Source organism: Salmo salar, chromosome ssa18 (genome assembly GCF_905237065.1).
Source record: "Salmo salar chromosome ssa18, Ssal_v3.1, whole genome shotgun sequence".
Lineage (NCBI taxonomy): Eukaryota > Metazoa > Chordata > Actinopteri > Salmoniformes > Salmonidae > Salmo > Salmo salar.
Genome location: NC_059459.1, coordinates 675,905 through 747,993, shown reverse-complemented (window position 1 = coordinate 747,993; position 72,089 = coordinate 675,905). Strand labels below are relative to the sequence as shown.

General features: G+C 46.0%; 2 protein-coding genes across 3 annotated transcripts in view; both read left to right on the top strand.

Annotated features, from left to right (window-relative positions):
• Positions 1–8,757, top strand: part of LOC106593135 (2-acylglycerol O-acyltransferase 1) — a 45,449-nt gene extending 36,692 nt beyond the window's left edge. The window contains exons 5-6 of the mRNA XM_045700634.1: positions 1,912–2,112; positions 8,699–8,757. Of these exons, the coding sequence (XP_045556590.1) occupies positions 1,912–2,112; positions 8,699–8,705 (208 nt within the window). The 3' untranslated portion in view covers positions 8,706–8,757. The remainder of the gene's footprint in view (positions 1–1,911; positions 2,113–8,698) is intronic.
• Positions 8,758–17,443: 8,686 nt separating this feature from the next.
• LOC106593717 (TSC22 domain family protein 4) lies at positions 17,444–47,880 on the top strand. 2 transcript variants are annotated; one of them, XM_045700633.1, is made up of 3 exons: positions 17,444–17,985; positions 38,075–38,777; positions 47,743–47,880. In XM_045700633.1, the coding sequence occupies exons 2-3, from the start codon at positions 38,075–38,077 to the stop codon at positions 47,790–47,792; spliced, it is 753 nt and encodes a 250-aa protein (XP_045556589.1). In that variant the 5' UTR covers positions 17,444–17,985; the 3' UTR covers positions 47,793–47,880. The 2 variants fall into 2 exon arrangements, with proteins under 2 accessions (XP_045556589.1, XP_045556588.1); XM_045700632.1 differs by having other exon boundaries at positions 17,449–18,154; positions 47,743–47,879.
• Positions 47,881–72,089: the final 24,209 nt, after the last annotated feature.

Here is a 72,089-nt window from a genome sequence, read left to right as displayed (position 1 = left end):
CTATGCCCCCAGCCTTTAGTTACTATGGCCCCCAGCCTTTAGTTACTATGCCCCCAGCCTTTAGTTACTATGGCCCCCAGCCTTTAGTTACTATGCCCCCAGCCTTTAGTTACTATGCCCCCAGCCTTTAGTTACTATGCCCCAGCCTTTAGTTACTATGGGCCCCCAGCCTTTAGTTACTATGGGCCCAGCCTTTAGTTACTATGGGCCCCAGCCTTTAGTTACTATGGGCCCCCAGCCTTTAGTTACTATGGGCCCCCAGCCTTTAGTTACTATGGGCCCCCAGCCTTTAGTTACTATGGGCCCCCAGCCTTTAGTTACTATGGGCCCCCAGCCTTTAGTTACTCTGCCCCCAGCCTTTAGTTACTATGGGCCCCCAGCCTTTAGTTACTATGCCCCCAGCCTTTAGTTACTATGGGCCCCCAGCCTTTAGTTACTATGCCCCCAGCCTTTAGTTAATATGCCCCCAGCCTTTAGTTACTATGCCCCCAGCCTTTAGTTACTATGTCCCCAGCCTTTAGTTACTATGCCCCCAGCCTTTAGTTACTATGGGCCCCCAGCCTTTAGTTACTATGGGCCCAGCCTTTAGTTACTATGGGCCCCCAGCCTTTAGTTACTATGGGCCCCTAGCCTTTAGTTACTATGTCCCTAGCCTTTAGTTACTATGCCCCCAGCCTTTAGTTACTATGCCCCCAGCCTTTAGTTACTATGGCCCCAGCCTTTAGTTACTATGCCCCCAGCCTTTAGTTACTATGCCCCCAGCCTTTAGTTACTATGGGCCCCCAGCCTTTAGTTACTATGGGCCCCCAGCCTTTTAGTTACTATGCCCCCAGCCTTTAGTTACTATGCCCCCATCCTTTAGTTACTATGTCCCCAGCCTTTAGTTACTATGGGCCCCCAGCCTTTAGTTACTATGCCCCCAGCCTTTAGTTACTATGCCCCCAGCCTTTAGTTACTATGTGCCCCCAGCCTTTAGTTACTATGGGCCCCCAGCCTTTAGTTACTATGCCCCCAGCCTTTAGTTACTATGGGCCCCCAGCCTTTAGTTACTATGGGCCCCCAGACTTTAGTTACTATGGGCCCCCAGCCTTTAGTTACTATGCCCCCAGCCTTTAGTTACTATGGGCCCCCGGCCTTTAGTTACTATGGGCCCCCAGCCTTTAGTTACTATGCCCCCAGCCTTTAGTTACTATGGGCCCCCAGCCTTTAGTTACTATGGCCCCAGCCTTTAGTTACTATGGGCCCCAGCCTTTAGTTACTATGCCCCCAGCCTTTAGTTACTATGCCCCCAGCCTTTAGTTACTATGGCCCCAGCCTTTAGTTACTATGCCCCCAGCCTTTAGTTACTATGCCCCCAGCCTTTAGTTACTATGCCCCCAACCTTTAGTTACTGGGCCCCCAGCCTTTAGTTACTATGGGCCCAGCCTTTAGTTACTATGCCCCCAGCCTTTAGTTACTATGCCCCCAGCCTTTAGTTACTATGGGCCCAGCCTTTAGTTACTATGGCCCCAGCCTTTAGTTACTATGGGCCCCCAGCCTTTAGTTACTATGGCCCCAGCCTTTAGTTACTATGGCCCCAGCCTTTAGTTACTATGGGCCCAGCCTTTAGTTACTATGGGCCCAGCCTCCGGAATAGCCTGCCAGATAACCTGAGGGGCCCTACCTGGGGCCATTTTTAAAAGTGATCTTAAAACATACCTTTTTAGCTTTGATTTTCCTCGGGGTGCTTTTATTCATTCAGCTTTTATTGTTATTCTTTAGTTTTTTATCCTCTTACATTTGTTGTGTAGTATTGCATATTTTTTCTATGTTTTTTCATTTATGTTTTTTCCTGTGAAGCGCATTGCGATGAATCCATGCCTGAAATGTACAGTAGAAATAAAGCTAGCTTTTCTGTTACTGTATCTATAGGGCTCAGATAGTACCTGTGTTCTCCTTTGGGGAGAATGAGCTCTTCGACCAGATGACCAACCCTACCGGCTCGCCGCGTCCGCTGGCTACAGGACCACCTGCAAAGGCTCATGGGAGTGGCACTGCCGCTGTTCACCGGGAGAGGAGTGTTCCAGTACAGCTTTGGTCTACTGCCCTACAGACAGCCCATAAACACTGTTGGTACGAGACACACACACACTTTCTCCCCTATCTCTCCAGTGAGTATTTGTATTTATGATGGATCCCCATTAGTTCCTGCCAAGGCAGCAGCTACTCTTCCTGGGGTTTATTATGGATCCCCATTAGTTCCTGCCAAGGCAGCGGCTACTCTTCCTGGGGTTTATTATGGATCCCCATTAGTTCCTGCCAAGGCAGCGGCTACTCTTCCTGGGGTTTATTATGGATCCCCATTAGTTCCTGCCAAGGCAGCGGCTACTCTTCCTGGGGTTTATTATGGATCCCCATTAGTTCCTGTCAAGGCAGCAGCTACTCTTCCTGGGGTTTATTATGGATCCCCATTAGTTCCTGCCAAGGCAGCAGCTACTCTTCCTGGGGTTTATTATGGATCCCCATTAGTTCCTGCCAAGGCAGCAGCTACTCTTCCTGGGGTTTATTATGGATCCCCATTAGTTCCTGCCAAGGCAGCAGCTACTCTTCCTGGGGTTTATTATGGATCCCCATTAGTTCCTGTCAAGGCAGCAGCTACTCTTCCTGGGGTTTATTATGGATCCCCATTAGTTCCTGCCAAGGCAGCGCTACTCTTCCTGGGGTTTATTATGGATCCCCATTAGTTCCTGTCAAGGCAGCAGCTACTCTTCCTGGGGTTTATTATGGATCCCCATTAGTTCCTGCCAAGGCAGCAGCTACTCTTCCTGGGGTTTATTATGGAACCCCATTAGTTCCTGCCAAGGCAGCAGCTACTCTTCCTGGGGTTTATTATGGATCCCCATTAGTTCCTGCCAAGGCAGCAGCTACTCTTCCTGGGGTTTATTATGGATCCCCATTAGTTCCTGTCAAGGCAGCAGCTACTCTTCCTGGGGTTTATTATGGATCCCCATTAGTTCCTGTCAAGGCAGCAGCTACTCTTCCTGGGGTTTATTATGTGATCCCCATTAGTTCCTGCCAAGGCAGCAGCTACTCTTCCTGGGGTTTTATTATGGATCCCCATTAGTTCCTGCCAAGGCAGCAGCTACTCTTCCTGGGGTTTATTATGGATCCCCATTAGTTCCTGTCAAGGCAGCAGCTACTCTTCCTGGGGTTTATTATGGATCCCCATTAGTTCCTGTCAAGGCAGCAGCTACTCTTCCTGGGGTTTATTATGTGATCCCCATTAGTTCCTGCCAAGGCAGCGCTACTCTTCCTGGGGTTTATTATGGATCCCCATTAGTTCCTGCCAAGGCAGCAGCTACTCTTCCTGGGGTTTATTATGGATCCCCATTAGTTCCTGTCAAGGCAGCAGCTACTCTTCCTGGGGTTTATTATGGATCCCCATTAGTTCCTGCCAAGGCAGCAGCTACTCTTCCTGGGGTTTATTATGGATCCCCATTAGTTCCTGTCAAGGCAGCAGCTACTCTTCCTGGGGTTTATTATGGATCCCCATTAGTTCCTGTCAAGGCAGCAGCTACTCTTCCTGGGGTTTATTATGTGATCCCCATTAGTTCCTGCCAAGGCAGCAGCTACTCTTCCTGGGGTTTATTATGGATCCCCATTAGTTCCTGCCAAGGCAGCAGCTACTCTTCCTGGGGTTTATTATGGATCCCCATTAGTTCCTGTCAAGGCAGCAGCTACTCTTCCTGGGGTTTATTATGGATCCCCATTAGTTCCTGTCAAGGCAGCAGCTACTCTTCCTGGGGTTTATTATGGATCCCCATTAGTTCCTGTCAAGGCAGCAGCTACTCTTCCTGGGGTTTATTATGGGATACCCATTAGTTCCTGCCAAGGCAGCAGCTACTCTTCCTGGGGTTTATTGTGGATCCCCATTAGTTCCTGTCAAGGCAGCAGTTACTCTTCCTGGGGTTTATTATGGATCCCCATTAGTTCCTGCCAAGGCAGCAGCTACACTTCCTGGGGTTTATTATGGATCCCCATTAGTTCCTGCCAAAGCAGCAGCTACTCTTCCTGGGGTTTATTATGGATCCCCATTAGTTCCTGCCAAGGCAGCAGCTACTCTTCCTGGGGTTTATTATGGGATCCCAATTAGTTCCTGCCAAGGCTGCAGCTACTCTTCCTGGGGTTTATTATGGATCCCCATTAGTTCCTGCCAAGGCAGCAGCTACTCTTCCTGGGGTTTATTATGGATCCCCATTAGTTCCTGCCAAGGCAGCAGCTTCTCTTCCTGGGGTTTATTATGGATCCCCATTAGTTCCTGCCAAGGAAGCAGCTACTCTTCCTGGGGTTTATTATGGATCCCCATTAGTTCCTGCCAAGGCAGCAGCTACTCTTCCTGGGGTTTATTATGGATCCCCATTAGTTCCTGCCAAAGCAGCAGCTACTCTTCCTGGGGTTTATTATGGATCCCCATTAGTTCCTGCCAAGGCAGCAGCTACTCTTCCTGGGGTTTATTATGGATCCCCATTAGTTCCTGCCAAGGCAGCAGCTACTCTTCCTGGGGTTTATTATGGATCCCCATTAGTTCCTGCCAAGGCAGCAGCTACTCTTCCTGGGGTTTATTATGGGATCCCCATTAGTTCCTGCCAAAGCAGCAGCTACTCTTCCTGGGGTTTATTATGGATCCCCATTAGTTCCTGCCAAAGCAGCAGCTACTCATCCTGGGGTTTATTATGGGATCCCCATTAGTTCCTGCCAAAGCAGCAGCTACTCTTCCTGGGGTTTATTATGGATCCCCATTAGTTCCTGCCAAAGCAGCAGCTACTCTTCCTGGGGTTTATTATGGGATCTCCATTAGTTCCTGCCAAGGCAGCAGCTACTCTTCCTGGGGTTTATTATGGATCCCCATTAGTTCCTGCCAAGGCAGCAGCTACTCTTCCTGGGGTTTATTATGGATCCCCATTAGTTCCTGCCAAGGCAGCAGCTACTCTTCCTGGGGTTTATTATGGATCCCCATTAGTTCCTGCCAAGGCAGCGGCTACTCTTCCTGGGGTTTATTATCGATCACCATTAGTTCCTGTCAAAGCAGCGGCTACTCTTCCTGGGGTTTATTATGGATCCCCATTAGTTCCTGCCAAGGCAGCGGCTACCCTTCCTGGGGTTTATTATGGATCCCCATTAGTTCCTGCCAAGGCAGCGGCTACTCTTCCTGGGGTTTATTATGGATCCCCATTAGTTCCTGCCAAGGCAGCAGCTACTCTTCCTGGGGTTTATTATGGATCCCCATTAGTTCCTGCCAAGGCAGCAGCTACTCTTCCTGGGGTTTATTATGGATCCCCATTAGTTCCTGCCAAGGCAGCAGCTACTCTTCCTGGGGTTTATTATGGATCCCCATTAGTTCCTGCCAAGGCAGCAGCTACTCTTCCTGGGGTTTATTATGGATCCCCATTAGTTCCTGCCAAGGCAGCAGCTACTCTTCCTGGGGTTTATTATGGATCCCCATTAGTTCCTGCCAAGGCAGCAGCTACTCTTCCTGGGGTTTATTATGGATCCCCCATTAGTTCCTGCCTAGGCAGCAGCTACTCTTCCTGGGGTTTATTATGGATCCCCATTAGCAGCTACTCTTCCAGGGGTTTATTATGGATCCCCATTAGCAGCTACTCTTCCTGGGGTTTATTATGGATCCCCATTAGTTCCTGCCAAGGCAGCAGCTACTCTTCCTGGGGTTTATTATGGATCCCCATTAGTTCCTGCCAAGGCAGCAGCTACTCTTCCTGGGGTTTATTATGGATCCCCATTAGTTCCTGCCAAGGCAGCAGCTACTCTTCCTGGGGTTTATTATGGATCCCCATTAGTTCCTGCCAAGGCAGCAGCTACTCTTCCTGGGGTTTATTATGGATCCCCATTAGTTCCTGTCAAGGCAGCAGCTACTCTTCCTGGGGTTTATTATGGATCCCCATTAGTTCCTGCCAAGGCAGCAGCTACTCTTCCTGGGGTTTATTATGGGATCCCCATTAGTTCCTGCCAAGGCAGCAGCTACTCTTCCTGGGGTTTATTATGGATCCCCATTAGTTCCTGCCAAGGCAGCAGCTACTCTTCCTGGGGTTTATTATGGATCCCCATTAGCAGCTACTCTTCCTGGGGTATATTATGGATCCCCATTAGCAGCTACTCTTCCTGGGGTTTATTATGGATCCCCATTAGTTCCTGCCAAGGCAGCAGCTACTCTTCCTGGGGTTTATTATGGATCCCCATTAGTTCCTGCCAAGGCAGCAGCTACTCTTCCTGGGGTTTATTATGGATCCCCATTAGTTCCTGCCAAGGCAGCAGCTTCTCTTCCTGTGGTTTATTATGGATCCCCATTAGTTCCTGCCAAGGCAGCAGCTACTCTTCCTGGGGTTTATTATGGATCCCCATTAGTTCCTGCCAAGGCAGCAGCTACTCTTCCTGGGGTTTATTATGGATCCCCATTAGTTCCTGCCAAGGCAGCAGCTACTCTTCCTGGGGTTTATTATGGATCCCCATTAGTTCCTGCCAAGGCAGCAGCTACTCTTCCTGTGGGTTTATTATGGATCCCCATTAGTTCCTGCCAAGGCAGCAGCTACTCTTCCTGGGGTTTATTATGGATCCCCATTAGTTCCTGCCAAGGCAGCAGCTACTCTTCCTGGGGTTTTATTATGGATCCCCATTAGTTCCTGCCAAGGCAGCAGCTACCCTTCCTGGGGTTTATTATGGATCCCCATTAGTTCCTGCCAAGGCAGCAGCTACTCTTCCTGGGGTTTATTATGGATCCCCATTAGTTCCTGCCAAGGCAGCAGCTACTCTTCCTGGGGTTTATTATGGATCCCCATTAGTTCCTGCCAAGGCAGCAGCTTCTCTTCCTGGGGTTTATTATGGATCCCCATTAGTTCCTGCCAAGGCAGCAGCTTCTCTTCCTGGGGTTTTATTATGGATCCCCATTAGTTCTTGCCAAGGCAGCAGCTTCTCTTCCTGGGGTTTATTATGGATCCCCATTAGTTCCTGCCAAGGCAGCAGCTACTCTTCCTGGGGTTTATTATGGATCCCCATTAGTTCCTGCCAAGGCAGCAGCTACTCTTCCTGGGGTTTATTATGGATCCCCATTAGTTCCTGCCAAGGCAGCAGCTACTCTTCCTGTGGTTTTATTATGGATCCCCATTAGTTCCTGCCAAGGCAGCAGCTACTCTTCCTGGGGTTTATTATGGATCCCCATTAGTTCCTGCCAAGGCAGCAGCTACTCTTCCTGGGGTTTATTATGGATCCCCATTAGTTCCTGCCAAGGCAGCAGCTACCCTTCCTGGGGTTTATTACGGATCCCCATTAGTTCCTGCCAAGGCAGCAGCTACTCTTCCTGGGGTTTATTATGGATCCCCATTAGTTCCTGCCAAGGCAGCAGCTACTCTTCCTGGGGTTTATTATGGATCCCCATTAGTTCTTGCCAAGGCAGCAGCTTCTCTTCCTGGGGTTTATTATGGGATCCCCATTAGTTCCTGCCAAGGCAGCAGCTTCTCTTCCTGGGGTTTATTATGGATCCCCATTAGTTCCTGCCAAGGCAGCAGCTTCTCTTCCTGGGGTTTATTATGGATCCCCATTAGTTCCTGCAGGCAGCAGCTACTCTTCCTGGGGTTTATTATGGATCCCCATTAGTTCCTGCCAAGGCAGCAGCTACTCTTCCTGGGGTGTATTATGGATCCCCATTAGTTCCTGCCAAGGCAGCAGCTACTCTTCCTGGGGTTTATTATGGATCCCCATTAGTTCCTGCCAAGGCAGCAGCTACTCTTCCTGGGGTTTATTATGGATCCCCATTAGTTCCTGCCAAGGCAGCAGCTTCTCTTCCTGGGGTTTATTATGGATCCCCATTAGTTCCTGCCAAGGCAGCAGCTTCTCTTCCTGGGGTTTATTATGGATCCCCATTAGTTCTTGCCAAGGCAGCAGCTACTCTTCCTGGGGTTTATTATAGATCCTCATTAGTTCCTGCCAAGGCAGCAGCTACTCTTCCTTACATATTTAAGCACTTACATTACATATAAAACAAGAGATAAAACAGTTCATCATATAACATTATTTCACCACTACATGTCTACAATACAACATGTATAATACCACCATACAACAATATCACAATGTATGCATGTGTCTGTACCTGTGCATGTCTCTTCACAGTCCCTGCTGTTCCATAAAGTGTATTTTTACCAGTTTTTTTCAAATCTGATTCTACTGCTGCATCAGTTACCTGATGTGGAATAGAGTTCCATGTAGTCATGGCTCTATGTAGTACTGTGCTCCTCCCATAGTCTGTTCTGGACTTGGGGACTGGGAAGAGACCTCTGGTGGCGAAGTCTTGTGGGGTATGGATGGGTGTCTGAGCTGTGTGCCAGTAGTTTAAACAGACAGCTCGATACATTCAGCTTGTCAACACCTCTTACAAAAACAAGTAATGAGGAAGTCAATCTCTCTTCCACTTTGATCCATGAGAGATTGACATGCATGTCATTAATGTTAGCTCTCTGTGTACTTTTAAGGACCAGCCGTGCTGCCCTGTTCTGAGACAACTGCAATTTTCCCAAGTTCCTCTTTGTGGCACCTGACCATCCCAGTGGGTTATATAGAGATAAATATGGATGAAACCTCTTCCTCGCTCCTTCCATATCTCTACCCCCCTCTCATCTCTCTCTCTCTCTCTCTATCTCTCTCTCTCCAGTGGGTAGGCCTATTCCAGTGGTCCAGACCCTCTCTCATCTCTCTCTCTCTCTCTCCCCCCCCAGTGGGTAGGCCTATTCCAGTGATCCAGACCCCCCTCTCCCACTAAGGATGATATAGACTGTCTCCATTCTCTCTACCTGGAGGGCCTCACTACGGTGTTTGAAGACAACAAGGACAACTACGGCATTGCACCAGAAAAACACCTCCATTTCATCTAGACACACATCTGTGTGAAGAGTTGTTCACACATATAATCAGAAGAAAAATAAGACTTACAGATTAACCCAAAGATGCTGCAACACCTTCTAGGTCAGAGTTCTAGCTGAAGGGTTCTGTATTGTTTTATAAAACATCCCAATATGTTGCACAGCGTTCGATTTGCCTGCTGTGGGGCAAGGAGACCCCCAGCTCTGCTAAAACCACTGACAACTGCGTGCCATTTTCAAGGAATTGTTAAATAAATGTTGTAATATCAGCATGTCTTGAAGAGCTTAGTCAGAACAGCACATGTCTGATTACTCCATGCAAAACCCATTGCACACATGTAACACTATCATCAGAGTTATACAGCAAGTAACTGCATGCTTTCATGATCAGGTAACATCAATGATCATGTAGTTTCAGATACGGGAGGGTAGCCTATCGATATCTCAATATTGGCAACCGTTAATTGGATATTTGAGTGATATGAAATACACTGAACAAAAATATAATCGCAACATATAAAGTGTTGGTCCAATGTTTCATGAGCTGAAATAAAAGATTCCAGAAATGTTCCATACAAACAAAAATATTATTTCTCTCAAATGTTGTGGACAAATGTGTTTACCTCCCTGTAAGTGAGTATTTTTCATTTGCCAAGATAATCCATCCATCTCTCAGGTGTATCATATCAAGAAACGGATTAAACGGCATGATAATTACTCAGGTAAAATGGCGCCAGAAGAAACGGCAGCAGTCTTACGGGCGCCCAACCAATTGTGCTATTATGTGGTTATTTTCACGTTATTTGTAACTTATTTTGTACATAATGTTTCTGCCACCGTATCTTACGGCAGAAAAGAGCTTCTGGATATCAGGACAGAGATCACTCACCTCGGATCAGACAAAGATGTTTTCTTCAACAAGCAGGACGCACAGGATGTACTTCAGACACCCGACAAGGCCGACATCCCCGTCAGAGGAAGAGACGCAGGTACAGAGGACACAGAGCAGGGTGCCTCGTAAGGATCCGCAGACGGCGAGTGGGAAAGCTGCCGTTAGCATCAATATTACTCGCCAACGTGCAATCTTGGACAATAAATTAGACGAGGTACGATCACGAATATCCTACCAACGGGACATCAGAAACTGTAACATCTTATGTTTCACGGAATCATGCTGAATGATGACATGGATATTGAGCTAGCGGGATATACGCTGCACCGGCTAGATAGAACAGCACACTCCGATAAGACGAGGGGGGCGGTCTGTGCATATATGTAAACAACAGCTGGTGCACAAAATCTAAGGAAGTCTCTAGATTTTGCTCGCCTGAAGTAGAGTATCTTATGATAAGCCGTAGACCACACTATTTGCCAAGAGAGTTTTCATCCATACTTTTCGTGGCTGTTTATTTACCACCACAGACAGATGCTGGCACTAAGACCGCACTCAGCCAGCTGTATAAGGAAATAAACAAACTGGAAACCACTCACCCAGAGGCGGCGCTCCTAGTGGCCGGAGACTTTAATGCAGGGAAACTTAAATCAGTCTTACTAAATTTCTATCAAAATGTTAAATGGGCAACCAGAGGGGGATAAAATCTAGAAATAAAAAATTATTATTATTTCACCTCTATTTAACCAGGTAGGCCAGTTGAGAACAAGTTCTCATTTACAACTGAAACCTGGCCAAGATAAAGCAAAGCAGTTCGACACAAACAACAACACAGAGTTACACATGGAATAAACAACAACACAGAAATACAACACATGGAATAAACAAATGTATAGTCAATAACACAATAGAAAAAGTCTATATACAGTGTGTTCAAATGGCGTCAGGAGGTAAGGCAATAAATAGGCCATAGTAGTGAAGTAATTAGAATTTAGCAAATTAACACTGGAGTGATAGATGAGCAGATGATGATGTGCAAGTAGAAATACTGGTGTGCAAAAGAGCAGAAAGTAAATAAAAACAATATGGGGATGAGGTAGGTAGATTGGGTGGGCAATTTACAGATGGGCTGTGTACAGCTGCAGCGATTGGTTAGCTGCTCAGATAGCTGGTGCTTAAAGTTAGTGAGGGAGATATGAGTCTCCAACTTCAGAGATTTTTGCAATTCGTTCCAGTCATTGGCAGCAGAGAACTGGAAGGAAAGGCGGCCAAAGGAAGAATTGGCTTTGGGGGTGACCAGTGAAATATACCTGCTGGAGCGCGTGCTACGGGTGGGTGTTGCTATGGCGACCAGTGAGCTGAGATAAGGCGGGGCTTTACCTAGCAAAGACTTATAGATGACCTGGAGCAAGTGGGTTTGGCGACGAATATGTAGTGAGGGCCAGCTGACGAGAGCGTACAGGTCGCAGTGGTGGGTGGTGCATGGGGCTTTGGTGACAAAATGGATGGCACTGTGATAGACTTTACAAAATAGCCTCCAACACTCTACTCAGCAAATTGGATGCAGTCTATCACAGTGCCATCCGTTTTTTTTTGTTGCACTCAATGTATATAGACTTTTTCTATTGCATTATTGACTGTATGTTTGTTTATTCCATGTGTAACTCTGTGTTGTTGTTTGTGTCACACTGATTTACTTTATCTTGGGCAGGTCACAGTTGTAAATGAGAACTTGTTCTCAACTAGCCTACCTGGTTAAATAAAATTTGATTTGACAGTTGCACCTTGTGTTAGGACCAATAAAATACCTCTAAAATGTGCAGTTTTGTCTCACAACACAATGCCACAGCTGTCTCAAGTTTTGAGTGAGCGTGCAATTGGCATGCTGACACCAGGAATGTCCCCCAGAGCTGTTGCCATTTCTCTACCATAAGCAGTTTTAGAGAATTTGGCAGTATGTCCACCTGGCCTCACAGCGGCAGACCACATGTATGGTGTGGTGTGGGCGAGCGGTGTGCTGATGACATTGTAAACAGAGTGCCCCGTGGTGGTGGGGTTATGGTATGGGCCCCATGGTGGAGGTAGGGTTATGGTATGGGCCCCATGGTGGAGGTGGGGTTATGGTATGGGCCCCATGGTGGAGGTAGGGTTATGGTATGGGCCCCATGGTGGAGGTGGGGTTATGGTATGGGCCCCATGGTGGAGGTGGGGTTATGGAATGGGCCCCATGGTGGAGGTGGGGTTATGGTATGGGCCCCATGGTGGAGGTAGGGTTATGGTATGGGCCCCATGGTGGAGGTAGGGTTATGGTATGGGCCCCATGGTGGAGGTAGGGTTGTGGTATGGGCCCCATGGTGGAGGTAGGTTTATGGTATGGGCCCCATGGTGGAGGTGGGGTTATGGTATGGGCCCCATGGTGGAGGTAGGGTTATGGTATGGGCCCCATGGTGGAGGTGGGGTTATGGAATGGGCCCCATGGTGGAGGTGGGGTTATGGTATGGGCCCCATGGTGGAGGTAGGGTTATGGTATGGGCCCCATGGTGGAGGTAGGGTTATGGTATGGGCCCCATGGTGGAGGTAGGGTTGTGGTATGGGCCCCATGGTGGAGGTAGGTTTATGGTATGGGCCCCATGGTGGAGGTGGGGTTATGGTATGGGCCCCATGGTGGAGGTAGGGTTATGGTATGGGCCCCATGGTGGAGGTGGGGTTATGGTATGGGCCCCATGGTGGAGGTGGGGTTATGGTATGGGGCAGGCATAAGCTACGGACAATGAACACAATTACATTTTATCGATGGCAATTTGAATGCACAGCGATACCGTGACGAGATCCAGAGGCCCATTGTCGTGCCATTCATCCACCACCATCACCTCATGTTTCAGCATGATAATACACGGCCCCATGTCGCAAGGATCTGCACACAATTCCTGGAAGCTGAAAATGTCCCAGTTCTTCCATAGCCTGCATACTCACCAGACATGTTACCAATTGAGCATGTTTGGGATGCTCTGGATCAACGTGTACGACAGCGTGCTCCAGTTCCCGCCAAGGTATCTGTGACCAACAGATGCATCTCTGAATTCCCAGTCATGTGAAATCCATAGATTAGGGCCTATGAATTTATTTCAATTGACTGATTTCCTTATAAGAACTGTAACTTGAAATTGTTGCATGTTACCATTATAATGTGGTTTAGTATAAAAGCCTAACCAGTATTTTGTGATTTAGGTTCATTTCCTTTATGGGCACATTGCCGATGTTGTTAATGTTTACTTTGCTACCGGTAGAAACTCTGTACAGTTAGTACCTAATGTACTTTCTTTCTCCAACCAACGTAGGCCTAGTTATCAAGTTAGCTGATATTATCGCCTTTTCAACATTGTTTTAAAGAGTGTTTAATCACGATTGCCGCTGACAGACATGACAGGCTACATTGATTGATGGACCACGCCAAATTGGCTAGCTAGCTAATAACAATGCAATGCCATGCTGCGGGCCCACAGAGAAAAACTGGAGAGTGCCTTCACAGCAGCCAACCTTAGGCTAGCCTGGCAAACCATGAAGGGTATGGCCGGCATGTCGGCACCCCGCTAACATATGGAATTGTTTTAAGATGGTTATACCAAGGCTCATTTAGCTATTTGATTTTTTTTTATTTAATACCCCTTAAGGTATCAAAAAAAGGATACGAAAAGGATTTGATGAAACATTGAATTCGGTCATATTGCTATTATCCCATAGAAATGTATTGAATAACAGATTCAATACATGGAACAACAGACAGTACCCCAACAAATCTAAAGGAAGTTTGTTGTGAAGTGTCTGAGGGATGTAAGAAAGATCAGGAAACTATTTTATTTTTATAACAACTATTTAACCTCGAATTTTACGCAGTAAACTACTTCCATACAGTGGTGCAACTTTGGTTTTAGAAGTGAGGGGGACATATAATATATATGTATATATATATATACATACAGTACCAGTCAAAAGTTTGGACATACCTACTCATTCAAGGGTTATTCTTTATTTTTACTATTTTCTACATGGTAGAATAATAGCGAAGACATCAAAACTATGAAATAACACATATGGAATCATGTAGTAAGCAAAAAAGTGTTAAATGAAAATATATTTTATAAGTTGCCACCCATTGCCTTGATGACAGCTTTGCACACTCTTGGCATTCTCTCAACCAGCTTCATGAGGTAGTCACCTGGAATGCATTTCAATTAACAGGTGTGCCTTGTTAAAAGTTAATTTGTGGAATTTCTTTCCTTCTTAATGCATTTGAGGCAGTTGTGTTGTGACAAGGTAGGGGGGATATACAGAAGATAGCCCTTTTTGGTAAAAGACAAAGTCCATATTACGGCAAGAACAGGTCAAATAAGCAAAGAGAAACGACAGTCCATCATTAATTTAAGACATGTAGGTCAGTCAACATGTAAAATTTTGAAAGCCGTCATTGTAAATAAAAGTTTGTTCTTAACTGACTTGCCCAGTCCACCTTCACAGTCCACCCATCCATACCCCACAAGACATGCCACCAGAGGTCTGTTTGAACTACTGTCACACAGCTCAGACACCCATCCATACCCCACAAGACATGCCACCAGAGGTCTGTTTAAACTACTGGCACACAGCTCAGACACCCCATACATACCCCACAAGACATGCCACCAGAGGTCTGTCTAAACTACTGGCACACAGCTCAGACACCCCATACATACCCCACAAGACATGCCACCAGAGGTCTGTTTAAACTACTGGCACACAGCTCAGACACCCATACATACCCCACAAGACATGCCACCAGAGGTCTCTTCACAGTGCCCAAGTCCAGAACAGACTATGGGAGGAGCACAGTACTGCATAGAGACATGACTACATGGAACTCTATTCCACATCAGGTAACTGATGCAGCAGGAGAATTAGATTTAAAAAAATATATATATTAAAAAAACACCTTACAGGGAGGACTGTGAAGCAACACAAACACAGACACACGCACACACACACACACACACACACACACACACACACACACACACACACACACACACACACACACACACACACACACACACACACACACACACACACACACACACACACACACACACACACCACAGCACCATACACACACATAGATTTAGTACTGTAGATATGTGGTAGTGGTGGAGTAGGGGCCTGAGGGCACACAGTGTGTTGTGAAATCTGTGAATGTATTGTAATGTTTTTTAAATTGTATAAACTGCCTTAATTTTGCTGGACCCCAGGAAGAGTAGCTGCTGCCTTGGCAGGAACTAATGGGGATCCATAATAAACCCCAGGAAGAGTAGCTGCTGCCTCGGCAGGAACTAATGGGGATCCATAATAAACCCCAGGAAGAGTAGCTGCTGCCTTGGCAGGAACTAATGGGGATCCATAATAAACCCCATGAAGAGTAGCTGCTGCCTTGGCAGGAACTAATGGGGATCCATAATAAACCCCAGGAAGAGTAGCTGCTGCCTTGGCAGGAACTAATGGGGATCCATAATAAATACAAATACAAATGTGTCTAAAAAAATGTAATTGATGGTTAAAGTAATTGAACCATTGTCAAATGCACCGTTAAAGATGCACTATGCAGAAATCGCTCTGCCATTTCCTGGTTAATAAAATTGTAATAGTTCGCCTAATTTAAGTTTATGTGACAAAACAAGCCGTCATTGTGTAGATAATCATTGTACCATCTAAACCGCTGGTGAATATATTTTCCATATACAAAAATATTGTAGTTTCAGCTGTACAAAACTGTAAGTAAAAGACATAAAAACTAAACTTCAGAACAGGAAGCATAGAAATAGAGCACATAGAACAGATCTAACACTTCTTAGACTTGCTTTCAATGCGAATGAAAGAGCTATAATTCACATTTCTATGTGAATTTGGTCAGATTACCCAAAAAGTTACATATTGTATCTTTAATTGGTTTAAGAATTTAAAGTGTTTTTTGATGTGAACCGTTTGTGAACTCGTTTTTGCCATTGGGCACCAGACTCCAGAGTCCTTTATTTCAGAGTTGTGTCAATGAGGTGGTCGGATTTAAATTGGCTACCATTTATCACATAGTTGGTGTGGGCTGAAATGTGTAGGCTGAAATGTGTAGGCTGAAATGTGTAGGCTAAAATGTGTAGTCTGAAATGTGTAGGCTAAAATGTGTAGGCTGAAATGTGTAGGCTGAAATGTGTCATCAAAAAACACGGCAGACATTGTATGAATTAAACAAATGTATATCTTCATTCTCAGCTACAATTATTTGAATGATTCAATGGGTGTTTTGTGCACAAAAGTGATGACTAAAGTGTCTTATTAGGAATATTCAAATCTGACTTCTCTAAGTGGCCATGTTTGTAAATGGTCTTTCTGGGCATCAGTTAAACTGCAGCGCTGAAGCAAAAATGTAGGAGCCGTCGAAACCGTGCTTCTAGACAGGTGTTGTGCCGAAAATCTCCCCCCTGCCATAATTCTCTCACCAGGTAGGCTAGTTGAGAACAAGTCCTTTATTTAACCAGGTAGGCTAGTTGAGAACAAGTCCTTTATTTAACCAGGTAGGCTAGTTGAGAACAAGTCCTTTATTTAACCAGGTAGGCCAGTTGAGAACAAGTCCTTTATTTAACCAGGTAGGCTAGTTGAGAACAAGTCCTTTATTTAACCAGGTAGGCTAGTTGAGAACAAGTCCTTTATTTAACCAGGTAGACTAGTTGAGAACAAGTTCTCATTTACAACTGCGACCTGGCCAAGATAAAGCAAAGCAGTGTGACACAAACAACAACACAGAGTTACACATGGAATAAACTAACATTCATTGCTGCCACTTGCTTGCTAGTTGAGATTTCTGCTCTTCATTCCGTTGTCAGTTTAGCCAACATTTCACTCATCTTAGTAACAGAAAGCATTTTTGTCTGCAGTTTTCGGTTTGGCTATTTGTTTCATGTGTATGTCGCGGTTCTAGCTTGTATGGCGTTCTGGGCGAACCTCCCCTTCAGCGCTCGCCGGCCCGCACCCGTGCCCCCTTGCCCTGGCCAACCCCCCCGCACCCGGTGCCCCCTTGCCCTGGCGCCCGCCGCCCGCACCCGGTGCCCCCTTGCCCTGGCGGGCCTCCCCCCGCCGGCCCGCACCCGCCCCAGGCGGACCTCCCCCCCGCCGGTCCGCGCCCGCCCCTGGCGGCAAGATGCCCATGTCGCCTGCACCTAAATCCTTCACCGATTTTGTATTAGTCTATAAATAAATCTCTTTGCCAAAATTCGTCATCTCTCCCATGTCTTATTCGACTAGTATTTTTTGAAAGTGTAAGGATAATAATTCAGCCATAGTTGTTCTGAAATGTTCATTGCTTGCCAACATTTTACTCCTTCCTCTATGTTTAATATAACACACATACATTATTTATTCATTTCGGTTGCCTATCCTGACTAAGTTTGTTCTATAGAAAGTATTTGACTCTGATGTGTGTCACAGAAAGTATTTGTGGGGGGGAATTCTGTCAGGGGGAGATGTTCGGCACACCGGACCCCTTGCAGCTAACACCTGGAAGGCTGTAGTAATCTGACCTGGCCAGCAGGGGTCACCAGGGCACCATAAACACGAGGCTCCACAGGGGCGTAACTTCCGGGTTTAGAAAAGTTGTCAACAGTTTGCTAAATAGAAAAACATGTAGCTAGATACTGAGACCAGACCCGTCTTTTTTCCAGCAGAGAAAGAGAGACGGGGAAGGAGTGACTGAAGACAGACAGACGGCGCCGCTGCGGAAAGCAGAAGTAGTTAGTTACAGTAGTTAACTAGCTAGCTAGAATGTTTAGCTACTGTAGCTAGTTAGCTAACTTGTGTTGTGATAAGTACCAGGCAAGCTAAACACGGGCTGGTGTGTGTGATAACTCCAGCCTGCTCTCCCTCTCCGGGACCACACTGCTGATGCCGGTCCCGACCGGGGCTCCATGGAAGAGCTGCTAGCACAGGACGGAACAAGGAACGGGACTGTAACCGACTCTCCTCACCCCTGCCCGGCCAAGCCCTCTGCCCGGTACGGTCCCTGCTCATCTCTCTGGTCCAACGGGATATTTTTACCGTGGGGTGAGACTGGAAACGGGAGCGGCGATGGGGTCAGAAGTACTTTTCCAACTTTTTCTACAACTTTTATGAAAGGTCTTTATAATAAAGTTTAGATTTATTTATACCTCCATCAAACTGGTTAAGGTTATGCAGTGTGTTAGTCCAGCAGTGATGTAGCTATCTCATATAGAAGACACGGCTGAACCCCAGGAACTCTGCATACTGCTGCTACTTCCGCTACAGAACCCAGATCCGGGACAAGGTACGTCATCTTTTGCCTGAAACAAATTTCACCAAGAAGGAAAAAAATACTTTTAAATAAAGTTGTGCAAGAGAGAGGAGAGTGAGATTTTAATTGAGGGACACGATGAAATGGCACAATGGTGTGCAACTGCAGCCCCCAATGTGGACTTCCTCTATGTGCAGGAAGGAGTATTGCATTGGTTCCTGCATGAACCCCCACCCAATAGTATGACACTTTTGAATGTGGGTCAAAAGGGAAATAAAAGTATTCTGCGTTTTTTTTCACTGGTAGACAGTATCCTTCGCTCCCGCCATGCTGAACACCTGCCCTCACCATCGAACTGCAGGAAAACCGTGCCCGACAAGCGAGGGCAACACCGCCGTGCCCGACAAGCGAGGGCGACACCGCCGTGCCCGACAAGCGAGGGCGAAGGACACTGTCTTCCAGTTGCCCCTGTCTCCCGCTAGTACAGAAGGCGGGAAGCTGGGAAAACACAGTGTGCTAGCTAGTTAGCAACACCGCTGTGCCTGACAGGCTGGGGCGGAGGACACTGTCTACCGGTGTTGCCCACCGCTAGCTACTCCGGTAGGCAGGAGGCGGGGGCTAGTTAGCTAGCTTGCTAGTTAGCTAGCACATGGTGTCGGCTCACACCTGCTGTGTACCGGAGTCCTCCTTATGACTAGTTGGCTAAGCTAACACGGTGTCCTTCGCTCCTGCCTGCCGAACACCTGTCGTCGCTGTCTTTAACTGAATTGCGGGAAAACGGTGCACGACAGGCGGGTGCGAAGGACACTCTACCGGTGTGTGCTAACGTTAGCCAGCTACCGTTGTCACCCCCACTACTTCTTCTGTGGGGTTTATCGGTGGTTGCATTACCGCCATCGACTGTACTGGAGCGCCGTGCCTCCCGCCTATGTACTGTAGTCCTAGTTAAAACATGTACCAATACAAGTCTAAAGAGGGGTTCCTACAGATTCTGAATGCTCAACTTGTGGGCTGCAGTTGCTCCCTTCTCAAATGGCTCGGATGCGTGTTGATGTGTCACGCCTTGTGCTGCGTAGAGGGTCCATTGTGGGTTATGACTGATGACGTCACTGAGCGGAATTAATTTCAAGCACATAGCTGAGTGATTGTTGAACCGGTAAGTAGTGTAGCCGCGGAGAGGGAGAGCAGGATAAGAGCGTCTGCTAAATGACGTAAATGTAAGTGTCGAACCCTACCCCTTTAGGGTTCGCAGTAGGTTAGTACTACGCTGGTCGACTCATATCCGTCCTCTATGAAGACCCTTGCCCTCTGAAGGGCTGTAGTAGATACTGTACTGTCTATGTATCCCATCTATGGAGACTACTGCTAACCCTACTGTATATCATGGTCCTCTATGAAGACCGGTGTTGTAAAGTACTACTGTAGTATCTATATTTGGTGAAACCTATTGCTCCTCTAAATATCACCATGTGTACTTAATTAATTTATATTTCAAGATATTGATGAAGCCTAACTGCTAAAAATACACTTTTGATTTGTAAAGTTCAAAATAGTCTGGCAGCCCAACTGATTGGCAAATGTACTACAAATTAAGAAATCATGTGACTTAATAAAATATACTATGAAACAAAGATACATTTATATAAAGAAAGATAATAAAAAGCTTTGGACTACCTTAAATTAAATTCTGGGATAAAAGCCAACTCGACTCCATTGTTCATTGAATCAGATGGCTTATTCATCACACAGCCCACTGATATTGCAGACTACTTGAATTACTTTTTCAGTAAATAAATTGACAACAGACTTTCAGCACGCTTATAGGGAAGGACACTCAACAAGCACAGCACTTACACAAATGATTGATGATTGGCTGAGCGAAATTGATGATAAAGTGATTGTGGGGGCTGTCTGTTAGACTTCAGTGCAGCTTTTGACATTATCGATCATAGTCTGCTGCTGGAAAAACGGATGTGTTATGGCTTTACACCCCCTGCTATAATGGCTTAACACCCCCCTGCTATAATGGCTTTACACCCCCCTGCTATAATGGCTTAACACCCCCTGCTATAATGGCTTTATACCCCCTGCTATAATGGCTTAACACCCCCTGCTATAATGGCTTTACACCCCCTGCTATAATGGCTTTACACCCCCTGCTATAATGGCTTTACACCCCCTGCTATAATGGCTTTACACCCCCTGCTATAATGGCTTTACACCCCCTGCTATAATGGCTTTACACCCCCTGCTATAATGGCTTTACACCCCCTGCTATAATGGCTTTACACCCCCTGCTATAATGGCTTTACACCCCCCCTGCTATAATGGCTTTACACCCCCTGCTATAATGGCTTTACACCCCCTGCTATAATGGCTTTACACCCCCTGCTATAATGGCTTAACACCCCCTGCTATAATGGCTTAACACCCCCTGCTATAATGGCTTAACACCCCCTGCTATAATGGCTTAACACCCCCTGCTATAATGGCTTAACACCCCCTGCTATAATGGCTTTACACCCCCTGCTATAATGGCTTTACACCCCCTGCTATAATGGCTTTACACCCCCTGCTATAATGGCTTTACTCCCCCCTGCTATAATGGCTTTACACCCCCTGCTATAATGGCTTTACACCCCCTGCTATAATGGCTTTACACCCCCTGCTATAATGGCTTTACACCCCCTGCTATAATGGCTTTACACCCCCTGCTATAATGGCTTTACTCCCCCTGCTATAATGGCTTTACTCCCCCTGCTATAATGGCTTTACTCCCCCTGCTATAATGGCTTTACACCCCCTGCTATAATGGCTTTACACCCCTGCTATAATGGCTTTACACCCCCTGCTATAATGGCTTTACACCCCTGCTATAATGGCTTTACACCCCCTGCTATAATGGCTTTATACCCCCTGCTATAATGGCTTAACACCCCCTGCTATAATGGCTTAACACCCCCTGAACACAGAGGGTGTTCTTTAATGGAAGCCTCTCCAACATAATCCAGGTAGAATCAGGAATTCTCCAGGGCAGCTGTTTAGGCCCCTCGCTTTTCCGCCCATTTTTACTAACGACATGCCACTGATTTTGAGTAAAGCCAGAGTGTCTATGTATGCGGATAACAACACTATACACGTCAGCTACTACAGCGACTGAAATGACTGCAACACTTAAAGAGTTGCAGTTAGTTTCAGAGTGGGGGGCAAGGAATACGTTTGCCCTAAATATTTCTAAAACTAAAAGCATTTGTATTTGGGACAAAACATTCACTAAACCCTAAACCTCAACTAAATCTTGTAATAAATGTGAAAATTGAGCAAGTTGAGATGACTAAACAGCTTGGAGTAACCCTGGATTGTAAACTGTCACGGTCTAAACATATTGATGCAACAGTGGCTAAGATTTATTTGTGTTTTTTATTTAACCTTTATTTAACTAGGCAAGTCAGTTAAGAACAAATTCTTATTTACAATGACGGCCTAGGAACAGTGGGTTAACTGCCTTGTTCAGGGGCAGAACGGCAGATTTTTACCTTGTCAGTTCGGGGATTCAATCTAGCAACCTTTCGGTTACTGGCCCAACGCTCTAACCGCTAGGCTACCCTGTCGCCAAGATGGTGAAGTCTGTCCATAATAAAGCGCTGCGATGCCTTCTTAACATCACTCAACAAGGCAGGTCCTACAGGCCCTAGTTTCTACATTCTTAACAGCACTATCGTCAAGGCAGGTCCTACAGGCCCTAGTTTCTACCTTCTTAACAACACTATCAACAAGGCAGGTCCTACAGGCCCTAGTTTCTACCTTCTCTACAACACTATCAACGAGGCAGGTCCTACAGGCCCTAGTTTCTACCTTCTGAACAACACTATCAACAAGGCAGGTCCTACAGGCCCTAGTTTCTACCTTCTTAACAGCACTATCAACAAGGCAGGTCCTACAGGCCCTAGTTTCTACCTTCTTAACAGCACTATCAACAAGGCAGGTCATACAGGCCCTGGTTTCTACCTTCTTAACAACACTATCAACAAGGCAGGTCCTACAGGCCCTAGTTTCTACCTTCTTAACAACACTATCAACAAGGCAGGTCCTACAGGCCCTAGTTTCTACCTTCTTAACAGCACTATCAACAAGGCAGGTCCTACAGGCCCTAGTTTCTACCTTCTTAACAGCACTATCAACAAGGCAGGTCCTACAGGCCCTAGTTTCTACCTTCTGAACAGCACTATCAACAAGGCAGGTCCTACAGGCCCTAGTTTCTACCTTCTTAACAGCACTATCAACAAGGCAGGTCCTACAGGCCCTAGTTTCTACCTTAACAACACTATCAACAAGGCAGGTCCTACAGGCCCTAGTTTCTACCTTCTTAACAACACTATCAACAAGGCAGGTCCTACAGGCCCTAGTTTCTACCTTCTTAACAACACTATCAACAAGGCAGGTCCTACAGGCCCTAGTTTCTACCTTCTTAACAACACTATCACCAAGGCAGGTCCTACAGGCCCTAGTTTCTACCTTCTTAACAACACTATCAACAAGGCAGGTCCTACAGGCCCTAGTTTCTACCTTCTTAACAACACTATCAACAAGGCAGGTCCTACAGGCCCTAGTTTCTACCTTCTTAACAACACTATCAACAAGGCAGGTCCTACAGGCCCTAGTTTCTACCTTCTTAACAGCACTATCAACAAGGCAGGGCCTACAGGCCCTAGTTTCTACCTTCTTAACAACACTATCAACAAGGCAGGTCCTACAGGCCCTAGTTTCTACGTTCTTAACAACACTATCAACAAGGCAGGTCCTGCGGTTCAAAGTGGCACCGTCATGGAATGCCACCTTTCCAACAAGTCAGCGTGTCAAATTTCTGCCCTGCTAGATCTGCTCCCCGGTCAACTGTAAGGGCTGTTATTGTGAAGTGGGAATGTCTAGGAGCAACAACGGCTCAGCCATGACGTGGTAGGCCACAGAACGGGTCCGCAGAGTGCCATGGGTTCTAACTAGAACAGTTAACTCTACAGTCTGTATTCTAACTAGAACATAGAGTAGTTAACAACTGTTCTAGTTAGAATCCAGACTGTAGAGTTAACACATTGCCTATACTAACTCTTAACACAGAGTGTTCCTGCCTGACTAGATGGTCAGGTGTTAGTTAGTGTAGTGATGTTCCTGCCTGACTAGATGGTCAGGTGTTAGTTAGTGTAGTGATGTTCCTGCCTGACTAGATGGTCAGGTGTTAGTTAGTTAGTGATGTTCCTGCCTGACTAGATGGTCAGGTGTTAGTTAGTGTAGTGATGTTCCTGCCTGACTAGATGGTCAGGTGTTAGTTAGTGTAGTGATGTTCCTGCCTGACTAGATGGTCAGGTGTTAGTTAGTGTAGTGATGTTCCTGCCTGACTAGATGGTCAGGTGTTAGTTAGTTAGTGATGTTCCTGCCTGACTAGATGGTCAGGTGTTAGTTAGTGTAGTGATGTTCCTGCCTGACTAGATGGTCAGGTGTTAGTTAGTGTAGTGATGTTCCTGCCTGACTAGATGGTCAGGTGTTAGTTAGTGTAGTGATGTTCCTGCCTGACGAGATGGTCAGGTGTTAGTTAGTGTAGTGATGTTCCTGCCTGACTAGATGGTCAGGTGTTAGTTAGTGTAGTGATGTTCCTGCCTGACTAGATGGTCAGGTGTTAGTTAGTGTAGTGATGTTCCTGCCTGACTAGATGGTCAGGTGTTAGTTAGTGTAGTGATGTTCCTGCCTGACTAGATGGTCAGGTGTTAGTTAGTGTAGTGATGTTCCTGTCTGACTAGATGGCCAGGTGTTAGTTAGTGTAGTGATGTTCCTGCCTGACTAGATGGTCAGGTGTTAGTTAGTTAGTGTAGTGATGTTCCTGTCTGACTAGATGGTCAGGTGTTAGTTAGTTAGTGTAGTGATGTTCCTGCCTGACTAGATGGTCAGGTGTTAGTTAGTTAGTGATGTTCCTGCCTGACTAGATGGTCAGGTGTTAGTTAGTTAGTTAGTGTAGTGATGTTCCTGCCTGACTAGATGGTCAGGTGTTAGTTAGTGTAGTGATGTTCCTGCCTGACTAGATGGTCAGGTGTTAGTTAGTGTAGTGATGTTCCTGCCTGACTAGATGGTCAGGTGTTAGTTAGTGTAGTGATGTTCCTGCCTGACTAGATGGTCAGGTGTTAGTTAGTGTAGTGATGTTCCTGCCTGACTAGATGGTCAGGTGTTAGTTAGTGTAGTGATGTTCCTGCCTGACTAGATGGTCAGGTGTTAGTTAGTGTAGTGATGTTCCTGCCTGACTAGATGGTCAGGTGTTAGTTAGTGTAGTGATGTTCCTGCCTGACTAGATGGTCAGGTGTTAGTTAGTGTAGTGATGTTCCTGCCTGACTAGATGGTCAGGTGTTAGTTAGTGTAGTGATGTTCCTGTCTGACTAGATGGTCAGGTGTTAGTTAGTTAGTTAGTGTAGTGATGTTCCTGCCTGACTAGATGGTCAGGTGTTAGTTAGTGTAGTGATGTTCCTGCCTGACTAGATGGTCAGGTGTTAGTTAGTGTAGTGATGTTCCTGCCTGACTAGATGGTCAGGTGTTAGTTAGTGTAGTGATGTTCCTGCCTGACTAGATGGTCAGGTGTTAGTTAGTTAGTTAGTGTAGTGATGTTCCTGCCTGACTAGATGGTCAGGTGTTAGTTAGTGTAGTGATGTTCCTGTCTGACTAGATGGTCAGGTGTTAGTTAGTGTAGTGATGTTCCTGCCTGACTAGATGGTCAGGTGTTAGTTAGTTAGTGATGTTCCTGCCTGACTAGATGGTCAGGTGTTAGTTAGTGTAGTGATGTTCCTGCCTGACTAGATGGTCAGGTGTTAGTTAGTGTGTAGTGATGTTCCTGCCTGACTAGATGGTCAGGTGTTAGTTAGTGTAGTGATGTTCCTGCCTGACTAGATGGTCAGGTGTTAGTTAGTGTAGTGATGTTCCTGCCTGACTAGATGGTCAGGTGTTAGTTAGTGTAGTGATGTTCCTGCCTGACTAGATGGTCAGGTGTTAGTTAGTTAGTGATGTTCCTGCCTGACTAGATGGTCAGGTGTTAGTTAGTTGTAGTGATGTTCCTGCCTGACTAGATGGTCAGGTGTTAGTTAGTGTAGTGATGTTCCTGCCTGACTAGATGGTCAGGTGTTAGTTAGTGTAGTGATGTTCCTGCCTGACTAGATGGTCAGGTGTTAGTTAGTGTAGTGATGTTCCTGCCTGACTAGATGGCCAGGTGTTAGTTAGTTAGTGTAGTGATGTTCCTGCCTGACTAGATGGTCAGGTGTTAGTTAGTGTAGTGATGTTCCTGCCTGACTAGATGGTCAGGTGTTAGTTAGTGTAGTGATGTTCCTGCCTGACTAGATGGTCAGGTGTTAGTTAGTGTAGTGATGTTCCTGCCTGACTAGATGGTCAGGTGTTAGTTAGTGTAGTGATGTTCCTGCCTGACTAGATGGTCAGGTGTTAGTTAGTGTAGTGATGTTCCTGCCTGACTAGATGGTCAGGTGTTAGTTAGTGTAGTGATGTTCCTGCCTGACTAGATGGTCAGGTGTTAGTTAGTGTAGTGATGTTCCTGCCTGACTAGATGGTCAGGTGTTAGTTAGTGTAGTGATGTTCCTGCCTGACTAGATGGTCAGGTGTTAGTTAGTGTAGTGATGTTCCTGCCTGACTAGATGGTCAGGTGTTAGTTAGTTAGTGTAGTGATGTTCCTGCCTGACTAGATGGTCAGGTGTTAGTTAGTGTAGTGATGTTCCTGCCTGACTAGATGGTCAGGTGTTAGTTAGTGTAGTGATGTTCCTGCCTGACTAGATGGTCAGGTGTTAGTTAGTGTAGTGATGTTCCTGCCTGACTAGATGGTCAGGTGTTAGTTAGTGTAGTGATGTTCCTGCCTGACTAGATGGTCAGGTGTTAGTTAGTGTAGTGATGTTCCTGCCTGACGAGATGGTCAGGTGTTAGTTAGTGTAGTGATGTTCCTGCCTGACTAGATGGTCAGGTGTTAGTTAGTGTAGTGATGTTCCTGCCTGACTAGATGGTCAGGTGTTAGTTAGTGTAGTGATGTTCCTGCCTGACTAGATGGTCAGGTGTTAGTTAGTTAGTGATGTTCCTGTCTGACTAGATGGTCAGGTGTTAGTTAGTTAGTGTAGTGATGTTCCTGCCTGACTGTACAGGTGTTCCATTGCATCAACCAATGGAATTTACTGCTCAGTCTGGCATCAGATTGTTACACCATGTGATGTGGTTAGCTGGCGTGTTCAACACCGTGTGATGTGGTTAGCTGGCGTGTTCAACACCATGTGATGTGGTTAGCTGGCGTGTTCAACACCGTGTGATGTGGTTAGCTGGCGTGTTCAACACCGTGTGATGTGGTTAGCTGGCGTGTTCAACACCGTGTGATGTGGTTAGCTGGCGTGTTCAACACCGTGTGATGTGGTTAGCTGGCGTGTTCAACACCATGTGATGTGGTTAGCTGGCGTGTTCAACACCATGTGATGTGGTCAGCTGGCATCAAATGTATTTATAAAGCCCTTTCTTACATCAGCTGATATCTCAAAGTGCTGTACAGAAACCCAGCCTAAAACCCCAAACAGCAAGCAATGCAGGTGTAGAAGCACGGTGGCTAGGAAAAACTCCCTAGGAAAAACTCCCTAGAAAGGCCAAAACCTAGGAAGAAACCTAGAGAGGAACCAGGCTATGAGGGGTGACCAGTCCTCTTCTGGCTGTGCCGGGTGGAGATTATAACAGAACATGGCCAAGATGTTCAAATGTTCATAAATGACCAGCATGGTCAAATAATAGTAATCACAATGAACAGTTCAGGGTTCCATAGCCGCAGGCAGAACAGTTGAAACTGGAGCAGCAGCACGGCCAGGTGGACTGGGGACAGCAAGGAGTCATCATGCCAGGTAGTCCTGAGGCATGGTCCTAGGGCTCAGGTCCTCCTCCGAGAGAGAGAGAATTAGAGAGAGCATACTTAAATTCACACAGGACACTGGATAAGACAGGAGAAATACTCCAGATATAACAGACTGACCCTAGCCCCCTGACACATAAACTACTGCAGCATAAATACTGGAGGCTGAGACAGGAGAGGTCAGGGAGACACTGTGGCCCCATCCGATGATACCCCGGACAGGGCCAAACAGGCAGGATATAACCCACCCACTTTGCCAAAGCACAGCCCCCACACCACTAGAGGGATATCTTCAACCACCAACTTATTATCCTGAGACAATGCCGAGTATAGCCCACAAAGATCTCCGCCACCCCACTAGAGGGATGTCTTCAACCACCAACTTATTATCCTGAGACAAGGCCGAGTATAGCCCACAAAGATCTCCGCCACGGCACAACCCAAGGGGGGCGCCAACCCAGACAGGAAGACCACATCAGTGACTCAACCCACTCAAGTGACGCACCCCTCCTAGGAACGGCATGGAAGAACACCAGTAAGCCAGTGACTCAGCCCCTGTAATAGGGTTAGAGGCAGAGAATCCCAGTGGAGAGAGGGGAACCGGCCAGGCAGAGACAGCAAGGGCGGTTCGTTGCTCCAGAGCCTTTCCGTTCACCTTCACACTCCTGGGCCAGACTACACTCAATCATAGGACCTACTGAAGAGATAAGTCTTCAGTAAAGACTTAAAGGTTGAGACTGAGTCTGCGTCTCTCACATTGGTAGGCAGACCATTCCATAAAAATGGAGCTCTATAGGAGAAAGCCCTGCCTCCAGCTGTTTGCTTAGAAATTCTAGGGACAATTAGGAGGCCTGCGTCTTGTGACCCTAGCTTACGTGTAGGTATGTACGGCAGGACCAAATCGGAAAGATAGGTAGGAGCAAGCCCATGTAATGCTTTGTAGGTTAGCAGGTAAACCTTGAATTCAGTCCTTGCCTTAACAGGAAGCCAGTGTAGGGAGGCTAGCACTATGAGTAATATGATCACATTTTTTTGGTTCTAGTCAGGATTCTAGCAGCCGTATTTAGCACTAACTGAAGTTTGTTTAGTGCTTTATCCGGGTAGCCGGAAAGTAGAGCATTGCAGTAGTCTAACCTAGAAGTAACAAAAGCATGGATACATTTTTCTGCATCATTTTTGGACAGAAAATTTCAGATTTTTGCAATGTTACGTAAATGGGGGAAAAAAGCTGTCCTTGAAACAGTCTTGATATGTTCTTCAAAAGAGAGATCAGGGTCCAGAGTAACGCTGAGGTCCTTCACAGTTTTATTTGAGACGACTGTACAACCATCCAGATTAATTGTCAGATCAAACAGAAGATCTCTTTGTTTCTTGGGACCTAGAACAAGCATCTCTGTTTTGTCCGAGTTTTTAAAAGTAGAACGTTTGCAGCCATCCACTTCCTTATGTCATACAGGTTTCCAGCGAGGGCAGTTTTGGGGCTTCACCATGTTCACCAGCAGCACTAAGATCTAGGAGCACGAGGACAGATGCAGAGCCTCGGTCTGACGTCATTAAAAGGTCATTTACCACCTTCACAAGTGCAGTCTCAGTGCTATGATGGGGTCTAAAACCAGACTGAAGCGTTTCGTGTACATTGTTTGTCTTCAGGAAGGCTGAGAGGAATGAGAGGAATGGGAGATTCGATAGAGGCCGATTTAGTTTTTTAAAATATTTTCTGCGTCAAGGTTTGGCTTTTTCAAGAGAGGCTTTATTACTGCCACTTGTAATGAGTTTGGTTCACATCCGGTGGATAGAGAGCCGTTTATTATGTTCAACATAGGAGGGCCAAGCACAGGAAGCAGCTCTTTCAGTAGTTTAGTTGGAATAGGGTCCAGTATGCAGCTTGAAGGTTTAGAGGCCATGATTATTTTCATCATTGTGTCAAGAGATGTAGTACTAAAACACTTGAGTGTCTCCCTTGATCCTAGGTCCTGGCAGAGTTGTGCAGATTGGTGGTTAGCTGGTGTGTTCAACACCTATCCAGCTGTTGTGAAATCTCATGTGTCTGTAATGTAGTCAAGCAGGAAACCACCGGTTTCTTCTTAATCAGAATCATGTAGTAATGTTGACGGTAAACTGCCTCAACTAGGCTGCACAACCTGTATTCACTCACACACACACACACACACACACACACACACACACACACACACACACACACAGCAGCGCTCGAAATTAAGGGCGTCCTGTTGTCCCGGGACGATAAAAATATGTCTGGGACGGTTCAAAACAACAGAGGTTTCACACTAAAATGTTAAACGCAGACGAGGCTGATGAAACGGCTCATTTAGCTTAAAAGTTGATCAAGTATGAATAATTCACGTACAAGCACAGCAATGTGTTCACTGGTCTATTTCGGTTATGGAAATGTATGACATTAGGCCTATTTGCCCAACATTGGGATGATTTTCTATTAGAATGCCTGTCTGTGGTCCGCCGGCACGGAGGTTTCCTGTGCCGGGTGCTGTGGCGTTTTCCTTGTCTGTAGGCTATGGCTCGCTACTGTGGAATTCAGGAACTGAATGCACACTAAAATGTGCAAAGTATTTCTGCGTCACTATGCCTGGTCGGGGGCTGAGTGCATGTGAAGAGCTGAGTGACAGCTACAGTTTTAGAAGCACAGGCATAAAAATGTGTTTAATTTACCTGAAACTGAAGTGAGACTGTTGGCTATTTACATGATTTTTTCAGATGCTAGGTTGATTTTCAATGTTTGAGTTTCAACTGGGAAGAGAAGCAATGCAGACACTAGTCAGCAGGCTCTTGATCTCACAGGCACAAACATGACTTGCATTACCACGGTAACCTCCCGCCCTTTAAAGGGGCAGGTGAACATTTTTCTCATATTTTGGTTAAAAGACTCTGTTCGCAATCTTTTTTTAAAGAAATTCAACAATATACCACATTACTTCTCACCAGTAATACATGTATTGTTTTAGAAACATTACAAAGCACATCCAGTTTGTGTGTAATTTTACTGGAAAACAATATTTGTCTGGTTTAAAAAAAAGGCTGGTAGACCAAAAATAACATTTTAGGCTCTGGCCATTAGCAAGTTGTGGTGCTCAAAAAGGTCACGGTGACCATTATTCAGTGACGAGGGTGAAGCAGAGGAAGTGATCGCTGGGAAACACACTAGTTATTTAATGTATATTGTTGGGTTCTTTAATGAGGCAGCTGTTGGTGGAATGTATATAACTTCAGTTTATTCAGTAACCACTTCACAATAACATTGGTCTCTCTTAGATATATCTTAAATAAGCATGCCCCATTCAAAAAATATAGAACTAAGAGTAGACGTAGCCCTTGGTTCACCCCAGACCTGACTGCCCTCGACCAGCACAGAAACATCCTCTGGCGTTCTGCATTAGCATCGAATAGCCCCCGCAATATGCAACTTTTCATGGAAGTCAGGAACCAATATACACAGGCAGTTAGGAAAGCAAAGGCTAGCTTTATCAAACAGAAATGTGCATCCTGTAGCACTAATTCCCAAAAGTTGAGACACTGTAAAGTCCATGGAGAATAAGAGCACCTCCTCCCAGCTGCCCACTGCACTGAGGCTAGGAAACTCTGTCACTACCGATAAATTTACGATAATCGATAATTTCAATAAGCACTTTGCTACGGCTGGCCATGCTTTCCACCTGGCTACCCCTACCCCGGTCAACAGCTCTGCACCCCCAGCAACTTGCCCAAGCCTCCCCCATTTATCCTTCACCCGAATCCAGATAGCTGATGTTCTGAAAGAGCTGCGAAATCTGGATCCCTACAAATCAGCCGGGCTAGACAATCTGGACCCTCTCTTTCTAAAATTATCCGCCAAAATTGTTGTAACCCCTATTACTAGCCTGTTCAACCTCTCTTTCGTATCGTCTGAGGTCCCCAAAGATTGGAAAGCTGCTGCGGTCATCCCCCTCTTCAAAGGGGAGACACTCTAGACCCAAACTGTTATAGACTTATATCCATCCTGCCCTGCCTTTCTAAGGTCTTCGAAAGCCAAGGTTAACAAACAGATCACCAACCATTTCGAATCCCACCGTACCTTCTCCGCTATGCAATCTGTCTTCAGAGCTGGTCATGGTTGCACCTCAGCCACGCTCAAGGTCCTAAATGATATCATAACCTCCAACAATAAAATACAGCACTGTGCAGCCGTCTTCATCGACCTGGCCAAGGCTTTCGACTCTGTCAATCATCGCATTGTTATCGGCAGACTCAAAAGTCTTGGTTTCTCAAATGACTGCATCACCTCGTTCACCAACTACTTCTCGGACAGAGTTTAGTGTGTCAAATCGGAGGGCCTGTTGTCCGGGCCTCTGGCAGTCTCTATGGGGGTACCACAGGGTTCAATTCTCGGGCCGACTCTTTTCTCTGTATATATCAATGATGTCGCTCTTGCTGCTGGTGATTCTCAGATCCACCTCTATGCAGAACGACACCATTCCTGTATACATCTGGCCCTTCTTTGGACACTGTGTTAACTAACCTCCAAATGAGCTTCAATGCCATACAACTCTCCTTCCGTGGCCTCCAACTGCTCTTAATTAAATGCTTGTAAAACTAAGTGCATGCTCTTCAACTGATCGCTGCGCCCGCCCGTCTAGCATCACTACTCTGGACGGTTCTAACTTAGAATATGTGGACAACTACAAATACCTAGGTGTCTGGTTAGACTGTAAACTCTCCTTCCAGACTCACATTAAGCATCTCCAATCCAAAATTAAATCTAGGATCGGGCTTCCTATTTCGCAACAAAGCCTCCTTCACTCTTGCTGCCAAACATACCCTCGTAAAACTGACCATCCTACCGATCCTCGACTTCGGCGATGTCATCTATAAAATAGCCTCCAACACTCTACTCAGCAAATTGGATGCAGTCTATCACAGTGCCATCCGTTTTGTCACCAAAGCCCCATATACTACCCACCACTGCGACCTGTACGCTCTCGTTGGCTGGCCCCTCACTACATATTCGACGCCAAACACACTGGCTCCAAGTCATCTATAAGTCTTTGCTAGGTAAAGCCCCGCCTTATCTCAGCTCACTGGTCACCATAGCAACACCAACCCATAGCACGCGCTCCAGCAGGTATATTTCACTGGTCATCCCCAAAGCCAATTCCTCCTTTGGCCGCCTTTCCTTCCAGTTCTCTGCTGCCAATGACTGGAACGAATTGCAAAAATCACTGAAGCTGGAGACTCGTATATCCCTCTCTAACTTTAAGCATCAGCTGTCAGAGCAGCTTACCGATCACTGTATCTGTACATAGCCCATCTGTAAATAGCCCATCTGTACATAGCCCATCTGTAAATGGCCCACCCAACTACCTCATCCCCATATTGTTATTTATCCTCTTGCTCCTTTGCACCCCAGTATCTCTACTTGCACATCATCATCTGCACATCTATCACTCCAGTGTTAATGCTAAATTATAATTATTTCACCTCTATGGCCTATTTATTGCCTTACCTCCCTAATCTTCTACATTTGCACACACTGTACATTGATTTTTCTATTGTGTTATTGACTGTACCTTTATCCCATGTAACTCTGTGTTGTTGTTTGTGTCGCTCTGCTTTGCTTTATCTTGGCCAGGTCACAGTTGTCAATGAGAACTTGTTCTCAACTGGCCTACCTGGTTAAATAAAGGACTTGTTCTCAACTAGCCTACCTGGTTAAATAAAGGACTTGTTCTCAACTGGCCTACCTGGTTAAATAAAGGACTTGTTCTCAACTAGCCTACCTGGTTAAATAAAGGACTTGTTCTCAACTGGCCTACCTGGTTAAATAAAGGACTTGTTCTCAACTGGTCTACCTGGTTTAGGACTACTAGCCTACCTGGTTAAATAAAGGACTTGTTCTCAACTGGCCTACCTGGTTAAATAAAGGTGAAATAAATATATATTGTATACATGTTCAATTAATAAATTATAATTATTAATCATGTTATTGTTTGTCTGTTTTCATTAAGATGCAAAAAAAATTAATATTGAATGTAATTTATGTTATATAGTCTCTGTCCCAGGGCCCATGTGGGTGGGTGGGTGAGCCCATGTGGGTGGGTGGGTGGGTGAGCCCATGTGGTGGGTGGGTGAGCCCATGTGGGTGGGTGGGTGAGCCCATGTGGGTGGGTGGGTGAGCCCATGTGGGTGGGTGGGTGAGCCCATGTGGGTGGGTGGGTGAGCCCATGTGGTGGGTGGGTGAGCCCATGTGTGTGGGTGGGCCCATGTGTGTGGGTGGGCCTATGTGTGTGGGTGGGCCCATGTGGGTGGGTGGGCCTATGTGTGTGGGTGGGCCTATGTGTGCCTCTGCCCAGTCATGTGAAATCTATAAATTGTGGCCTAATTTATTTATTTATTTCAATTGACTGATTTCCTGATATGATTGATTTCCTGATATGACTGATTTCCTGATATGACTGATTTCCTGATATGACTGATTTCCTGATATGAACTGTAACTCAGTAAAATGGTTGAAATTGTTGCATGTTGCATTTCTATTTTTGTTCAGTATATACAGTCTGGTCCTGTTCTCCACAGACTGGACAGACCAGGCAGAGGACTATATAGATGTTAGGACAACAGGACCAGACAGAGGACTATATAGATGTTAGGACAACAGGACCAGGCAGAGGACTATATAGATGTTAGGACAACAGGACCAGACAGAGGACTATATAGATGTTAGGACAACAGGACCAGACCAGACAGAGGACTATATAGATGTTAGGACAACAGGACCAGACAGAGGACTATATAGATGTTAGGACAACAGGACCAGACCAGACAGAGGACTATATAGATGTTAGGACAACAGGACCAGACCAGACAGAGGACTATATAGATGTTAGGACAACAGGACCAGACAGAGGACTATATAGATGTTAGGACAACAGGACCAGACCAGGCAGAGGACTAAATAGATGTTAGGACAACAGGACCAGACCAGACAGAGGACTATATAGATGTTAGGACAACAGGACCAGACCAACAGAGGACTATATAGATGTTAGGACAACAGGACCAGGCAGAGGACTATATAGATGTTAGGACAACAGGACCAGACAGAGGACTATATAGATGTTAGGACAACAGGACCAGACCAGACAGAGGACTATATAGATGTTAGGACAACAGGACCAGACCAGAGAACTATATAGATGTTAGGACAACAGCACCAGACAGAGGACTATATAGATGTTAGGACAACAGGACCAGACAGAGGACTATATAGATGTTAGGACAACAGGACCAGACAGAGGACTATATAGATGTTAGGACAACAGGACCAGACAGAGGACTATATAGATGTTAGGACCAACAGACCAGGCAGAGGACTATATAGATGTTAGGACAACAGGACCAGACCAGACAGAGGACTATATAGATGTTAGGACAACAGGACCAGACAGAGGACTATATAGATGTTAGGACAACAGGACCAGACCAGGCAGAGGACTATATAGATGTTAGGACAACAGGACCAGACCAGACAGAGGACTATATAGATGTTAGGACAACAGGACCAGACAGAGGACTATATAGATGTTAGGACAACAGGACCAGACCAGGCAGAGGACTATATAGATGTTAGGACAACAGGACCAGACCAGACAGAGGACTATATAGATGTTAGGACAACAGGACCAGACAGAGGACTATATAGATGTTAGGACAACAGGACCAGACCAGGCAGAGGACTATATAGATGTTAGGACAACAGGACCAGACCAGACAGAGGACTATATAGATGTTAGGACAACAGGACCAGACAGAGGACTATATAGATGTTAGGACAACAGGACCAGACCAGGCAGAGGACTATATAGATGTTAGGACAACAGGACCAGACAGAGGACTATATAGATGTTAGGACAACAGGACCAGACAGAGGACTATATAGATGTTAGGACAACAGGACCAGACAGAGGACTATGTAGATGTTAGGACAACAGGACCAGACCAGACAGAGGACTATATAGATGTTAGGACAACAGGACCAGACCAGACAGAGGACTATATAGATGTTAGGACAACAGGACCAGACCAGACAGAGGACTATATAGATGTTAGGACAACAGGACCAGACCAGACAGAGGACTATATAGATGTTAGGACAACAGGACCAGACCAGGCAGAGGACTATATAGATGTTAGGACAACAGGACCAGGCAGAGGACTATATAGATGTTAGGACAACAGGACCAGACCAGACAGAGGACTATATAGATGTTAGGACAACAGGACCAGACAGAGGACTATATAGATGTTAGGACCAGACCAGGCAGAGGACTATATAGATGTTAGGACAACAGGACCAGACCAGACAGAGGACTATATAGATGTTAGGACAACAGGACCAGGCAGAGGACTATATAGATGTTAGGACAACAGGACCAGACCAGACAGAGGACTATATAGATGTTAGGACAACAGGACCAGACCAGGCAGAGGACTATATAGATGTTAGGACAACAGGACCAGACAGAGGACTATATAGATGTTAGGACAACAGGACCGGACCAGACAGAGGACTATATAGATGTTAGGACAACAGGACCAGACCAGACAGAGGACTATATAGATGTTAGGACAACAGGACCAGACCAGACAGAGGACTATATAGATGTTAGGACAACAGGACCAGACCAGACAGAGGACTATATAGATGTTAGGACAACAGGACCAGACCAGACAGAGGACTATATAGATGTTAGGACAACAGGACCAGACCAGACAGAGGACTATATAGATGTTAGGACAACAGGACCAGACAGAGGACTATATAGATGTTAGGACAACAGGACCAGACAGAGGACTATATAGATGTTAGGACAACAGGACCAGACCAGACAGAGGACTATATAGATGTTAGGACAACAGGACCAGACAGAGGACTATATAGATGTTAGGACAACAGGACCAGACAGAGGACTATAAGATGTTAGGACAACAGGACCAGACCAGACAGAGGACTATATAGATGTTAGGACAACAGGACCAGACCAGACAGAGGACTATATAGATGTTAGGACAACAGGACCAGGCAGAGGACTATATAGATGTTAGGACAACAGGACCAGACCAGGCAGAGGACTATATAGATGTTAGGACAACAGGACCAGGCAGAGGACTATATAGATGTTAGGACAACAGGACCAGACCAGACAGAGGACTATATAGATGTTAGGACAACAGGACCAGACCAGACAGAGGACTATATAGATGTTAGGACAACAGGACCAGACCAGGCAGAGGACTATATAGATGTTAGGACAACAGGACCAGACAGAGGACTATATAGATGTTAGGACAACAGGACCAGACCAGACAGAGGACTATATAGATGTTAGGACAACAGGACCAGACCAGACAGAGGACTATATAGATGTTAGGACAACAGGACCAGACCAGACAGAGGACTATATAGATGTTAGGACAACAGGACCAGACCAGACAGAGGACTATATAGATGTTAGGACAACAGGACCAGACAGAGGACTATATAGATGTTAGGACAACAGGACCAGACAGAGGACTATATAGATGTTAGGACAACAGGACCAGACAGAGGACTATATAGATGTTAGGACAACAGGACCAGACCAGACAGAGGACTATATAGATGTTAGGACAACAGGACCAGACAGAGGACTATATAGATGTTAGGACAACAGGACCAGACAGAGGACTATATAGATGTTAGGACAACAGGACCAGACCAGACAGAGGACTATATAGATGTTAGGACAACAGGACCAGACCAGACAGAGGACTATATAGATGTTAGGACAACAGGACCAGACCAGACAGAGGACTATATAGATGTTAGGACAACAGGACCAGACCAGACAGAGGACTATATAGATGTTAGGACAACAGGACCAGACCAGACAGAGGACTATATAGATGTTAGGACAACAGGACCAGACCAGACAGAGGACTATATAGATGTTAGGACAACAGGACCAGACAGAGGACTATATAGATGTTAGGACAACAGGACCAGACAGAGGACTATATAGATGTTAGGACAACAGGACCAGACAGAGGACTATATAGATGTTAGGACAACAGGACCAGACCAGACAGAGGACTATATAGATGTTAGGACAACAGGACCAGACAGAGGACTATATAGATGTTAGGACAACAGGACCAGACAGAGGACTATATAGATGTTAGGACAACAGGACCAGACCAGACAGAGGACTATATAGATGTTAGGACAACAGGACCAGACCAGACAGAGGACTATATAGATGTTAGGACAACAGGACCAGACAGAGGACTATATAGATGTTAGGACAACAGGACCAGACCAGACAGAGGACTATATAGATGTTAGGACAACAGGACCAGACCAGACAGAGGACTATATAGATGTTAGGACAACAGGACCAGACCAGACAGAGGACTATATAGATGTTAGGACAACAGGACCAGACCAGACAGAGGACTATATGATGTTAGGACAACAGGACCAGACCAGACAGAGGACTATATAGATGTTAGGACAACAGGACCAGACCAGACAGAGGACTATATAGATGTTAGGACAACAGGACCAGACAGAGGACTATATAGATGTTAGGACAACAGGACCAGACCAGACAGAGGACTATATAGATGTTAGGACAACAGGACCAGACCAGACAGAGGACTATATAGATGTTAGGACAACAGGACCAGACCAGGCAGAGGACTATATAGATGTTAGGACAACAGGACCAGACAGAGAACTATAGATGTTAGGACAACAGGACCAGACAGAGGACTATATAGATGTTAGGACAACAGGACCAGACAGAGGACTATATAGATGTTAGGACAACAGGACCAGACCAGACAGAGGACTATATAGATGTTAGGACAACAGGACCAGACCAGACAGAGGACTATATAGATGTTAGGACAACACTGTTGTTTTCATAGTTTTAGAGAGTCCAACCCTACTGACACATCCAGGTCTCACTGTGTGTCTCTGTGTTTAGATGAGTGGGGGGAAGAAGAGGAGTGGCTTCCAGATTACTAGTGTGACGTCAGACTACACGCAGAGCTCTGGGGAAGCCCCGCCCCCTGCCCAGGCCTCTAGCCAATCAAATCCCTCCCCTCCGTCCTCCAGCCAATCCACTGCTTCCTCCCAGCCTGGCCCCTCCCACCAGCAGGGAAGTTTCTCCCAGCCGACGACTCCCCTCTCTCTGAGGAAATCCAACTCCCAAGATGCTGTGGGGCAGTGCTCCAGGTTCCGAGTTGTCAGATTGGGCCAGGGCCACGGAGAACCCTATCACCGGGGGCGATGGACCTGTACGGACTTCCTGGAACGAGAGGAAGGGGTGGGGCTTAGATGGGTGATGGACAGCATGAGACACGCCCACTCTCTGGAGTCGCTGGAGGGGATTGGTCTACAGAGGGCTGGGGGAGGGGCTGGAGGCGAGCTGCTTGGACACGTGCGCACTCTCAGGACGGGACACCTTGTTCACTCTCAGGGTACCTCCCACTTGCTGGCCCAGCCAATAGGGTCAGATGGGGAGGGGTTTGGAGGGCTGAAGCCGCTCCTCCTCCACAGCGACCCGCCCTCCCCACACACCTGGAAAGAGTCAACTTGCGATTGGTCGACTCCACGCCCCCCCTGCCCAGCCCCCGCCCACGGAACATCCCCCCCCTTTACGCCTGGACGTGGACGCTACTGGGAGGGTGAGAACACACACACACACACACACACACACACACACACACACACACACTACACACAGACAATACACACACACACACACAGACAATACACACACACAGACAATACACACACACACACACACACAGACAATACACACACACTTTCCTACATTCCCAAGCAGAGGTTTGCTGATAGCGTGTGTAAGAAAGTCTCTCCTCCTCTCTCTCCCCCTGTCTCCCCTCTCTCTCTCTGTCCGTCTCCCCCTGTCTCCCTCTCTCTCTGTTCGTCTTCCCCCTTCCTTCCTTCCTTCTTTCTCTGTCTCTCTGTCCGTCTCCCTCCCCCCTCTCTGTCCGTCTCCCCCCCTCTCTGTCCGTCTCCCCCCCTCTCTGTCCGTCTCCCTCCCCCTCTCTGTCCGTCTCCCTCCCCCCCTCTCTGTCCGTCTCCCCTGTCTCTCTGTCCGTCTCCCCCTGTCTCTCTGTCCGTCTCCCCCTGTCTCTCTGTCCGTCTCCCTCCCCCTCTGTCCGTCTCCCCCCCTCTCTGTCCGTCTCCCCCCTCTCTGTCCGTCTCCCTCCCCCTCTCTGTCCGTCTCCCTCCCCCCTCTCTGTCCGTCTCCCCCTGTCTCTCTGTCCGTCTCCCTCCCCCTGTCTCTCTGTCCGTCTCCCTCCCCCTGTCTCTCTGTCCGTCTCCCCCTGTCTCTCTGTCCGTCTCCCCCTCTCTCTCTGTCCGTCTCCCTCCCTCCCCCTCTCTGTCCGTCTCCCTCCCTCCCCCTCTCTGTCCGTCTCCCCTGTCTCTCTGTCCGTCTCCCTCCCCCTCTCTGTCCGTCTCCCCCTCCCTCTCTGTCCGTCTCCCTCCCTCCCCCCCTCTCTGTCCGTCTCCCCCCTCCCTCTCTGTCCGTCTCCCCCTGTCTCTCTGTCCGTCTCCCCCTGTCTCTCTGTCCGTCTCCCCTGTCTCTCTGTCCGTCTCCCCTGTCTCTCTGTCCGTCTCCCTCCCTCCCCCCTCTCTGTCCGTCTCCCCTCTCTCTGTGTCTCTGTCTGTCTCCCCCCTCTCTGTCTGTCTCCCCCACTCTTTCTCTCTCTCCCCTCTGTTTCACTCTCCTCCCGCTGTCCTTCTCCCCCTCTGCATCTCAATTTTCAATTCAATTTCAATTCAATAGACTTTATTGACATGGAAAGTTAAATTACTTATATTGTCAAAGGATACGTATAACAAAAATGGTGTGACCCACAGCAATAATAATAATAGTGGAAATGGGATTGTCCCTCAGGTTGAGACAGGAGGACATATCTGGCTGTCCCTCAGGTTGTAGCAGGAGGACATATCTGGCTGTCCCTCAGGTTGTAGCAGGAGGACATATCTGGCTGTCCCTCAGGTTGTAGCAGGAGGACATATCTGTCTGTCCCTCAGGTTGTGGCTGGAGGACATATCTGGCTGTCCCTCAGGTTGTGGCTGGAGGACATATCTGGCTGTCCCTCAGGTTGTGGCTGGAGGACATATCTGGCTGTCCCTCAGGTTGTGGCTGGAGGACATATCTGGCTGTCCCTCAGGTTGTAGCAGGAGGACATATCTGGCTGTCCCTCAGGTTGTAGCAGGAGGACATATCTGGCTGTCCCTCAGGTTGTAGCAGGAGGACATATCTGGCTGTCCCTCAGGTTGTGGCAGGAGGACATATCTGGCTGTCCCTCAGGTTGTAGCAGGAGGACATATCTGGCTGTCCCTCAGGTTGTGGCTGGAGGACATATCTGGCTGTCCCTCAGGTTGTGGCTGGAGGACATATCTGGCTGTCCCTCAGGTTGTGGCTGGAGGACATATCTGGCTGTCCCTCAGGTTGTGGCTGGAGGACATATCTGGCTGTCCCTCAGGTTGTAGCAGGAGGACATATCTGGCTGTCCCTCAGGTTGTAGCAGGAGGACATATCTGGCTGTCCCTCAGGTTGTAGCAGGAGGACATATCTGGCTGTCCCTCAGGTTGTGGCTGGAGGACATATCTGGCTGTCCCTCAGGTTGTGGCTGGAGGACATATCTGGCTGTCCCTCAGGTTGTAGCAGGAGGACATATCTGGCTGTCCCTCAGGTTGTGGCTGGAGGACATATCTGGCTGTCCCTCAGGTTGAGACAGGAGGACATATCTGGCTGTCCCTCAGGTTGAGACAGGAGGACATATCTGGCTGTCCCTCAGGTTGTGGTAGGAGGACATATCTGGCTGTCCCTCAGGTTGTAGCAGGAGGACATATCTGGCTGTCCCTCAGGTTGTAGCAGGAGGACATATCTGGCTGTCCCTCAGGTTGTAGCAGGAGGACATATCTGGCTGTCCCTCAGGTTGTAGCAGGAGGACATATCTGGCTGTCCCTCAGGTTGTAGCAGGAGGACATATCTGGCTGTCCCTCAGGTTGTGGCTGGAGGACATATCTGGCTGTCCCTCAGGTTGTGGCTGGAGGACATATCTGGCTGTCCCTCAGGTTGTAGCAGGAGGACATATCTGGCTGTCCCTCAGGTTGAGACAGGAGGACATATCTGGCTGTCCCTCAGGTTGTAGCAGGAGGACATATCTGTCTGTCCCTCAGGTTGAGACAGGAGGACATATCTGGCTGTCCCTCAGGTTGAGACAGGAGGACATATCTGGCTGTCCCTCAGGTTGAGACAGGAGGACATATCTGTCTGTCCCTCAGGTTGTGGCAGGAGGACAAACTGCACATTCTGGCTTTTCACCCAATGAATATGTCCTTATCATCTTTCATAGTTTCAAATTCTTTGTACTGAATAATAATTTGGGGAAAGAAAGATTCTCTAAGGTCTGAGTTTTTGTCACAGTTTAATAGGAAATACAGCTCTGTCTCTACCTCTCCCCTTGAGCAGAGTGAGCACAGCCTGTCCTCTCTGGACAGCCAGCCTGTCCTCTCTGGACAGCCAGCCTGTCCTCTCTGGACAGCCAGACTGTCCTCTCTGGGCAGCCAGCCTGTCCTCTCTGGCCTGCCAGCCTGTCCTCTGTGGTCAGCCAGCCTGTCCTCTGTGGTCAGCCAGCCTGTCCTCTGTGGTCAGCCAGCCTGTCCTCTGTGGTCAGCCAGCCTGTCCTCTGTGGTCAGCCAGCCTGTCCTCTGTGGTCAGCCAGCCTGTCCTCTGTGGCCAGCCAGCCTGTCCTCTGTGGTCAGCCAGCCTGTCCTCTGTGGCCAGCCAGCCTGTCCCTGTGGTCAGTGTCCTCTGTGGTCAGCCAGCCTGTCCTCTGTGGCCAGCCAGCCTGTCCTCTGTGGTCAGCCAGCCTGTCCTCTCTGGTCAGCCAGCCTGTCCTCTGTGGTCAGCCAGCCTGTCCTCTGTGGTCAGCCAGGATGGTCTGTGTGGTCAGCCAGCCTGTCCTCTCTGGTCAGCCAGCCTGTCCTCTCTGGGCAGCCAGCCTGTCCTCTGTGGTCAGCCAGCCTGTCCTCTCTGGTCAGCCAGCCTGTCCTCTCTGGCCTGCCAGCCTGTCCTCTGTGGTCAGCCAGCCTGTCCTCTGTGGTCAGCCAGCCTGTCCTCTGTGGTCAGCCAGCCTGTCCTCTGTGGTCAGCCAGCCTGTCCTCTGTGGTCAGCCAGCCTGTCCTCTCTGGGCAGCCAGCCTGTCCTCTCTGGGTAGCTAGCCTGTCCTCTCTGGCCAGCCAGCCTGTCCTCTGTGGTCAGCCAGCCTGTCCTCTCTGGCCAGCCAGCCTGTCCTCTGTGGTCAGCCAGCCTGTCCTCTCTGGCCAGCCAGCCTGTCCTCTGTGGTCAGCCAGCCTGTCCTCTGTGGCCAGCCAGCCTGTCCTCTGTGGTCAGCCAGGATGGTCTGTGTTGACCATTATAACTGATTGGAACATTTTGAGCCAGATTCTAATTGGAATTGAGGTTTTAATGTTATAGGACGCTCTTCATGCTTTGTCTCTCAGCTCGTTTCACAGCCCTGTGGAAGCTTCCTGTGTTGCTGATATTTAGTCCTAGATATGTCTCTGGTGTGTTCTAATAGAACTGTGTCCAAATATAATTTATATTAGTCATCCTGATTTCCTGACCTTTTCTGGAATATCATTATATTAGTTTTCTTTAGGATGGTAACCCCTCCTTAGTGGGAGACAGCAGCACCAGGTCATCTGTCTACAGCAGACCCTCCTTAGTGGGAGACAGCAGCACCAGGTCATCTGTCTACAGCAGACCCTCCTTAGTGGGAGACAGCAGCACCAGGTCATCTGTCTACAGCAGACCCTCCTTAGTGGGAGACAGCAGCACCAGGTCATCTGTCTACAGCAGACCCTCCTTAGTGGGAGACAGCAGCACCAGGTCATCTGTCTACAGCAGACCCTCCTTAGTGGGAGACAGCAGCACCAGGTCATCTGTCTACAGCAGACCCTCCTTAGTGGGAGACAGCAGCACCAGGTCATCTGTCTACAGCAGACCCTCCTTAGTGGGAGACAGCAGCACCAGGTCATCTGTCTACAGCAGACCCTCCTTAGTGGGAGACAGCAGCACCAGGTCATCTGTCTACAGCAGACCCTCCTTAGTGGGAGACAGCAGCACCAGGTCATCTGTCTACAGCAGACACTTGATTTCAGTGTTGTGTAGGGTGATACCAGGTGCTGCAGATTCTTCTAATGTTTTGGCCAATTCATTAATGTAGATGTTAAATAGTGTTGGAATTATTGGGCAGCCCTGTTTCACTCCCCGTCCCTGAGAGAAGAAGTCTGTTTGCTTGTTGCCAATTTTAACCACACACTTGTTTTTAGTGAACATTGATTTAATAACATCATATGTTTTAGTGTGGAGTTAGTGTGGCGGGTATAAATGGGTCTGTTGTTGTTGACTTGTTTGTTAGTTAGTGTGGAGGGTATAAATGTTGTCTGTTGTTGTTGACTTGTTTGTTAGTTAGTGTGGAGGGTATAAATGTTGTCTGTTGTTGTTGACTTGTTTGTTAGTTAGTGTGGAGGGTATAAATGTTGTCTGTTGTTGTTGACTTGTTTGTTAGTTAGTGTGGAGGGTATAAATGTTGTCTGTTGTTGTTGACTTGTTTGTTAGTTAGTGTGGAGGGTATAAATGTTGTCTGTTGTTGTTGACTTGTTTGTTAGTTAGTGTGGAGGGTATAAATGGGTCTGTTGTTGTTGACTTGTTTGTTAGTTAGTGTGGAGGGTATAAATGTTGTCTGTTGTTGTTGACTTGTTTGTTAGTTAGTGTGGAGGGTATAAATGTTGTCTGTTGTTGTTGACTTGTTTGTTAGTTAGTGTGGCGGGTATAAATGGGTCTGTTGTTGTTGACTTGTTTGTTAGTTAGTGTGGAGGGTATAAATGTTGTCTGTTGTTGTTGACTTGTTTGTTAGTTAGTGTGGAGGGTATAAATGGGTCTGTTGTTGTTGACTTGTTTGTTAGTTAGTGTGGAGGGTATAAATGTTGTCTGTTGTTGTTGACTTGTTTGTTAGTTAGTGTGGAGGGTATAAATGTTGTCTGTTGTTGTTGACTTGTTTGTTAGTTAGTGTGGAGGGTATAAATGGGTCTGTTGTTGTTGACTTGTTTGTTAGTTAGTGTGGAGGGTATAAATGTTGTCTGTTGTTGTTGACTTGTTTGTTAGTTAGTGTGGAGGGTATAAATGTTGTCTGTTGTTGTTGACTTGTTTGTTAGTTAGTGTGGAGGGTATAAATGTTGTCTGTTGTTGTTGACTTGTTTGTTAGTTAGTGTGGAGGGTATAAATGTTGTCTGTTGTTGTTGACTTGTTTGTTAGTTAGTGTGGAGGGTATAAATGTTGTCTGTTGTTGTTGACTTGTTTGTTAGTTAGTGTGGAGGGTATAAATGGGTCTGTTGTTGTTGACTTGTTTGTTAGTTAGTGTGGAGGGTATAAATGTTGTCTGTTGTGTGGTGATTTGGTAAAAATCCAATCTGGCTTCTGCTCAGGACATTGTGTTCATCAAGGAAATTATGTAGTCTGCTATTTATGATACTGCAGAGAATGTTCCCTAATTTGCTGTTAATGCAAATTTCTCTAATTTGGGTTAAATTTGTCTCCATTTTTATAGATTTGTGTGATCCATCCTTGGTTCCAAATATCGGGGGAAAATACCTGCAGTGAGGATCATGTTGAAGAGTTTTGAGTATAGCCAATTTGAATTTGTGGTCTGTATATTTGATCATTTAAAACACCATCGGCACCACAGGCCTTGTTGGGTTGGAGAGAGTGCATCGTTTTATTTCTTCTTCTGTAATTTGACTGCTGATTCAAAGATCTGTAAATGTTCTTGTGCATCTTGTTGTTCTTGTGCATCTTTGTTATATTGCTGTAGAGGTTTGCAAAGTGATTTCTCCACATATCTCCATTTTGGAGAGCCAATTTCTCCTGATGAGATTTGTTTAATTTATTCCAGAAGTGGTTTTGATTCATTTCCATCCATCTGATTTCTAATGTGCTGTTCCTTTGTTCTTAGGATGTGTTTGTGTTGCTTCAGTGTTTCCCCGTATCGAAGGCCTATATTTTTGTTGTCTGGGTCTCTGTGTTTTTGATTAGATATATTATTTCTCAATGACTTCTTTAGATTTCTCCAATCATTATCAAACAATTTTTTTCATTCTCTATTCTCTTTGGTTTGTTCTCACGTGTCTCTACATTAGCCAAGGAGGATTATTAGTCAAATATAAAGTTTATGTTACAAACTGACACATTTACACCTTCATTGCTACAACTAAAAAGTTGTCCAGGAGAGATTGTATTTTTTGGCTACTAATTGCGTTTTGGTAGATGTCTGTAGTGTTTCCTCTCCATCTATAGGCCTGTTTAGTACCATGTCATTTACTGGGCTGCGATGCTTCATGGTTTGGGTTTCGCTCTTCTCAGATACACTGATTTTACTGTGGTCTGAGAGAGGTGTTAGTGGGCTGACTGTGAAGGCTCTGAGAGACTCTGGGTTTAGGTCAGTGGGCTGACTGTGAAGGCTCTGAGAGACTCTGGGTTTAGGTCAGTGGGCTGACTGTGAAGGCTCTGAGAGACTCTGGGTTTAGGTCAGTGGGCTGACTGTGAAGACTCTGAGAGACTCTGGGTTTAGGTCAGTGGGCTGACTGTGAAGGCTCTGAGAGACTCTGGGTTTAGGTCAGTGGGCTGACTGTGAAGGCTCTGAGAGACTCTGGGTTTAGGTCAGTGGGCTGACTGTGAAGGCTCTGAGAGACTCTGGGTTTAGGTCAGTGGGCTGACTGTGAAGGCTCTGAGAAATGTGGGGAGGGAAAGGTTGTTGCTTCCTGGTAGGTGTTTATCTCCATGACTGTTAATAGTGTCTGGTTCTTCTGCTGTTCTAGCATTCAGGTCTCCACAGACCAGTACGTTGCCTTGGGCCTGAAAGTGACTCATCTCCTCCTCTAGAAGGGAGAAACTCTCTTCATTGAAGCAGGGGGACTGAGGGGGAGAAACTCTCTTCATTGAAGCAGGGTGGCTCTGAGGGGGAGAAACTCTCTTCATTGAAGCAGGGTGGCTCTGAGGGGGAGAAACTCTCTTCATTGAAGCAGGGTGGCTGAGGGGGAGAAACTCTCTTCATTGAAGCAGGGGGACTGAGGGGGAGAAACTCTCTTCATTGAAGCAGGGGGACTGAGGGGGAGAAACTCTCTTCATTGAAGCAGGGGGACTCTGAGGGGGGAATGCATTCGTCCTGAGTCTCTGCCCTGTCCTGAGTCTCTGCCCTGTCCTGAGTCCCTGCCCCTGTCCTGAGTCCCTGCCCCTGTCCTGAGTCCCTGCCCCTGTCCTGAGTCCCTGCCCCTGTCCTGAGTCCCTGCCCCTGTCCTGAGTCCCTGCCCCTGTCCTGAGTCCCTGCCCCTGTCCTGAGTCCCTGTCCTGAGTCCCTGCCCCTGTCCTGAGTCTCTGCCCTGTCCTGAGTCTCTGCCCCTGTCCTGAGTCTCTGCCCCTGTCCTGAGTCCCTGCCCCTGTCCTGAGTCCCTGCCCCTGTCCTGAGTCCCTGCCCCTGTCCTGAGTCCCTGCCCCTGTCCTGAGTCCCTGGCCCCTGTCCTGAGTCCCTGTCCTGAGTCCCTGTCCTGAGTCCCTGCCCCTGTCCTGAGTCCCTGGTCCCTGTCCTGAGTCCCTGCCCCTGTCCTGAGTCCCTGTCCCTGTCCTGAGTCCCTGCTGTCCCTGTCCTGAGTCCCTGCCCCTGTCCTGAGTCCCTGCCCCTGTCCTGAGGCCCCTGTCCTGAGTCCCTGTCCTGAGTCCCTGCCCCTGTCCTGAGTCCCTGTCCTGAGTCCCTGTCCTGAGTCCCTGTCCTGAGTCCCTGCCCCTGTCCTGAGTCCCTGTCCTGAGTCCCTGTCCTGAGTCCCTGCCCCTGTCCTGAGTCCCTGCCCCTGTCCTGAGTCCCTGTCCTGAGTCCCTGCCCCTGTCCTGAGTCCCTGCCCCTGTCCTGAGGCCCTGTCCTGAGTCCCTGCCCCTGTCCTGAGTCCCTGTCCTGAGTCCCTGCCCTGTCTGATTCCTGTTAGTTTAGTGGATGGTAGGATGATCTAGTTTACAGCCAGTGGAAACATCACCTCTGCACCATGCTTCCTGTAGTACTACAATATCAACATCATCCATTTCTTTCAGGAAGTCTGGGTTTCTGCTCTTTAGCCCAAAAACAGAGGACTTAAATTCTTGTAAATTCCAACATGCAACGTAAAAAGATTTCATAACTGTTTTTTCTCCGTCTCTCCCTTCTGTTGGTCTCTCTCTCCCCCTCTCTCTGTCGGTCTCTCTCTCTCCCCCTCTCTCTCTCCCCTCTCTCTGTCGGTCTCTCTCTCTCCCCTCTCTCTCCCCCCTCTCTCTCTCTGTCGGTCTCTCTCTTTCCCCCTCTCTCTTTCCCCCCTCTCTCTGGTCTCTCTCTCCCCCCCTCCTTTCCCCCTCTCTCTCTCTGTCGGTCTCTCTCTTTCCCCCTCTCTCTTTCCCCCTCTCTCTTGACGGTTTCTCTCTCTCTCCCCCTCTCTCTGTCAGTTTCTCTCTCTCTCCCCCTCTCTCTCTCTCTGTTGGCGTCTCTCTCTCCCCCCTCTCTCTCTCCCCATCTCTCTCTCTAGTCTCTGTTGAGAGTGTCTCATTCCCAGCCCAGCTCCCCCCTACAGGGTAGAGATGGTATGTTCCTACCCAGTCTGACTCCCATCCAGACTCCTTCGGCCTGGTCCATGTTCGGCTCCGGGAGGCTGTCCATCTGCCGGGGGACGACAGGTATGGTCTGTGTGTGGGTCTGTGTGGGTCTGTGTGTGGGTCTGTGTGTGGGTCTGTGTGTGGGTCTGTGTGTGGGTCTGTGTGTGGGTCTGTGGGGTGGGTCTGTGGGTCTGCGTGCGGGTCTGTGTGCGGGTCTGTGTGCGGGTCTGTGTGCGGGTCTGTGGGGTGGGTCTGTGTGTGTGGGTCTGTCTGTGGGGTGGGTCTGTGTGTGGGTCTGTGTGGTGGGTCTGTGTGGTGGGTCTGTGTGTGTGGGTCTGTGGGGTGGGTCTGTGTGTGTGGGTCTGTGTGTGGGTCTGTGGGTGTGGGTCTGTGTGTGTGGGTCTGTGTGTGGGTCTGGGTGTGGGTCTGTGTGTGGGTCTGTGTGTGGGTCTGTGTGGTGTTGTGGGTCTGTGTGGTGGGTCTGTGTGTGGGTCTGTGGGGTGGGTCTGTGTGTGGATCTGTGGGTCAGTGTGTGGGTCTGTGTGTGGGTCTGTGTGTGGGTCTGTGTGTGGGTCTGTGGGGTGGGTCTGTGGGTCTGCGTGTGGGTCTGTGGGTCTGTGTGTGGGTCTGTGGGGTGGGTCTGTGTGCGGGTCTGTGTGTGGGTCTGTGGGTCTGTGTGTGTGTCTGTGTGTGGGTCTGTGGGTCTGTGTGTGGGTCTGTATGTGGGTCTGTGTGTGTGGGTCTGTGTGGGGTGGGTCTGTGTGCGGGTCTGTGTGTGGGTCTGTGTGGGTGTGGGTCTGTGTGTGGGTCTGTGTGTGGTCTGTGTGTGTGGTCTGTGGGGTGGGTCTGTGTGGGTGTGGGTCTGTGTGTGGGTCTGTGTGGGTGTGGGTCTGTGTGCGGGTCTGTGTGGGTTGGGTCTGTGTGTGGGTCTGTGTGCGGGTCTGTGTGCGGGTCTGTGTGCGGGTCTGTGTGCGGGTCTGTGTGCGGGTCTGTGTGCGGGTCTGTGTGCGGGTCTGTGTGTGGGTCTGTGCGGGTGGCGGATGGGGCAGGTTTAGTAGCAGCAGAGTACCAAATAGCCCACAGTGTGATAGAGAGGCCACCCAGAGTAGTGTGTGTCTATATGGATGGACCCCAGGTTGGACTTGTGAAAGTATCACTCTCCTGTCAGTCATGCTGGCTCAATGACAGGCTCCACACCTTCCCAGTTTCTCTGCTCAGAATAGAGAAGGAAGGCAACTAGTGCCTGCACTTCACAGTACAGTGAGCACAATCACAGATATGGCCTAAATACTGCAACCATACCACACACACACACACACACACACATCTCTCCATTCTGGTTGTTTTCTAACGTTCGATCCAACTTGGTATTTTATTAGCAGCTGATACTCCTGGGGTCCACATGAAGCAGGACAGAACATTCCTTTGACAAGAACGGCTCAAAGACAAAACTACTAACATTTTAAAATAAGGACAATATAACTAGGAGGTTCTGTACTGACTAAATACTGAGAAAAAACCCATAGAGACCTAATATTCTAGGACTGTGTTTATCGTGTACTAATTAATATTCTAGTACTATGTTTATCGTGTACTAATTAATATTCTAGGACTACGTTTATCGTGTACTAATTAATATTCTAGTACTATGTTTATCGTGTACTAATTAATATTCTAGGACTACGTTTATCGTGTACTAATTAATATTCTAGTACTATGTTTATTGTGTACTAATTAATATTCTAGTACTATGTTTATTGTGTACTAATTAATATTCTAGGACTACGTTTATTGTGTACTAATTAATATTCTAGTACTATGTTTATTGTGTACTAATTAATATTCTAGGACTACGTTTATTGTGTACTAATTCATATTCTAGTACTATGTTTATTGTGTACTAATTAATAGTCTGAGAAGTAGCTGGTGAAACAAGCGAGGCAGTCATTTGAGAAACCAAGGCTGTTAAGTCTGCCGATAAGAATGACAGACATACCGCTCAGGAAGGAGATGCGTCCAGATTGTCTAGCCCGGCTGATTTGTAGGGGTCCAGGTTGTCTAGTCCAGCTGATTTGTAGGGGTCCAGGTTGTCTAGTCCAGCTGATTTGTAGGGGTCCAGGTTGTCTAGTCCAGCTGATTTGTAGGGGTCCAGGTTGTCTAGTCCAGCTGATTTGTAGGGGTCCAGGTTGTCTAGTCCAGCTGATTTTGTAGGGGGTCCGTGCTGTCTTAGTCCAGCTGATTTGTAGGGGTCCAGGTTGTCTAGTCCAGCTGATTTGTAGGGGTCCAGGTTGTCTAGTCCAGCTGAGTTGTAGGGGTCCAGGTTGTCTAGTCCAGCTGATTTGTAGGGGTCCAGGTTGTCTAGTCCAGCTGATTTGTAGGGGTCCAGGTTGTCTAGTCCAGCTGATTTGTAGGGGTCCAGGTTGTCTAGTCCAGCTGATTTGTAGGGGTCCAGGTTGTCTAGTCCAGCTGATTTGTAGGGGTCCAGGTTGTCTAGTCCAGCTGATTTGTAGGGGTCCAGGTTGTCTAGTCCAGCTGATTTGTAGGGGTCCAGGTTGTCTACCTCGGCTGATTTGTAGGGGTCCAGATTGTCTAGTCCAGCTGATTTGTAGGGGTCCAGGTTGTCTAGTCCAGCTGATTTGTAGGGGTCCAGGTTGTCTAGTCCAGCTGATTTGTAGGGGTCCAGATTTCGCGGCTCTTTCAGAACATCAGCTGTCTGGATTTGGGAGAAGGAGAAATGGGGGAGGCTTGGCAAGTTGCTGTGGGGGGCGCAGGGCTGTTGACCGGGGTAGGGGTAGGGGTAGCCAGGTGGAAAGCATGGCTAGCCGTAGAAAAATTCTTATTGAAATTCTCAATTATAGTGCATTTATCGGTGGTGACAGTGTTTCCTATCCTCAGAGCAGTGGGCAGCTGGGAGGAGGTGCTCTTATTCTCCATGGACTTTACAGTGTCGGCCAGGAATGGCAAATAGTTTCTACCCCCAGACAATCAGGCTGCTGAATAGACACCACTAGTCAGCTGTTTGTACCATCAGACCATCAGGCTGCTGAATAGACACCACTAGTCAGCTGTTTCTACCATCAGACCATCAGGCTGCTGAATAGACACCACTAGTCAGCTGTTTCTACCATCAGGCTGCTGAATAGACACCACTAGTCAGCTGTTTCTACCATCAGGCTGCTGAATAGACACCACTAGTCAGCTGTTTCTACCATCAGGCTGCTGAATAGACACCACTAGTCAGCTGTTTCTACCATCAGGCTGCTGAATAGACACCACTAGTCAGCTGTTTCTACCATCAGACCATCAGGCTGCTGAATGGACACCACTAGTCAGCTGTTTCTACCCCCAGACCATCAGGCTGCTGAATAGACACCACTAGTCAGCTGTTTCTACCATCAGGCTGCTGAATAGACACCACTAGTCAGCTGTTTCTACCATCAGACCATCAGGCTGCTGAATGGACACCACTAGTCAGCTGTTTCTATCCCCAGAGCATCAGGCTGCTTAATAGACACCATTTTCTCTAGTGAAATCAAATCGTCTTGCATGCTGGAGTTCAGAGCCTCTGATTTCCACTGTGCCCTGCAGTCACACCTTCAAGCCTGTGTGACTATTTAACGCAGATGTGTCGATGCAGCGTGAAATTGTCATGCTGACTGGAGGAATGTCCACCAGAGAATATAATTTACATTTCTCTACCATAAGCTGCCGCCAACGTAATTTTTGAGAATTTCGTAGTTCGTCCAACCGGCCTCACAACCCCAGACTACGTGAAACCACACCAGCCCAGAACCTCCTCCTCCGGCTTCTTCACCTGTGGTGTCGTCTGAGACCAGCCACCTGGACAGCTGATGAAACTGTGGATTTAAACAAACTGTCAGATACCGTCTCAGGGAAGCTCGTCTGCGTGCTCCTCATCCTCACCAGAGTTTTGACCTGACTGAAGTTCGGCGTCGTAACCGTCTTCAGTGGACAAATACTCACCTTCGATTGCCACTGGCACGCTGGAGAAGTGTCCTCTTCACGGATAAATCCTGATTTCAACAGTTTGGCAGACGAGCGTGTGTGGTGTTGTGTGGGCGAGCGTTTTGCTGATGTCAACTTTGTGAACAGAGTGCCCCATGGTGGAGGTAGGGTTATGGTATGGGCCCCATGGTGGAGGTAGGGTTATGGCATGGGGCCCATGGTGGAGGTAAGGTTATGGTATGGGCCCCATGGTGGAGGTAGGGTTATGGTATGGGCCCCATGGTGGAGGTAGGGTTATGGCATGGGGCCCATGGTGGAGGTAAGGTTATGGTATGGGCCCCATGGTGGAGGTAGGGTTATGGTATGGGCCCCATGGTGGAGGTGGGGTTATGGTATGGGCCCCATGGTGGAGGTAGGGTTATGGTATGGGCCCCATGGTGGAGGTGGGGTTATGGTATGGGCCCCATGGTGGAGGTAGGGTTATGGTATGGGCCCCATGGTGGAGGTGGGGTTATGGTATGGGCCCCATGGTGGAGGTAGGGTTATGGTATGGGCCCCATGGTGGAGGTAGGGTTATGGTATGGGCCCCATGGTGGAGGTAGGGTTATGGTATGGGCCCCATGGTGGAGGTAGGGTTATGGTATGGGGCCCATGGTGGAGGTAGGGTTATGGTATGGGCCCCATGGTGGAGGTAGGGTTATGGTATGGGCCCCATGGTGGAGGTAGGGTTATGGTATGGGCAGGCATAAGCTACAGACACTGAAAACAATTGAATTTTATTGATGGCAATTTGAATGCACAGAGATACAGGGACGAGATCCTGAGGCCCATTGTCGTGCCATTCATCCACCACCATCACCTCATGTTTCAGCATGATAACGCAGAGATCCCATGTCGCAAGGATCTGCACACAATTCCTGGAAGCTGAAAAGGTCCCAGTTCTTCCATGGCCTGCATACTCACCAAACATGTCACACATTGAGCATGTTTGGGATGCTCTGGATCGAGGTGTATGACAGCATGTTCCAGTTCAATATCCAGCAACTTCACACAGCCATTGAAGAGGAGGTGGGACAACATTCAACAGGCCACAATCAACAGCCTGATCAACTCTATGTGAAGGAGACGTGTCGCGCTGCATGAGATTAATGGTGGTCACACCAGATACTGACTGGTTTTCTGATTCACGCCCCTACCTTTTTTATTCGGTATCTGTGACCAACAGATGCATATCTATATTCCCAGTCATGTGAAATCCATAGATTAGGGCCTAACGAATTTATTTCAATTTACAATTTAGAAATAGTTGCATGTTGCGGTTTTATATTTTTGTTCGGTGTAGGTCCTTCTTCACAGCACTTGACCATATGACTGGACAGTAATGAAGAATCCAACTCGGGCCTGCAGGACTTGCTTTGTGCACTGTGGTGTCATCTCTCAGACAGACCTCTCCCCAGCTTTACAACCATTGAATCTATACGTTTTGACCATGACAAGTTTACAATCCTAGGTAACGCCAAGTCATTTAGCATTATTGTGGCTGATGTGGGGGAGGGGTGGTGAGGAAGTGAGTGAATGAGCTAGAAGCCTAAGACTGTTTAATCTGCTTAGGCAGATCAGGCTGGCTCCTCCCCTAAGTGTGCACTCTTTCCTCTCTATTTAAAGTATAGTCCAATGTCCCCCTCTCATTCATCTCTCTCTCTCTCATTCATCTCTCTCTCTCTCTCTCTCTCTCTCTCTCTCTCTCTCTCTCTCTCTCTCTCTCTCTCTCTCTCTCTCATCAGCATCTCTCTCGCTCTCTCTCTCTCTCTCTCTCTCTCTCTCTCTCTATCAGCATCTCTCTCTCTCTCTCTCTCTCTCTCTCAGCATCTCTCTCTCTCTCTGTCACACACTTTCTGTCTCGTCTCTCTCTTTCTCTCTCTCTCTCTCTCTCTCTCTCTCTATATCAGCATCTCTCTCTCTGTCACACTCTTTCTGCCTCCTCTCTCTCTCCTCGGCACCTCTCGCTCTCTCTCTCTCACGCTCTCTCACGCTCTCTCTCTAAAAGGTTGTTTGTGTTGTCAATATCAGCCCTGTGTCTCTGGACGAGGTTCAGAGGTTGAACAGTCTGTGTGTGTGTGTGTGTGTGTGTGTGTGTGTGTGTGTGTGTGTGTGTGTGTGTGTGTGTGTGTGTGTGTGTGTGTGTGTGTGTGTGTGTGTGTGTGTGTGTGTGTGTGTGTGTGTGTGTGTGTGTGTGTGTGTGTGTTTTCACCACAGGAGAGATTCTGGCTGGCATGCATCTAATCCTCCACTCAGTGTTTATACGATACTGCCACGTGGGGAGGAGGAATGTTAACACAGACGGACCAGAGTATGTTGATCCTGGAAAGGTAATCAACATACTCAGGGCGGCTGGGCGGCTGAGAACGACACGTGTTGTCATTGGATAAAGCACTGAGGGGTGGGGTTTAGAAGGAGTTTGCACCTGTGTGAACCAATGAGAGTGCAGGACAGTGTGGTGTGTGGGAGAGGCAGAATGGTACCTCATGTGAGCACACTCCCCTCGCCTTGACAGGAGATTCCGCCCTGCAGGAAAAGTGAAATGAGGATTAGCCAATGAGACGTGTGGATAGAATCAGGACATAATCTAAATCCACAGACAAAGCCTTCTCTCATCTGGGATCAACTGGCTCTGTGGGGTTAGGGTAGCTGGCTGGGGCTCATCTGGGATCAACTGGCTGGCTGGGGCTCATCTGGCTCTGTGGGGTTAGGGGTAGCTGGCTGGGGTAGAGTTGGGGCTCATCTTGCTCTGTGGGGTTAGGGGTAGATGGCTGGGGTAGAGTTGGGTCTGTGGCTCTGTGGGGTTAGGGGTAGATGGCTGGGGTAGAGTTGGGGCTCATCTGGCTCTGTGGGGTTAGAGGTAGATGGCTGGGGTAGAGTTGGGTCTGTGGCTCTGTGGGGTTAGGGGTAGATGGCTGGGGTAGAGTTGGGTCTCTGTGGGGTTAGGGGTAGCTGGCTGGGGTAGAGTTGGGATCTGTGGGGTTAGGGGTAGATGGCTGGGGTAGAGTTGGGGTCTGTGGCTCTGTGGGGTTAGGGGTAGATGGCTGGGGTAGAGTTGGGTCTGTGGCTCTGTGGGGTTAGGGGTAGATGGCTGGGGTAGAGTTGGGTCTGTGGCTCTGTGGGGTTAGGGGTAGATGGCTGGGGTAGAGTTGGGTCTGTGGCTCTGTGGGGTTAGGGGTAGATGGCTGGGGTAGAGTTGGGTCTGTGGCTCTGTGGGGTTAGGGGTAGATGGCTGGGGTAGAGTTGGGTCTGTGGCTCTGTGGGGTTAGGGGTAGATGGCTGGGGTAGAGTTGGGTCTGTGGCTCTGTGGGGTTAGGGGTAGATGGCTGGGGTAGAGTTGGGTCTGTGGCTCTGTGGGGTTAGGGGTAGATGGCTGGGGTAGAGTTGGGTCTGTGGCTCTGTGGGGTTAGGGGTAGATGGCTGGGGTAGAGTTGGGTCTGTGGCTCTGTGGGGTTAGGGGTAGATGGCTGGGGTAGAGTTGGGTCTGTGGCTCTGTGGGGTTAGGGGTAGATGGCTGGGGTAGAGTTGGGGTTCATCTGGCTCTGTGGGGTTAGGGGTAGATGGCTGGGGTAGAGTTGGGTCTGTGGCTCTGTGGGGTTAGGGGTAGCTGGCTGGGGTAGAGTTGGGGTTCATCTGGCTGTGTGGGGTTAGGGGTAGATGGCTGGGGTAGAGTTGGGTCTGTGGCTCTGTGGGGTTAGGGGTAGATGGCTGGGGTAGAGTTGGGGTTCATCTGGCTCTGTGGGGTTAGGGGTAGCTGGCTGGGGTAGAGTTGGGTCTGTGGCTCTGTGGGGTTAGGGGTAGATGGCTGGGGTAGAGTTGGGGTTCATCTGGCTCTGTGGGGTTAGGGGTAGATGGCTGGGGTAGAGTTGGGGTTCATCTGGCTCTGTGGGGTTAGGGGTAGATGGCTGGGGTAGAGTTGGGTCTGTGGCTCTGTGGGGTTAGGGGTAGATGGCTGGGGTAGAGTTGGGTCTGTGGCTCTGTGGGGTTAGGGGTAGCTGGCTGGGGTAGAGTTGGGTCTGTGGCTCTGTGGGGTTAGGGGGTAGATGGCTGGGGTAGAGTTGGGGTTCATCTGGCTCTGTGGGGTTAGGGGTAGATGGCTGGGGTAGAGTTGGGTCTGTGGCTCTGTGGGGTTAGGGGTAGATGGCTGGGGTAGAGTTGGGGTTCATCTGGCTGTGTGGGGTTAGGGGTAGATGGCTGGGGTATAGTTGGGGCTCATCTGGCTCTGTGGGGTTAGGGGTAGATGGCTGGGGTAGAGTTGGGTCTGTGGCTCTGTGGGGTTAGGGGTAGATGGCTGGGGTAGAGTTGGGTCTGTGGCTCTGTGGGGTTAGGGGTAGATGGCTGGGGTAGAGTTGGGGTTCATCTGGCTCTGTGGGGTTAGGGGTAGATGGCTGGGGTAGAGTTGGGTCTGTGGCTCTGTGGGGTTAGGGGTAGATGGCTGGGGTAGAGTTGGGGTTCATCTGGCTCTGTGGGGTTAGGGGTAGATGGCTGGGGTAGAGTTGGGTCTGTGGCTCTGTGGGGTTAGGGGTAGATGGCTGGGGTAGAGTTGGGTCTGTGGCTCTGTGGGGTTAGGGGTAGCTGGCTGGGGTAGAGTTGGGTCTGTGGCTCTGTGGGGTTAGGGGTAGATGGCTGGGGTAGAGTTGGGTCTGTGGGGTTAGGGGTAGCTGGCTGGGGTATAGTTGGGGCTCATCTGGCTCTGTGGGGTTAGGGTAGATGGCTGGGGTAGAGTTGGGGCTCATCTGGCTCTGTGGGGTTAGGGGTAGATGGCTGGGGTAGAGTTGGGTCATGTGGCTCTGTGGGGTTAGGGGTAGATGGCTGGGGTAGAGTTGGGGTTCATCTGGCTCTGTGGGGTTAGGGGTAGATGGCTGGGGTAGAGTTGGGGGCTCTGTGGGGTTAGGGGTAGATGGCTGGGGTAGAGTTGGGTCTGTGGCTCTGTGGGGTTAGGGGTAGATGGCTGGGGTAGAGTTGGGTCTCTGGCTCTGTGGGGTTAGGGGTAGATGGCTGGGGTAGAGTTGGGTCTGTGGCTCTGTGGGGTTAGGGGTAGATGGCTGGGGTAGAGTTGGGTCTGTGGCTCTGTGGGGTTAGGGGTAGATGGCTGGGGTAGAGTTGGGGTTCATGTGGCTCTGTGGGGTTAGGGGTAGATGGCTGGGGTAGAGTTGGGGTTCATCTGGCTCTGTGGGGTTAGGGGTAGATGGCTGGGGTAGAGTTGGGGTTCATCTGGCTCTGTGGGGTTAGGGGTAGATGGCTGGGGTAGAGTTGGGGTTCATCTGGCTCTGTGGGGTTAGGGGTAGATGGCTGGGGTAGAGTTGGGGTTCTGTGGCTCTGTGGGGTTAGGGGTAGATGGCTGGGTAGAGTTGGGGTTCATCTGGCTCTGTGGGGTTAGGGGTAGATGGCTGGGGTAGAGTTGGGTCATCTGGCTCTGTGGGGTTAGGGGTAGATGGCTGGGGTAGAGTTGGGGTTCTCTGGCTCTGTGTTAGGTTGGGTCTGTGGCTCTGTGGGGTTAGGGGTAGATGGCTGGGGTAGAGTTGGGTCTGTGGCTCTGTGGGGTTAGGGGTAGATGGCTGGGGTAGAGTTGGGTCTGTGGCTCTGTGGGGTTAGGGGTAGATGGCTGGGGTAGAGTTGGGGTCTGTGGCTCTGTGGGGTTAGGGGTAGATGGCTGGGGTAGAGTTGGGGTTCTCTGGCTCTGTGGGGTTAGGGGTAGATGGCTGGGGTAGAGTTGGGTCTGTGGCTCTGTGGGGTTAGGGGTAGCTGGCTGGGGTAGAGTTGGGGCTCATCTGGCTCTGTGGGGTTAGGGGTAGATGGCTGGGGTAGAGTTGGGTCTGTGGCTCTGTGGGGTTAGGGGTAGATGGCTGGGGTAGAGTTGGGTCTGTGGCTCTGTGGGGTTAGGGGTAGATGGCTGGGGTAGAGTTGGGTCTGTGGCTCTGTGGGGTTAGGGGTAGATGGCTGGGGTAGAGTTGGGTCTGTGGCTCTGTGGGGTTAGGGGTAGATGGCTGGGGTAGAGTTGGGGTTCATCTGGCTCTGTGGGGTTAGGGGTAGATGGCTGGGGTAGAGTTGGGTCTGTGGCTCTGTGGGGTTAGGGGTAGATGGCTGGGGTAGAGTTGGGTTCATCTGGCTCTGTGGGGTTAGGGGTAGATGGCTGGGGTAGAGTTGGGGTTCATCTGGCTCTGTGGGGTTAGGGGTAGCTGGCTGGGGTAGAGTTGGGTCTGTGGCTCTGTGGGGTTAGGGGTAGATGGCTGGGGTAGAGTTGGGGTTCATCTGGCTCTGTGGGGTTAGGGGTAGATGGCTGGGGTAGAGTTGGGTCTGTGGCTCTGTGGGGTTAGGGGTAGATGGCTGGGGTAGAGTTGGGTTCTCTGGCTCTGTGGGGTTAGGGGTAGATGGCTGGGGTAGAGTTGGGTCTGTGGCTCTGTGGGGTTAGGGTAGATGGCTGGGGTAGAGTTGGGTCTGTGGCTCTGTGGGGTTAGGGGTAGATGGCTGGGGTAGAGTTGGGTCTGTGGCTCTGTGGGGTTAGGGGTAGATGGCTGGGGTAGAGTTGGGTCTGTGGCTCTGTGGGGTTAGGGGTAGATGGCTGGGGTAGAGTTGGGTCTGTGGCTCTGTGGGGTTAGGGGTAGATGGCTGGGGTAGAGTTGGGGTTCATGTGGCTCTGTGGGGTTAGGGGTAGATGGCTGGGGTAGAGTTGGGTCTGTGGCTCTGTGGGGTTAGGGGTAGATGGCTGGGGTAGAGTTGGGTCATGTGGCTCTGTGGGGTTAGGGGTAGATGGCTGGGGTAGAGTTGGGTCTGTGGCTCTGTGGGGTTAGGGTAGATGGCTGGGGTAGAGTTGGGTCTGTGGCTCTGTGGGGTTAGGGGTAGATGGCTGGGGTAGAGTTGGGTCTGTGGCTCTGTGGGGTTAGGGGTAGATGGCTGGGGTAGAGTTGGGTCTGTGGCTCTGTGGGGTTAGGGTAGATGGCTGGGGTAGAGTTGGGTCTGTGGCTCTGTGGGGTTAGGGGTAGATGGCTGGGGTAGAGTTGGGTTCATCTGGCTCTGTGGGGTTAGGGGTAGATGGCTGGGGTAGAGTTGGGTCTGTGGCTCTGTGGGGTTAGGGGTAGATGGCTGGGGTAGAGTTGGGGTTCATCTGGCTCTGTGGGGTTAGGGGTAGATGGCTGGGGTAGAGTTGGGGTTCATCTGGCTCTGTGGGGTTAGGGGTAGATGGCTGGGGTAGAGTTGGGTCATCTGGCTCTGTGGGGTTAGGGGTAGATGGCTGGGGTAGAGTTGGGTCTGTGGCTCTGTGGGGTTAGGGGTAGATGGCTGGGGTAGAGTTGGGGTTCTCTGGCTCTGTGGGGTTAGGGGGTAGATGGCTGGGGTAGAGTTGGGGTTCATCTGGCTCTGTGGGGTTAGGGGTAGATGGCTGGGGTAGAGTTGGGGTTCATCTGGCTCTGTGGGGTTAGGGGTAGATGGCTGGGGTAGAGTTGGGGTTCTCTGGCTCTGTGGGGTTAGGGGTAGATGGCTGGGGTAGAGTTGGGGTTCTCTGGCTCTGTGGGGTTAGGGGTAGATGGCTGGGGTAGAGTTGGGGTTCATGTGGCTCTGTGGGGTTAGGGGTAGATGGCTGGGGTAGAGTTGGGTCTGTGGCTCTGTGGGGTTAGGGGTAGATGGCTGGGGTAGAGTTGGGGTTCATCTGGCTCTGTGGGGTTAGGGGTAGATGGCTGGGGTAGAGTTGGGGTTCATCTGGCTCTGTGGGGTTAGGGGTAGATGGCTGGGGTAGAGTTGGGGTTCATCTGGCTCTGTGGGGTTAGGGGTTAGCTGGCTGGGGTAGAGTTGGGGTTCATCTGGCTCTGTGGGGTTAGGGGTAGATGGCTGGGGTAGAGTTGGGTCTGTGGCTCTGTGGGGTTAGGGGTAGATGGCTGGGGTAGAGTTGGGGTCTGTGGCTCTGTGGGGTTTGGGGTAGTTGGCTGGGGTAGAGTTGGGGTTCATCTGGCTCTGTGGGGTTAGGGGTAGATGGCTGGGGTAGAGTTGGGGTTCATCTGGCTCTGTGGGGTTAGGGGTAGATGGCTGGGGTAGAGTTGGGGTTCATCTGGCTCTGTGGGGTTAGGGGTAGCTGGCTGGGGTAGAGTTGGGTCTCTGGCTCTGTGGGGTTAGGGTAGTGGCTGGGGTAGAGTTGGGGTTCATCTGGCTCTGTGGGGTTAGGGGTAGCTGGCTGGGGTAGAGTTGGGGTTCATCTGGCTCTGTGGGGTTAGGGTAGCTGGCTGGGGTAGAGTTGGGTCTGTGGCTCTGTGGGGTTAGGGGTAGGGCTGGTAAGTTGGGGTTCATCTGGCTCTGGTGAGTGAGCTGTCACTGGGTGACCATCACAATAAATCCATGTAATATAGTCTACCAACCATCACAATAAATCCATGTAATATAGTCTACACACCATCACAATAAATCCATGTAATATAGTCTACCTACACCATCACAATAAATCCATGTAATATAGTCTACCTACACCATCACAATAAATCCATGTAATATAGTCTACCTACACCATCACAATAAATCCATGTAATATAGTCTACCTACACCATCACAATAAATCCATGTAATATAGTCTACCTACACCATCACAATAAATCCATGTAATATAGTCTACCTACACCATCACAATAAATCCATGTAATATAGTCTACCTACACCATCACAATAAATCCATGTAATATAGTCTACCTACACCATCACAATAAATCCATGTAATATAGTCTACCTACACCATCACAATAAATCCATGTAATATAGTCTACCTACACCATCACAATAAATCCATGTAATATAGTCTACCTACACCATCACAATAAATCCATGTAATATAGTCTACACCATCACAATAAATCCATGTAATATAGTCTACCTACACCATCACAATAAATCCATGTAATATAGTCTACCTACACCATCACAATAAATCCATGTAATATAGTCTACCTACACCATCACAATAAATCCATGTAATATAGTCTACCTACACCATCACAATAAATCCATGTAATATAGTCTACACCATCACAATAAATCCATGTAATATAGTCTACCACCATCACAATAAATCCATGTAATATAGTCTACCTACACCATCACAATAAATCCATGTAATATAGTCTACCTACACCATCACAATAAATCCATGTAATATAGTCTACCTACACCATCACAATAAATCCATGTAATATAGTCTACCTACACCATCACAATAAATCCATGTAATATAGTCTACCTACACCATCACAATAAATCCATGTAATATAGTCTACCTACACTATCACAATAAATCCATGTAATATAGTCTACCTACACCATCACAATAAATCCATGTAATATATTCTACCTAACCATCACAATAAATCCATGTAATATAGTCTACCTACACCATCACAATAAATCCATGTAATATAGCCTACACCATCACAATAAATCCATGTAATATAGTCTACCTACACCATCACAATAAATCCATGTAATATAGTCTACCACACCATCACAATAAATCCATGTAATATAGTCTACCTACACCATCACAATAAATCCATGTAATATAGTCTACCTACACCATCACAATAAATCCATGTAATATAGTCTACCCACCATCACAATAAATCCATGTAATATAGTCTACCTACACCATCACAATAAATCCATGTAATATAGTCTACCTACACCATCATAATAAATCCATGTAATATAGCCTACACCATCACAATAAATCCATGTAATATAGTCTACCTACACCATCACAATAAATCCATGTAATATAGTCTACCTACACCATCACAATAAATCCATGTAATATAGTCTACCTACACCATCACAATAAATCCATGTAATATATCCTACACCATCACAATAAACCCATGTAATATAGTCTACACCATCACAATAAATCCATGTAATATAGTCTACCTACACCATCACAATAAATCCATGTAATATAGTCTACCTACACCATCACAATAAATCCATGTAATATAGTCTACCTACACCATCACAATAAATCCATGTAATATAGTCTACCTACACCATCACAATAAATCCATGTAATATAGTCTACCTACACCATCACAATAAATCCATGTAATATAGTCTACCTACCCATCACAATAAATCCATGTAATATAGTCTACCTACACCATCACAATAAATCCATGTAATATAGTCTACCTACACCATCACAATAAATCCATGTAATATAGTCTACCCACCATCACAATAAATCCATGTAATATAGTCTACCACCATCACAATAAATCCATGTAATATAGTCTACCTACACCATCACAATAAATCCATGTAATATAGTCTACCTACACCATCACAATAAATCCATGTAATATAGTCTACCTACACCATCACAATAAATCCATGTAATATAGTCTACCTACACCATCACAATAAATCCATGTAATATAGTCTACACCATCACAATAAATCCATGTAATATAGTCTACCTACACCATCACAATAAATCCATGTAATATAGCCTACACCATCACAATAAATCCATGTAATATAGTCTACCTACACCATCACAATAAATCCATGTAATATAGTCTACCTACACCATCACAATAAATCCATGTAATATAGTCTACCACCATCACAATAAATCCATGTAATATAGTCCTACACCATCACAATAAACCCATGTAATATAGTCTACCCACCATCACAATAAATCCATGTAATATAGTCTACCTACACCATCACAATAAATCCATGTAATATAGTCTACCTACACCATCACAATAAATCCATGTAATATAGTCTACCTACACCATCACAATAAATCCATGTAATATAGTCTACCTACACCATCACAATAAATCCATGTAATATAGTCTACCTACACCATCACAATAAATCCATGTAATATAGTCTACCTACACCATCACAATAAATCCATGTAATATAGTCCACCTACACCATCACAATAAATCCATGTAATATAGTCCACCTACAGCATCACAATAAATCCATGTAATAGAGTCCACCTACACCATCACAATAAATCCATGTAATATAGCCTACACCATCACAATAAATCCATGTAATATAGTCTACCTACACCATCACAATAAATCCATGTAATATAGTCTACCTACACCATCACAATAAATCCATGTAATATAGTCTACACCATCACAATAAATCCATGTCATATAGCCTACACCATCACAATAAATCCATGTAATATAGTATACCTACACCATCACAATAAATCCATGTAATATAGTCCACCTACACCGTCACAATAAATCCATGTAATATAGTCTACCCACCATCACAATAAATCCATGTAATATAGTCTACCTCACCATCACAATAAATCCATGTAATATAGTCTACCACCATCACAATAAATCCATGTAATATAGTCTACCACCATCACAATAAATCCATGTAATATAGTCCACCTACACCATCACAATAAATCCATGTAATATAGTCCACCTACACCATCACAATAAATCCATGTAATATAGTCCACCTACACCATCACAATAAATCCATGTAATATAGTCTACACCATCACAATAAATCCATGTAATATAGTCTACCTACACCATCACAATAAATCCATGTAATATAGTCTCCTACACCATAACAATAAATCCATGTAATATAGTCTACCTACACCATCACAATAAATCCATGTAATATAGTCCACCTACACCATCACAATAAATCCATGTAATATAGTCTACACCATCACAATAAATCCATGTAATATAGTCTACACCATCACAATAAATCCATGTAATATAGTCTACCACCATCACAATAAATCCATGTAATATAGTCTACACCATCACAATAAATCCATGTAATATAGTCCACCTACACCATCACAATAAATCCATGTAATATAGTCTACCTACACCATCACAATAAATCCATGTAATATAGCCCTACACCATCACAATAAATCCATGTAATATAGTCTACCTACACCATCACAATAAATCCATGTAATATAGTCTACCTACACCATCACAATAAATCCATGTAATATAGTCTACCACACCATCACAATAAATCCATGTAATATATACCTACACCATCACAATAAACCCATGTAATATAGTCTACACCATCACAATAAATCCATGTAATATAGTCTACCTACACCATCACAATAAATCCATGTAATATAGTCTACCTACACCATCACAATAAATCCATGTAATATAGTCTACCTACACCATCACAATAAATCCATGTAATATAGTCCACCTACACCATCACAATAAATCCATGTAATATAGTCCACCTACACCATCACAATAAATCCATGTAATATAGTCTACACCATCACAATAAATCCATGTAATATAGTCTACCACACCATCACAATAAATCCATGTAATATAGTCTACCTACACCATCACAATAAATCCATGTAATATATCCTACACCATAACAATAAATCCATGTAATATAGTCTACCTACACCATCACAATAAATCCATGTAATATAGTCTACCTACACCATCACAATAAATCCATGTAATATAGTCTACACCATCACAATAAATCCATGTAATATATCCTACACCATCACAATAAACCCATGTAATATAGTCTACCCACCATCACAATAAATCCATGTAATATAGTCTACCTACACCATCACAATAAATCCATGTAATATAGTCTACCTACACCATCACAATAAATCCATGTAATATAGTCTACCTACACCATCACAATAAATCCATGTAATATAGTCTACACCATCACAATAAATCCATGTAATATAGTCTACCCACCATCACAATAAATCCATGTAATATAGTCTACCTACACCATCACAATAAATCCATGTAATATAGCCTACACCATCACAATAAATCCATGTAATATAGTCTACCTACACCATCACAATAAATCCATGTAATATAGTCTACCTACACCATCACAATAAATCCATGTAATATAGTCTACCTACACCATCACAATAAATCCATGTAATATAGTCTACACCATCACAATAAATCCATGTCATATAGCCTACACCATCACAATAAATCCATGTAATATAGTCTACCTACACCATCACAATAAATCCATGTAATATAGTCTACCTACACCATCACAATAAATCCATGTAATATAGTCTACACCATCACAATAAATCCATGTAATATAGTCTACCTACACCATCACAATAAATCCATGTAATATAGCCTACCTACACCATCACAATAAATCCATGTAATATAGTCACCTACACCATCACAATAAATCCATGTAATATAGTCTACCTACACCATCACAATAAATCCATGTAATATAGTCTACCTACACCATCACAATAAATCCATGTAATATAGTCTACACCATCACAATAAATCCATGTAATATGTCCTACACCATCACAATAAATCCATGTAATATAGTCTACACCATCACAATAAATCCATGTAATATAGTCTACCTACACCATCACAATAAATCCATGTAATATAGTCTACCTACACCATCACAATAAATCCATGTAATATAGTCTACACCATCACAATAAATCCATGTAATATATCCTACACCATCACAATAAACCCATGTAATATAGTCTACACCATCACAATAAATCCATGTAATATAGTCTACCTACACCATCACAATAAATCCATGTAATATAGTCTACCTACACCATCACAATAAATCCATGTAATATAGTCTACCTACACCATCACAATAAATCCATGTAATATAGTCCACCTACACCATCACAATAAATCCATGTAATATAGTCCACCTACACCATCACAATAAATCCATGTAATATAGTCTACACCATCACAATAAATCCATGTAATATAGTCTACCACCATCACAATAAATCCATGTAATATAGTCTACCTACACCATCACAATAAATCCATGTAATATATCCTACACCATAACAATAAATCCATGTAATATAGTCTACCTACACCATCACAATAAATCCATGTAATATAGTCTACCTACACCATCACAATAAATCCATGTAATATAGTCTACACCATCACAATAAATCCATGTAATATAGCTCCTACACCATCACAATAAATCCATGTAATATAGTCTACACCATCACAATAAATCCATGTAATATAGTCTACCTACACCATCACAATAAATCCATGTAATATAGTCTACCTACACCATCACAATAAATCCATGTAATATAGTCTACCTACACCATCACAATAAATCCATGTAATATAGTCTACACCATCACAATAAATCCCTGTAATATAGTCTACACCATCACAATAAATCCATGTAATATAGTCTACCTACATCATCACAATAAATCCATGTAATATAGCCCTACACCATCACAATAAATCCATGTACTATAGTCTACCTACACCATCACAATAAATCCATGTAATATAGTCTACCTACACCATCACAATAAATCCATGTAATATAGTCTACCTACACCATCACAATAAATCCATGTAATATAGTCTACACCATCACAATAAATCCATGTCATATAGCCTACACCATCACAATAAATCCATGTAATATAGTCTACCTACACCATCACAATAAATCCATGTAATATAGTCTACCTACACCATCACAATAAATCCAAGTAATATAGTCTACACCATCACAATAAATCCATGTAATATAGTCTACCTACACCATCACAATAAATCCATGTAATATAGTCTACCTACACCATCACAATAAATCCATGTAATATAGCCTACACCATCACAATAAATCCATGTAATATAGTCTACCTACACCATCACAATAAATCCATGTAATATAGTCTACCTACACCATCACAATAAATCCATGTAATATAGTCTACACCATCACAATAAATCCATGTAATATATCCTACACCATCACAATAAATCCATGTAATATAGTCTACACCATCACAATAAATCCATGTAATATAGTCTACCTACACCATCACAATAAATCCATGTAATATAGTCTACCTACACCATCACAATAAATCCATGTAATATAGTCTACCTACACCATCACAATAAATCCATGTAATATAGTCCACCTACACCATCACAATAAATCCATGTAATATAGTCTACACCATCACAATAAATCCATGTAATATAGTCTACCTACACCATCACAATAAATCCATGTAATATAGTCTACACCATCACAATAAATCCATGTAATATATCCTACACCATCACAATAAACCCATGTAATATAGTCTACACCATCACAATAAATCCATGTAATATAGTCTACCTACACCATCACAATAAATCCATGTAATATAGTCTACCTACACCATCACAATAAATCCATGTAATATAGTCTACCTACACCATCACAATAAATCCATGTAATATAGTCCACCTACACCATCACAATAAATCCATGTAATATAGTCCACCTACACCATCACAATAAATCCATGTAATATAGTCTACCCACCATCACAATAAATCCATGTAATATATCCTACACCATCACAATAAACCCATGTAATATAGTCTACCACACCATCACAATAAATCCATGTAATATAGTCTACCTACACCATCACAATAAATCCATGTAATATAGTCTACCTACACCATCACAATAAATCCATGTAATATAGTCTACCTACACCATCACAATAAATCCATGTAATATAGTCCACCTACACCATCACAATAAATCCATGTAATATAGTCCACCTACACCATCACAATAAATCCATGTAATATAGTCTACACCATCACAATAAAGCCCTGTAATATAGTCTACACATCACAATAAATCCATGTAATATAGTCTACCTACATCATCACAATAAATCCATGTAATATAGCCTACACCATCACAATAAATCCATGTAATATAGTCTACCTACACCATCACAATAAATCCATGTAATATAGTCTACCTACACCATCACAATAAATCCATGTAATATAGTCTACCTACACCATCACAATAAATCCATGTAATATAGTCTACACCATCACAATAAATCCATGTCATACAGCCTACACCATCACAATAAATCCATGTAATATAGTCTACCTACACCATCACAATAAATCCATGTAATATAGTCTACCTACACCATCACAATAAATCCATGTAATATAGTCTACACCATCACAATAAATCCATGTAATATAGTCTACCTACACCATCACAATAAATCCATGTAATATAGTCTACCTACACCATCATAATAAATCCATGTAATATAGCCTACACCATCACAATAAATCCATGTAATATAGTCTACCTACACCATCACAATAAATCCATGTAATATAGTCTACCTACACCATCACAATAAATCCATGTAATATAGTCTACCACCATCACAATAAATCCATGTAATATATCCCTACACCATCACAATAAACCCATGTAATATAGTCTACACCATCACAATAAATCCATGTAATATAGTCTACCTACACCATCACAATAAATCCATGTAATATAGTCTACCTACACCATCACAATAAATCCATGTAATATAGTCTACCTACACCATCACAATAAATCCATGTAATATAGTCCACCTACACCATCACAATAAATCCATGTAATATAGTCCACCTACACCATCACAATAAATCCATGTAATATAGTCTACACCATCACAATAAATCCATGTAATATAGTCTACCTACACCATCACAATAAATCCATGTAATATAGTCTACCTACACCATCACAATAAATCCATGTAATATATCCTACACCATAACAATAAATCCATGTAATATAGTCTACCTACACCATCACAATAAATCCATGTAATATAGTCCACCTACACCGTCACAATAAATCCATGTAATATAGTCTACACCATCACAATAAATCCATGTAATATAGTCTACCCACCATCACAATAAATCCATGTAATATAGTCTACACCATCACAATAAATCCATGTAATATAGTCTACACCATCACAATAAATCCATGTAATATAGTCCACCTACACCATCACAATAAATCCATGTAATATAGTCTACTTACACCATCATAATAAATCCATGTCATATAGCCTACACCATCACAATAAATCCATGTAATATAGTCTACATACACCATCACAATAAATCCATGTAATATAGTCTACCTACACCATCACAATAAATACATGTAATATAGTCTACACCATCACAATAAATCCATGTAATATAGTTCCTACACCATCACAATAAACCCATGTAATATAGTCTACCACCATCACAATAAATCCATGTAATATAGTCTACCTACACCATCACAATAAATCCATGTAATATAGTCCACCTACACCATCACAATAAATCCATGTAATATAGTCCACCTACACCATCACAATAAATCCATGTAATATAGTCTACACCATCACAATAAATCCATGTAATATAGTCTACCTACACCATCACAATAAATCCATGTAATATAGTCTACCTACACCATCACAATAAATCCATGTAATATATCCTACACCATAACAATAAATCCATGTAATATAGTCTACCTACACCATCACAATAAATCCATGTAATATAGTCCACCTACACCATCACAATAAATCCATGTAATATAGTCTACACCATCACAATAAATCCATGTAATATAGTCTACACCATCACAATAAATCCATGTAATATAGTCTACACCATCACAATAAATCCATGTAATATAGTCTACACCATCACAATAAATCCATGTAATATAGTCCACCTACACCATCACAATAAATCCATGTAATATAGTCTACCTACACCATCATAATAAATCCATGTAATATAGCCTACACCATCACAATAAATCCATGTAATATAGTCTACCTACACCATCACAATAAATCCATGTAATATAGTCTACCTACACCATCACAATAAACCCATGTAATATAGTCTACACCATCACAATAAATCCATGTAATATAGTCTACCTACACCATCACAATAAATCCATGTAATATAGTCTACCTACACCATCACAATAAATCCATGTAATATAGTCTACCTACACCATCACAATAAATCCATGTAATATAGTCCACCTACACCATCACAATAAATCCATGTAATATAGTCCACCTACACCATCACAATAAATCCATGTAATATAGTCCACCTACACCATCACAATAAATCCATGTAATATAGTCTACACCATCACAATAAATCCATGTAATATAGTCTACCTACACCATCACAATAAATCCATGTAATATATCCTACACCATCACAATAAATCCATGTAATATAGTCTACCTACACCATCACAATAAATCCATGTAATATAGTCTACCTACACCATCATAATAAATCCATGTAATATAGCCTACACCATCACAATAAATCCATGTAATATAGTCTACCTACACCATCACAATAAATCCATGTAATATAGTCTACCTACACCATCACAATAAATCCATGTAATATAGTCTACACCATCACAATAAATCCATGTAATATATCCTACACCATCACAATAAACCCATGTAATATAGTCTACCACCATCACAATAAATCCATGTAATATAGTCTACCTACACCATCACAATAAATCCATGTAATATAGTCTACCTACACCATCACAATAAATCCATGTAATATAGTCTACCTACACCATCACAATAAATCCATGTAATATAGTCCACCTACACCATCACAATAAATCCATGTAATATAGTCCACCTACACCATCACAATAAATCCATGTAATATAGTCTACACCATCACAATAAATCCATGTAATATAGTCTACCTACACCATCACAATAAATCCATGTAATATAGTCTACCTACACCATCACAATAAATCCATGTAATATATCCCTACACCATCACAATAAATCCATGTAATATAGTCTACCTACACCATCACAATAAATCCATGTAATATAGTCTACACCATCACAATAAATCCATGTAATATAGTCTACACCATCACAATAAATCCATGTAATATAGTCTACCCACCATCACAATAAATCCATGTAATATAGTCTACACCATCACAATAAATCCATGTAATATAGTCCACCTACACCATCACAATAAATCCATGTAATATAGTCTACCTACACCATCACAATAAATCCATGTAATATAGCCTACACCATCACAATAAATCCATGTAATATAGTCTACCTACACCATCACAATAAATCCATGTAATATAGTCTACCTACACCATCACAATAAACCCATGTAATATAGTCTACACCATCACAATAAATCCATGTAATATAGTCTACCTACACCATCACAATAAATCCATGTAATATAGTCTACCTACACCATCACAATAAATCCATGTAATATAGTCTACACCATCACAATAAATCCATGTAATATAGTCTACCTACACCATCACAATAAATCCATGTAATATAGCTCCTACACCATCACAATAAATCCATGTAATATAGTCTACCTACACCATCACAATAAATCCATGTAATATAGTCTACCTACACCATCACAATAAATCCATGTAATATAGCCTACACCATCACAATAAATCCATGTAATATAGTCTACCTACACCATCACAATAAATCCATGTAATATAGTCTACCTACACCATCACAATAAATCCATGTAATATAGTCTACACCATCACAATAAATCCATGTAATATATCCTACACCATCACAATAAACCCATGTAATATAGTCTACACCATCACAATAAATCCATGTAATATAGTCTACCTACACCATCACAATAAATCCATGTAATATAGTCTACCTACACCATCACAATAAATCCATGTAATATAGTCTACCTACACCATCACAATAAATCCATGTAATATAGTCCACCTACACCATCACAATAAATCCATGTAATATAGTCCACCTACACCATCACAATAAATCCATGTAATATAGTCTACACCATCACAATAAATCCATGTAATATAGTCTACCTACACCATCACAATAAATCCATGTAATATAGTCTACCTACACCATCACAATAAATCCATGTAATATATCCTACACCATAACAATAAATCCATGTAATATAGTCTACCTACACCATCACAATAAATCCATGTAATATAGTCTACACCATCACAATAAATCCATGTAATATAGTCTACACCATCACAATAAATCCATGTAATATAGTCTACACCATCACAATAAATCCATGTAATATAGTCTACACCATCACAATAAATCCATGTAATATAGTCCACCTACACCATCACAATAAATCCATGTAATATAGTCTACCTACACCATCACAATAAATCCATGTAATATAGCCTACACCATCACAATAAATCCATGTAATATAGTCTACCTACA

Excerpts from the sequence above, each read along its gene's own strand:
- LOC106593717 (XM_045700633.1), top strand. The coding sequence starts at position 38,075 with ATGAGTGGGGGGAAGAAGAGGAGTGGCTTCCAGATTACTAGTGTGACG. Across the intron at positions 38,778-47,742 it reads ACGTGGACGCTACTGGGAGG|TCTCTGTTGAGAGTGTCTCA; the intron begins GTGAGAACACAC and ends CTCTCTCTCTAG.